Here is a 72,089-nt window from a genome sequence, read left to right on the forward strand (position 1 = left end):
AAAGTATACTCCATGTCCATCACAGTAATGGGTAGAGTTCATCCGACGCAGGTGTGTACCTGCGTTTAATAGAAGACAAAGACGAAAAATAGAAGACAAAGACAAAGAATAGAGAAGAGAATAAATGATGGATCAGATGTTACTCTACTGTATCAAGAGTAGTACCCACTAAATTGTGAACTTACCCAGTCAAAAGGGAGCCTACTACTCATCCCACAAACATAGGGTTGGCATTTGGCGTTAGAAGCTATTCTCTAGCACAGGGGTTTTCAACTGGTTTTGTCCCAGCGACCACCATTAGACTATTTTTTCAATTTAACTTCAAAAGTACACGGAGGCTATGCTTAACTGCAAATGCTTGTCAACTTCACGCACGGGACTGTACATTCTGAATAATGCATGGCATGACGTTAGGGCGCAATGCATTAACATTAGCACTTCACAGGCTACCATAGACTGGATATGTGCAAGGCTAAATTATGACAGTGTGAATCTCATTTATAATATTAAACTATTGAATGTGATTTACCGAAAAATACCCCTGGACGGAGTATAGGGCTATCATAATTCGGTATCTGGACCGCGCACCAATAGGCTAACGGGCTAGCCCACCACTCAAACACACAACATTAGAGTGTAGGCTAACGGCTGGCTGTTTCAGAGTAGAGTAGGCTGAGGGCTAGCAACAGCTACAGACTTGTCTTGTATTTACAATGCAAACGAACTTGGCCATAGAACATAGGTCCTAAGTCAAACATATTTTAGAGACGTTTTAATTCATGATCAGTAAGCTTACCGTAGGTCGTTGTATCGTATCGCCACCAGCATCACTGTCATCCACGGGAGCTGAGGATGGCCCTGCCGTGGCAAACATTTCTGATATTTTGCCACATTTGGCAGCATTGGCTTGAAGAGCAAGCCTCTTCTTGTCTCACAGTTTCTCTGCACCCCCTTTTCTCTTTCTCTCCATTTTGGACTGGAGGATTCTCACGAAACGTGCGTTTCTGTGCACCGACCAAGCTAAAGGTAGAAGGTGTTTTGTGATATGATTGGACGAGCCCCTAGTCAGTACAGAAGACAGCCAATGGGCCGCAGACTAGCGTGCGCGTGTCAAGAATGTCAAGGCCATGGGCCACGCTGAGTTTGTTTACCGTCCTAATGCATTATGTAGGCAGGTCCAAATCGAAAGGGGTTGGTGTTGGGTCAGCCCAGGGGATGTGATTGGGCCAGCCCAGTGTCAATAGGGCCGCTGATGAACTACTTTCATGGGCCAGCCGGTCAGACCATTATATGAAAAAATAAATAAATAAAATCGGGACTATCGGCCCATATTGCACCTCGGCCCACCGGGCAAACGCCCGGTATGCCCGACGGCCAGTCCGCCCCTGGAGGATGAGGATATTGAGGGAGCCAGTGTCAGGATAGCAGAAGGTCATTGGTCACTTTGAGGAGGGCTGTTTCTGTACTGTGTTTGGAGCGGAAACTGGATTGGAAGAGTTCAAAGAGGTCGTTGGCGTCAAGGTAGTGTGGTAGAAATTAGTGAGTATATTCTATAGTAAACCATGATTATTAATAGGCTTAATATTTTAAATAGTGGAAAGCACATGACGCCTGAGTCTGGGTTCACACCAGATGGTAGGCACGCAGAAATGTCCTGGGAACTGCAGGGTCAAGTCATGTTGACCTCCACCTTTCAGGCGTGGGTCATTTTGACTGACAAGGCTAATCCCTGCGGACCTCAGACCGGGGCACGGTTGATAACACGCTGAGACGAAGAGACTAGGCGGAAAACCTCATTAGGGACAAAGGGAACCTCCATTGTATTAAAGAAGTTCCTGTATGTGTATAAAGGAGGGCTGGGACCGAAGTCCAGCCAGTGACTTTGCAAACCTACTCAGGCTGTTGTCGTTGTTGTTTTTCTGCACGATAAAGTCTTTTGTCAATTCTTGCTCCGGACCCCTCGATTTCTTTTGCACTCTCTCTCTTAAATTAGTCTAAGTGTTTTAAATCTCGGTTAATCTCCGTTAGTAGGTGATGAGTTGTTTGGCAACAACACGTTCCAGGATTTTAGACAGAAAAGGTAGATTGGAGATGGGGCGGTAGTTGTTAGGGGAATCAGGATCCAGGCCGGGTTTCTTTAGTACGGGGGTGACTGATGCAAGCTTTAGGGAGGAGGGGACATGGCCGGAGGAGTTTACAGTGTTAGTGATGAGGGTGGAGAGAATGGGGAGACAGGCCTTTAGAAGTGTGGTGGGGAGCGGGTCCAGGTTGCAGGTTGTGGAATTCATGGTTGAGACTATGGAGGAAAGATCAGAGGAGGTGATGGTAGCAAATGTGGAGAAGGATTGACCGGTGGTTAGGGGGGGATCCGGTTTGTTGGTTGGTTTGTTGTGTCTGTCAGTCCACTCAAATCCTCTGTCTTTTTGCAGCAGACCTCTGATTGTCACTGTTTTTGTGGATGATCTCGCGGGCCGATTTTATTCCAAATGGTAATCGAAGAAAACTATCTGCCAAAAGGTGTGTTCAAAGTGTGTAACGGTGCGGCTGCCCGTTACCACAGGCAATGGACACAAACAGGACTGACACCGGGATTTACAAGTACCCTTTTATTAAACACACACAGAACATTCAAACACTTTCATGACGCCACCTGCAACACACAAAAAAACATACGTTATGAGGAAGCCGGTCATGGGACATGGCACAAACAAGGACAAGACGTAAAACACTCGCGTTACGGTTGCGCTGGCTTCCGGGTGCCGGAGGCTGCGGGAGGACCCAACGTGAAGTCCGGAAGAACATTTGTGCGGTGTGGGGGTGACGTCAGACGGGCGAGACCAAGTGTGTGGGAGGAGAGGGGGGTGTTGGGGTACTTGGGGAATATTTAAGGTGTCAGGGAAGTAGGGGGTAAGGATGGGGTTTAGACAAATAGGCAGTGTTGGGCAAGTTACTTCCAAAATGTAATATATTTCATATTACTAGTTACTTGCATTTGAAAGTAATACGTTTCTTTACAATATTACCTTCTGTGTAGAGTAATAAGCAGTGGTTAATTTGAGCCGGATCCTGCCGGAACAAGATCCGGCACCTCTTAATTTTGGCCTCCCTGTGTTCCGGTACTTATTTGGGCAGATCCGGTACCTCTCAAATAAAAAATTGTTAAAATAATAATATGCATACATAAATTTACAGAACAAATCCTAAGAATTTCATGTTGTTTATTAAGATTTAACGTCATTTGAAAATGTCGGAGATCTGTTGACGCACTGAAAGGAGCGGGCTGTAGGAGATCGCAATGAAATGGAGACGGAGACTTGATTGCCGGTGAAAAACACGAGAAGGATTTATTTCCCAAAACACAGAACCCGCACAGCCAGAGGTGCGTTCCTTAAGACCTGCGTTGTAACACCAGGTGGGTGCCACGCCCCCTTCCCTTAAAGGGGGCACGCACCATACAACATACACAGTGAATACGATACCGCTACAGACGCCCCCCCAGAATTCACACTCCCGAACAGTCAAGGCCAACGGGAAGGAGCCCTGAGCACCCGCCCGAAACGACTCAGCGGAACCGGTGCGGGGGCCGAGGGGGCCACAGCAGGCAGTGCAGGAGTCATGAGGCGGTGTGGCTTGGAAACCGGAGGACGACCCCGCCGCGGGGGCAGAGCCAACCCCACGGGCTGGTCCAGATCCAGGTGGGCTGGCTTGAGGCGATCGACCGAAATGTAGTCAGGCCTGCCCCCGATGTCTACCAAGAAGGCCTTGTCACCGGCCTCCAGGACGCGAAACGGACCGTCGTAGGGAGGACGGAAAGGGCCCCGATGGGCATCATGGCGGATGAACACATACCCCGCCGTCCGCAGGCTGGGCGGCACGCAAGCCTTCGGGAGGCCGTGCTGCGAGGTGGGCACCGGCGTGAAACCCCGGACCCTGTCCTGGAGCGAGGTCCGCTCCTGGGCTGCCGACCAGGGAGCTGTGGCGGTGGGGATGAAATCCCCAGGAACCCGTAGTGGCTGTCCGTAAACCAGCTCGGCCGACGAAGCCCGCAGGTCCTCCTTAGGGGCAGTCCGGAGGCCCAACATGACCCAGGGGAGCCTATCGACCCAACCGTCATCCGTAAGGCTGGCCCGGAGTGCAGCTTTCAAGGAGCGATGAAACCGCTCACACAACCCATTAGCCTGTGGGTGATAAGCGGTTGTTCGATGGAGCCGCACACCCAGGCCCCCGGCGACCGCATTCCACAGCTCGGAAGTGAACTGAGGTCCCCTGTCAGAGGAGACATCAGAAGGGGGGCCAAACCGGGCGACCCAGGTGCCTATGAACGCCCGGGCCACGTCAGAGGTCGTAGTGGATGCCAGCGGGACAGCCTCCGGCCAGCGGGTGGTCCTGTCCACCATCGTTAGGAGGTAGCTGAACCCTTGAGAGGGCGGCAGGGGCCCCACCAGGTCCACATGCACGTGGTCAAACCGCCGCTCCGGCACTGAAAAATGCGCCAGCGGAGCAGTCACATGCCGATGCACCTTGGCTCGCTGGCAAACCACGCAGGCCCGAGCCCAGTCCCGAATGTCCTTCTTAAGGCCATGCCAGACAAACTTCCCGGCCACCAGCTGCTGTGATGTCCTCCGCCCAGGATGGGCAAGGCCGTGCACGGCATCGAAAACCTGACGCCTCCAACTGCCGGGCACGACCGGCCTTGGCTGTCCAGTGGAGACGTCACACAGGAGCGTGGCACCGACGTTGTCGTACTTGATGTCCTCCAACCTGAGTCCCGTGACAGCTGTCCTCAGAGCCTGGACCTCCGGGTCGGAGGCCTGATCACCTGCCATGCCGGTGTAGTCGATTCCCAGGTGGACAGCTCCTGCGATGGCCCGGGAGAGGCAATCAGCCACGTGATTGTCCTTACCCGCCACATGGCGGATGTCCGTGGTAAACTCGGAGATGTAGGCCAGCTGGCGCTGCTGACGGGCAGACCACGGCTCCGAAACCTTCGCCATCGCGAACGTCAATGGCTTGTGGTCCACGAAAACGGAGAATGGCCGAGCCTCCAACAGGAAACGGAAATGCCTAATGGCGAGGTAAAGGCCGAGGAGCTCTCTATCGAAGGTGCTATATTTCCGTTCGCAGGGGCGGAGCTGCCGGCTGAAGAATGCCAGCGGCTGCCAGACGCCGTTCACCAACTGCTCATGCACGGCACCAACAGCATAGTCCGAAGCGTCGGTGGTCAGGGCAATCAGCGCCGCAGGCAAAGGATGCGCCAGCATAGTCGCCTCGGCCAATGCCCGTTTAGTGTCCCCAAAGGCCGCCTCTCTCTCAGCGGTCCAGTCAATAATATGCTTCGTGGTCTTACCCTTGAGTGCCTCATACAGGGGCCGCATGAGCCGGGCCGCACGGGGAACAAAACGGTGATAAAAGTTCACCATCCCCAAAAACTCCTGCAGGGCCCGAACTGTAAGAGGGCGCTGGAAGTCCGCCACTGCAGCCACCTTCGAGGGCAGGGGAACAGCTCCCTCCTTGGTGATGCGGTGGCCCAGGAAGTCAATGGCGATCCGGCCGAATTGGCACTTGGCTGGATTGACAATCAGGCCATGCTGGCTGAGCCGCTCGAAGAGTGTTCGCAGATGCTTCATGTGCTCGGCCGTGGAGGCGCTGGCGATCAGAATGTCATCCAGGTAAACGAACAGGAATGGCAGGTCCCGCAGCACGGTGTCCATCAGGCGCTGAAAGGCCTGGGCTGCGTTCTTCAGGCCGAACGGCATCCGTAAAAACTCAAATAGTCCAAACGGAGTGATCACCGCCGTCTTCGGGACGTCCTGCGGCTGGACGGGCACCTGGTGATAGCCCCGAACGAGGTCCACCTTGGAGAACACTACCGCACCGGCCAGGCGGGCAGAAAAGTCCTGGATGTGGGGAATCGGATAGCGGTCGGGCACCGTAATGTCATTGAGCCGGCGGTAATCCCCACATGGACGCCACCCACCGCCAGGCTTCGAGACGATGTGGAGCGGGGAAGCCCAGGGGCTGTCCGATCGCCGGACAATTCCAAGACGCTCCAGGGTGTCAAACTCAGACCTAGCAACGGCGAGCTTAGCAGAGTCGAGGCGCCGGGCCCTGGCCTAGACCGGCGGGCCAGTGGTCGCGATGTGATGCTCCACTCCGTGCTTGGTGGCGGCAGCTGAGAACGTGGGCTCCGTAAGCTCCGGGAATTCCGCGAGGAGGGGGGAAAACACATCGGAGGGTGAGAGTGCGCCCGACAGCTTCGTCGTGCCTGAGCCACTGAGCTCACATGCCAGGGAGCTAAAAGTCTCAGCACTTATCAAGCGCCGGTTCATCACATCCACCAAAAGGCCATTGGCGCAGAGGAAATCGGCGCCTAGGAGGGGTGTGGACACCTCCGCGGTGACAAAATCCCAGCCGAAACGCTGACCCCCGAAACATAAATTAACAGTCCTAGTCCCAAAGGTGCGGATGGGGCTGCCGTTGGCGGCCTCCAGGGCGGGGCCGTGGCCGCCCCCTATTCTGTCAATGCGTGACGCGGGCAGAACGCTCACCTGGGCCCCCGTGTCACACAGGAACCGTCGCCCAGAGCCTGTATCTGTGATGAATAACAGACCCCCAGAACGGCCGACACACACGGCAGCTAGCGAGTGCCGGCCCGTGCATTTCCCGATGCCACGAAACTGCACGGGGGGCGGCACCTCCTAGCTTTGGGTCCATACAGGGCGTGGAAATAGCACAGGCCTGCAGACTGCTGTGGCTGTCTTCGTGTCGCCGCGGCCACAGCGATGGTGTCCGTCATCTCCAGGTCGCCAGTGGTGTGAGCCAATACGGCCGTGCAGCGCTCGCGCCCGGCGGCGAAAAAACGATCCGCCTCCCTAGCCAGAGCCCGAAAGTCTGTGGTGTCACTGTTGGCTAGAGCTGCCCTAACACGCACTGGCAGCTGCTGCATAAATAAAGCCCGAAACAAAAAACAAGGCCTATTACTCCCCAGGAGATTGAGCATGTGATCCATGAGCTCCGATGGTTTGGAGTCCCCGAGGCCATTCAATGCCAGAAGCTGCTCGCCCCGTTCAGCCTCCGACAAACAGAACGTCTCCATCAGGAACCCCTTTAGCAATGCATACTTCCCACGGGCCGGGGGGTCCTCGAGAATATACATCGCTCTGGCCGCCGTCGAGCCACCAAGCGCGGAGACTACATAATAAAACTTGGTTTCATCCGCAGTAATCCCCTTCAGCGCGAATTGCGCCTCCGCTTGCGCGAACCAGACCCGCGGCTGCCGTTCCCAAAACTCCGGGAGCTTCAGGGAGACTGCCATCACCGGAGCAGCAGCCACGGAACCTTCCGCCGAATCGAACTCCATAGCCCAATCTCCGATCTGCGCGTCCTCGCTCTTCCAGCGCATAGAACAGTAATCCGGTAAAACGTCCGGAAACTGTCAGGGTCACCAATGTAGGAGATCGCAATGAAATGGAGACGGAGACTTGATTGCCGGTGAAAAACACGAGAAGGATTTATTTCCCAAAACACAGAACCCGCACAGCCAGAGGTGCGTTCCTTAAGACCTGCGTTGTAACACCAGGTGGGTGCCACGCCCCCTTCCCTTAAAGGGGGCACGCACCATGCAACATACACAGTGAATACGATACCGCTACAGGGCCAACATTTACCACGCCCGACAGTTTTGAAGTTCGCCGCATCTGAGGAGCAAGCAGCAGCGAGGAAAAAACGATGCATGAACACATGCATGTGCGCCACGCACAAGTTAATAGAAATTACGATAAATTAAATATCACAGAGCAGGATTGTGAACGTTTACAATTTCTCTTGTCAATTTACAATCGGCAAAATGTGCCAGCGTTGGCCGACTAACTCTTTTTCATGAGGATATTGAACCTCCGCGCCTCCTCTTTGCAACGGAATTTGTTTAAGATATAAAAACATTTGATTGAACATACACACATTAAAACAGATATTTTAGTTTTTAAATAAATAGTTGGAAACTAAAATTCATGTTTCCAACAGTGTGCCTCTCTGGCATTGAGCGAATCTTCAGGATCGCACTCTGCACAACCCAGTCGTTGAAAAAGTCACGGTCAAGCACGACTCCGTAACCGACGCTTTCCAAGCATCGTGGTGATGGCAACATTCTCCGCTAAGGACAGGATCTCACGGAGGGAGGCTGCTGCTTCGCTGTACATTTTCCTAGTTTGGCGACATGGCACTGCGTAATCTGACTCGAGAAATGCGATCAGATCGCTGAAGACTAACACGTCACATCTCTGGAAAAGACTGCCGTATTTAAAATAGCATGCATATGCATCAGTTATATTCTCAATTTAATTTACAGAGCAATCCCAGCAAAGTATTTAGGTTAACTCTATAAGAGACTAGGATTAGTGTGCGTCTGAAAGGGGGGGGGGGGGCATGCCATCACGATGGTGGCCCTCCATCCTGATGTCAGTCAGCCATCACGACGGACGATGACATCGTTCATCGGCACAACCCTAGTAGGCAGTGTATTTTTCTTTGTTCCATTACCTCTAACCCCCGTACTAAGGCCCCGTTCACACGAAGCCGAAACGGGCGAAACCGTTACGGTTTCGATCTATCCGGTTTCGAAGTATCTCCGTAAAGACGAAGCCAAGCGAAACCGGGTAGATCTGTAGAAACGCTGTAGTACACATTCCAGGCCCATTAGGGGCGCTGCTTCTGGTACAGAAATCCAGAAGAAATGAAATAAGAAGAGGCGAGCATGCGCATAAAGAGGCTGCCCTTATGTGCATGCTCGCATGTGATTTCTGAGACTCCGCGGGCTTAAGAGCCATTGGCTAGGAGGTCGAGGGGTGGGGCGATGACGTCATGGTTTGCGGTTTCAGGCGTACACACGAATCCAAAACGAAACCGGGTAGATTTGAAACCACCTCCGAGGGTGGTTTCAGAAGTTTGCGGTTTCGGTCAGTGGATTCGCCGGCTTCGTGTGTACGGAAGGCCGAACCGTACAAGACCTTTGCGGTTTCGCCATGAAATCGGCTTCGTGTGAACGGGGCCTAAGTCGCCGGATCCACCCCCCCCTCTGCGTTCCGGGACCTCCCACTTTACAAATTAAGCACTGGTAATAAGTAATAAGTTACTCATTACTTTCAGCAAAATAAACATTCAGGACAAGGCGGAGGGGGGGGGGGGGGGGGCAAACATTAAAGTCTAATGAGGTCTATATTGCATCTGCATGTAGTGTGTACCATGATTAGCTGAATTACAATAATGTTATGATATAGAATAATTAAACAACCTAAACCTTTACACGACATGACACAAACTCTTTTTCTATGCCTAATTTATTAGCTCCTGAGTTACAAAGTGCAGCCACACAAACATTTAACAAAAAAGTTGCATTTCCATGAAATCAAACATGTTAATAGTTTATACTATTTCAATAATAAAATAAAAGTGCACTTCAAGAATGACGTCTAACAGCCACCAGACAGGGCATGTTTTGTAATTAAGTACTTTAGAACCTGAGCATATATCCTGCCCTGAAATAGCAGTAAATAGCAGTAATAAAAAAGAGCATGAGAACAGCATAAATAATGAAACACATTCAACATTTCAGTCCCACAGAGACTTTACAAGGAACTTATGCTTAGAGCCTATTCATATTTTGGTTAGGACCAAACAACAAAGTCTTAATAGACAAAATATACAGCCAAACAAGGGCTGAGTCTGTGTGGCTCTGATTGTAACCAAGCCCCCAGGAACACTGCATACTTCCGCAATCCACCAGTGCTCAGCGGAAGCCTGGTATTGCAGCTGTTTAAGCGGGCTGTGGACGGGTCCCTCAAATCATGGGACCCAGAAGTAGATATCTCCGTTCACTCCAATCAGAGCATGTGAGCGGAGCGGAGCGCCGCGCAATACCCGCTCCCCGCTCAGGAGGATGTCCGCTCATTCCCTCTGCCGCTCAACGTTGTGCCAGGGCGCTCCGCTCAAAACCGCTCCGCGCTCATCTCAAATTTCCTGCCGCTCCGGCGAAATCGCTCCACGCTCCGCTCAAATTTTTACTTTTGTACTTGCCAAACTCCATCTTGCTACTCTCGCGGGCACACGAGCCAGTGTTGCGGGGGGGGGTGGAAGGGTCTCACGTGACACGTTTTATCCAATCAGGTTGCTTGGATGCTCCCATTAAAACCCATTCTATTCTACGTGAACCACCTACATGTAAGCCGCTAGAAGCAGTTAAAATCGGAGCGGACTGGAGCGGAGTGAAATCCCCGCTCCGGCCTTTTAATTTAAAACCGCTCTGCGCTCCAACCCGCTCCAACCTATTTCTTCCGCTCCGCTCCACCACCCGCTCCGCTCACATGCTCTGACTCCAATACAAGTGGGGAACAGGAATGTGTCTCCGCAAAAATGTCTGGATATCAATCAACGGCTAATAATTACCTTCATGCCATGTCCTCAAAACGCCACCTCAAGCGTTTTATTATTAGCCCTTATCTCGCTGGGGAAGAGGGGTGTGCAGCTGAAAGTAGTGATGTTACGTTTTGCGTCGAGGCATCGGGGCGTGTGTTGAGTATGTCGGCTCCTCCCCCAGCGAAGCTCCGCTTCGAGTAGGATTCACGTTGGCGAAATGACGTAGGGTGTGACGTTCGAGGCTTCGCCTCGGGCTACTGCTTCGAAATATGGGTTCAGTATTGGCGGGAGATTTTGACTATAAAGATGTCCAGTATACGATCACAACCTTGTGGTATATTCAATATACCACTAGTCTGTGATCGTAGTAGTTTGAGCATTGCATTTTCTGTAGTATCAATCGAAATATCACGTTCATTATTCATTTCCCCTTTTACAAAATCAGTTCTATCATTCTGCCAAAAAAATTCAATAACCACTGTCCAGAACACTTTAATGGCTATTAAATTAATAACTCCTTCTCAGTTATCATGCAGTGTGGGTCGGCTTGGCGCTACCTAAATCCGATCCGTCTGCTTTCTAGATTCTGGATCGTCCAACCAAATCATCGGATTTCCAATATCTTTTCACCAGAATGACCAATCACGCGTTCCACTGTCCATTTCTCTCCCTTATCTTTTCACCAGAATGACCAATCACACGTTCCACTGTCCATTTCTCTCCCTGCGCTAGGCCAATCACGGACAGGCTAGCGACGCTCCGAATGCGGAATGGATTTAAACTGTAGAACAACACACACGTTTTTGGCATTCCTGAAAACGACTCTGTAAGGTATGGGTTTGAATTACATTAAAACACATTTAACACATTTAACACATCCAATCGCGGAAATGATCCACCTTATAAATTCGGACAGGTCATGCTCTGGAAAAGGTAGCGGTATTAACGGTAGTAAGTACGCTCTTCTGAAAACTAGTCTGCAATGTAACTGTTTGCAATTTACATTACAACAAATGCTTTACATTTAAGAACCAATAAATCGCGGAAATGATCGACGTTATAAATTCGTTCTACTGAATATAGGGTATTACTTTATCCAAAAGTCTGACCATGCGGATTGTCTTACCTTGTCCGGTGTTTCAGTTCAAGTCGTTACCGGGTTAACTGGTGACCCTCAGCCGAATGCTTCGCTTGTTGTCGTCAGGCCCCCAGGATAGGCGCATACTTCCGCAATCCACCAGTGCTCAGAGGCCAAGCCTGGTATTGCAGCTGTTTAAGCTGGGAGTGGACGGGGGTCCGTCATTTCATGTGGCCCAGAAGTAGATATCGCCGTTGTTACGTATTTTAAGAATCTAAGCTACCTACACATAGATCCAATGATGCAGGACCAAACATATAAGCCGTAAATACCATACATAGCCACAAGGGGAGCAAGACCCTACTGAAGACTGTAATAAATACTTTAGCCACAGAAGGCAGCATCACAGACCAGGCGAGAAAATACCGAAGATTATCTCACATCGGCTCCCCCCACTACTTCCGGACCGCGCTGATCAGATCATAACAGCCTACAGACCCACATTGACTTCAGAAACTCTCGGCAGCCCATACGGATAGGGTTAAATAAGTTGGTCAGCTGGGAGTCGCTCAGCACGTGTTTAGAATACATCTTCAATCTCCTTTTGCTTCATAGTCATAGTTTACCATACCGAAATACTTTACCAAATAAAGTAACTGTTAAAAGCTATCCTTTGGATTTTGAACCTTTCCTTGAAGAAATACGTAATACCGTCAACTCCAATACAAGTGGGGAACAGGATTGTGTCTCTGCAAAAAATGTCTGGATATCAATCAAAGGCTCATAATTATATTTCTACCCTGTTCTAAAAAAATGTAAGTTTTTTCTTTTCAAAACGCCTCCTCAAGCGTTTTATTAGCAGTTTATGTTGGGTGGGCAGCTGAAAGGAGCCGTACTGAAACAAAACGGCTCCTTGCTATGGTCCTATTTTGAAGTGCACGGCTCCATTAACTTCCGAATTAAATTAAATTCCGAATTAACTTCCATTAACTCCATTAACTTCCAAAGTCTGAGATTTGTCCTTTTACTTAACATGAATGGCGTTGAACACGGATATATAACACACATATCATTGAAATAGCTGTAACCCTGCGTTCACACCAAAAGATGCAAAAAGTTGACGCGCGTCACGATCCCATTCAAAGTGAATGTAGAGACGCGTTGCTGCTTTGCTGCCGCAGCATTTGCTGCCGAGAAAACGGGCAGCAAAATTTGATTTGCGGCGCGTCAAAATCTGATTTGCAGCGCGGCATGCCCGTGCCCGCTGCCGGGCACGGGCGGCGGGCGCGTTCACATATTTTGCGGCGCGTCAAATGCTGCTCGAGTTGAAATATTTCAACTTTTCGGCAGCAAACGCGTGATGACAGCCAATCAGCGTTCAACAGCGTTGCCACTGAGGTGTTGCCACTGAGTGACATGCCGTAACAGCCAATCAGTGTTACTTAAATGGAGGAGAAGATAATAATTGCAGTCTCCGCATACCCGGTGATCTTCAACACCACCGTGGCCAGTTATAAGTGTCCAATACATATATATATATATATATATATATAAGTATAAATGTCCAACCGAGAGATCCTAGCACCGATCCTAGCTAGCAGGTCATCAAACTGGGCCGGAGTCAACCTCAATTATGAAACCACTCACCGGAGACAGATGGACAGGCGCTCCGAAGCTGAGATGGAGCGCCTGTAGTTGGTGTCCAACCGAGAGATCCTAGCACCGATCCTAGCTAGCAGGTCATCAAACTGGGCCGGAGTCAGCCTCAAATAGCGCTGGAAGCGTTCGCCATCCAGACGGAGCTCCTGCAGAAGACGGTGAAATTCACCGAGCTCTGTACGGCTCCGAATGGTCTCATGAACCCATAAACGACGGGCATTCCGACGTCTCTCCCTCTTCCACAACAGGTAAAGACATGCAATGCTCGTAATGTCGGCCATGGTTGTGAATGAATTCAGAAGCACCGCGGGAAAAACTTGCCGCGCATCAAAACTGCGGCGCAGCAAAACTTTTGCGGCGCAGCAAAACCTTTGACGCGCCGCAAAACTTTTGCCGCGCTGCAAAACTTTTGACGCGCCGCAAAACTTGATTTGCGGCGCCGCAAAACTTCGGCGGCAACGCGTTCGGGCAGCAAATGCATCTTTTGGTGTGAACGCAGGGTTACAGGCACGGACGTATTGATTACCTGAATGATTAATATTGTTAATTGTCTAATGTTAACATTTCAGTTGCGTTGGTAGGTATTTCATTTTCATTTGCTTGTTTAGCTATGTATGACAGGGTTATGGTTAGCTATGTATGACAGTTGACAATGTTGGTGTACAGTGTTGTGCCTGAACGCGTTCATTGAACGATAGTTCATGAACTCGTTCATATTTTCGGCGAACGTGAACTGAACGTACTGTATTACTGCCTGATGAACGTTACTGTGAACTCGTTCATTCTGGTGTCTGTGAACGGCACGCGCACTCGGTTTAACTTCGTTCAATTGGGGGGTTATTTGTTTATCAAAACGGCGGATGCGCGCGCAGAATGATTTGTTTGACCGGTTGCCATGGTTATCTCCGTGTGTTTCATTTGCAGTTGCGGCGTTGTCAGCTTACTGTTACATTAAACTGCAATCAGAAAATGCGGTTATATGCTATAGACCCTATAGTGTCTGTGGTGTAAAGGCTGGGACGAATTAAAAAATATAAATACACTTTATGTTGAAAGTATAGACCGTCCCGATTCCCATTGAAACGAATGGCGCGGTGATTATTCTTCAGAACGAGATCTGTTAAATAGTGAAAAATGAATCAAACTGTAATCAGACAACACGGTTATATGCTATGGACCCTAGAGTGTCTGTGGTATAAAGGCTGAGACGAATTTCGAATTATAAATATGTACAATCCATAACGTTATCTCCCGCTGGCTCATAGCTCAGCGGACTAGAATACCTCCTAGAATCATTGCTTGTTGGCCGGAAACGTAAATGGGGGCTGTTTACGTTTGGTTGTAGTCTTTTCGCTCTGTTCTCCGACTCAACAGTAGGGCTAGAACCGAGCGAAAAGACTACAACCAAATTTGAACTACAACCAAACTAGTTCCCTTTCCGCTTCCTGCCAACGAAGCAATGAGTCTTCCAACAGAAATCAATGGGATTTACAAAATGAGCTAAATGTACAATACATTTTCGCTATGATGCTTGATTCAACCACTCTATATCATCCCAGACAAATCACGAAGTGGGCTCGATGTTCAAAATACCGGAAAAAAATAATAGCTCACACAGCAACATATTGAAAAAAAGAACTATGAACTAGTTAATTTTTTTGGAACTGTGAACTTAGTTCAAATCTTTGAATTATGAACGTTGAACTGAACTAGTTCATTTTAAAATTTGTGAACTGAACTTTGAACTAGTTCACGTAGAAAGTGAACTATCCCAACACTGTTGGTGTATTACAATTCATTATTTGGGTAGGCTACTCCAACTTCGTTGCTGGTCGATATGTAAACATTTACTTTTATATAAATTATTGATTGCATTTTTCGTAAATAGTTAGTTGGAAGGAATCTGTTTCTTAAGCAATGACATTGAACTGATTTTTTTAGGCCATGTTAGGCCATATAGGCTATGTTACTATGGTATTATATGGAGCAATCTTACATATTTATGAAGTTACCAGATCAATAAAGTTCTATCTCTTTTTATTTGAACTGCCTGTATGTCCTCTTGATTATAGTATTACAGTGTACCTTGGTTATCAGCTATAATAGAATGGTGTCAATGTGGTATTGGCATATATATTCCAGAATTTGAAAAAGGATATGGATATAGAGTGGGTGACTTTATCAGTATACTCAATCGAGATGGCCACAATAATAACCGCTCTTAGATGCAGGGCTCCAGAGTGCGCCTAATTTGGGCGCAAATGCGCCTAGAATTCGGGGTAGTGCGACCAAATATTTTATTTGGGCGCACCGGTGCGACTGAAAATTTATCTGGTATAATTATTATTATTATTTATTTTTACAGAGCAGTATATTCATAATATTGTAATGACCACGGAAGAGGCATTGAATGAAGTATTGATTAGACAGCGATTTATTAGATACCTAATAATCCGTTGGAACACGCAAGACCGGTAACAATAGCAACGCCAGTAAACAAACCAGCGAAGCCCAATCCAGGGGCCTGTACTACGAAGCTCGATTAGAGGGTTAGCGAGGTATGTTGAGCTGAAAGCCTGGGTTAGCTGTACCATGAAAGTCGATCTCTTTAAGCGTCGCTGTATCACCATGGTGACTTACGCTCGCAACCAAACCTGGTCGGGAGCAGCTTTTCAGCGAGTCTACCCGGAGATCGGCTACTTATATCGGCGTGCGCAGCTTCCTAGCCCCTCCTCCGATAATGGCGTCACCATTTGTGGGTGTTCCCATGGACCTCGTCGCACCTACCGTACAGGCGTCTCTCCGGAGACAGAGGGTTTTTCGGGACAGAACCGATCCCTTGGCATTGTCTGACGATATTTTTTATGAGAGATACAGATTCTGCATTTATTTAAGGCATTTATTTAATGGTTGCCCCCCCCCCGTCAACAACTCAGCGCAAGGCAGGCACGGTCCAACCGCCCCCCCCCCCCCCCCCCCCCCCCCCCCCTCAACAACTCAAAACTTGGGTGCACCATAAATACGTGCACCCAAATTTAAAATGTAGGCGCACCAGTGCACCCAAGGAAAAAGTTAGTCTGGAGCCCTGCTTAGATGGGTTGTAGATACTAAGTTGGTGACAATGTGGTATTGGCATATATATTCCATAATTTGAAAAAGGATATGGATATAGAGTGGGTGACTTTATCAGTATACTCAATCGAGATGGCCACAATAATAACCGCTCTTAGATGGGTTGTAGATACTAAGTTTTATAACAGATAATTCAATACGTGAAGATTTGGTGATAGAGGTAAAGCATCTTCTTTTAAATATTATAAGCCTTGGTTTAGTTATTCAGTTCTGTTGGATTCCAGCCCACCATGGAATATATGGCAATGAAATTGCTGATAAATTAGCTAAAAGATACTAACCTAATTAGAAGAATTTAACCTTAAGTATATCTATTTTTTATTTTTATTTATTCATTTATTTTGTTAGTTTGTTTAATTTTGTTTATTTTGTTTAGTTAGTTTGGTTTTTTCTTTGAATTTATTTTTATGATTTAAAGTATCATTTGCCAACGTCCTTGTCACAAACTCCTGTGTAGTAGTCCAGTAGGTGGCGGTATATGGGGAAAAACTATGATCCTCCACTAAACTAGAAGAAGAAGAAGATCTCTGCATCCGGTACGTCACGGACTAGGTCACGTGTCTTGGCCACATAACGCGGAAGCAAATCGCTCCTGTATGTTACCCATGGACATATTAAAGGCACCCAGTGCATCTTTATGTAAACATTCAATGAAAAATAAACATTCAATTTCTAGTCTTTTTTACACGTAGTAAGTTTCAATAACTCCATACCATTACATATCGACATTCAAGGAGCAAAGATGAGACGTCGTTGTGTGGTGAGAACTGATAGAAAATCGTAAACAACAACAATCGCCGGTGGGGAAAAGCCATTTTTCCATTGACTGGAAAAACCACACAATCAGTTCTCACCACACAACGACGTCTCATCTTTGCTGCTTAAATGTCGGTATGTAATGGTATGGAGTTATTGAAACTTACTACGTGTAAAAAAGACTAGAAATTGAATGTTTATTTTTAAGCCTCGAAAGTTGCACTGGGTGCCTTTACAGCTGCACTGTTTTTATGTGTGTTTTCGGCTGCTACTGGATACTTGAATTTCCCCCGGGATTAATAAAGTATATATCTATCTATCTATCTATCTATCTATCTTTAAAGGATGGACCACAGACTGGAAAATGGCCGCCCATTCATTCCTATACAAACTGCTCAGTGGCGCAGGGTAACATACAGGAGCGATTTGCTTCCGCGTTATGTGGCCAAGACACGTGACCTAGTCCGTGACGTACCGGATGCTGAGATCTTCTTCTTCTTCTAGTTTAGTTTGGTTTTTCCCCATATACCGCCACCTACTGGACTACTACACAGGAGTTTGTGACAAGGACGTTGGCAAATGATACTTTAAATCATAAAAATAAATTCAAAGAAAAAACCAAACTAACGAAACAAAATAAACAAAATAAAACAAACTAACAAAAGAAATGAATAAATGAAAATAAAAAATAGATATACTTAAGGTTAAATTCTTCTAATTAGGTTAGTATCTTTTAGCTAATTTATCAGCAATTTCATTGCCATATATTCCATGGTGGGCTGGAATCCAACAGAACTGAATAACTAAACCAAGGCTTATAATATTTAAAAGAAGATGCTTTACCTCTATCACCAAATCTTCACGTATTGAATTATCTGTTATAAAACTTAGTATCTACAACCCATCTAAGAGCGGTTATTATTGTGGCCATCTCGATTGAGTATACTGATAAAGTCACCCACTCTATATCCATATCGTTTTTCAAATTCTGGAATATATATGCCAATACCACATTGTCACCAACTTAGTATCTACAACCCATCTAAGAGCGGTTATTATTGTGGCCATCTCGATTGAGTATACTGATAAAGTCACCCACTCTATATCCATATCCTTTTTCAAATTCTGGAATATATATGCCAATACCACATTGACACCATTCTATTATAGCTGATAACCAAGGTACACACTGTAATACTATAATCAAGAGGACATACAGGCAGTTCAAATAAAAAGAGATAGAACTTTATTGATCTGGAAACTTCATAAATATGTAAGATTGCTCCATATAATACCATAGTAACATAGTAAACGTATGTAGGCCTAAAAAATTCAGTTCAATGTTATTGCTTAAGAAACAGATTCCTTCCAACTAACTATTTACGAAAAATGCAATCAATAATTTACATAAAAGTAAATGTTTGCATATCGACCAGCAACGAAGTTGGAGTAGCCTACCCAAATAATGAATTGTAATACACCAACATTGTCAACTGTCATATATAGCTAACCATAACCCTGTCATACATAGCTAAACAAGCAAATGAAAATGAAATACCTACCAACGCAACAATTAACAATATTATGAAAATTACGTAGGTCTCCCATAATCATTCAGGTAATCAATACATCCGTGCCTGTTACAGCTATTTCAATGATATGTGTGTTATATATCCGTGTTCAACGCCATTCATGTTAAGTAAAAGGACAAATCTCAGACTTAGGAAGTTAATGGAGTTAATGGAAGTTAATTCGGAATTTAATTTAATTCGGAAGTTAATGGAGCCGTGCACTTCAAAATAGGACCATAGCAAGGAGCCGTTTGTTTCAGTACGGCTCCTTTCAGCTGCCCACCCAACATAAACTGCTAATAAAACGCTTGAGGAGGCGTTTTGAAAAGAAAAAAACGTACATTTTTTTAGAACAGGGTAGAAATATAATTATGAGCCTTTGATTGATATCCAGACATTTTTTGCGGAGACACAATCCTGTTCCCCACTTGTATTGGAGTGGACGGCGATATCTACTTCTGGGCCACATGAAATGACGGACCCCCGTCCACTCCCAGCTTAAACAGCTGCAATACCAGGCTTGGCCTCTGAGCACTGGTGGATTGCGGAAGTATGCGCCTATCCTGGGGGCCTGATGTTACCCTGCGCCACTGAGCAGTTTGTATAGGAATGAATGGGCGGCCATTTTCCAGTCTGTGGTCCATCCTTTAATATGTCCATGGTTGTCGTGGCTACGCCAGATGTTCGAAATCGGGACCAGACACGTAGCTGTCCTTGCGAATGCCTCTTTGATTTGTTATTCAATAAAATGTCAAAAAGATTCTAATCTCATTCGTTTTTGTAGTGTAATTGGAAGAAACTTGTCACGTAGAACCGTTCTAAGCCGAAATAAATGGAAAATGAATGTTTAAAATATGATACATTACGGGATTCGAATTCATACCATTGCGGGGAAAAAATATAACAAACCGCAATTCCATTCCATTGTGCCGTTGACCCACTGGGGAAATATCCGCCGTAGTATATTAAAATTCACAAATTCTTCTTGAAAACACGAAAGGCAGCCAGATCAACTTGTGACCCTACTATCCATGTTGTTAAGACCATGCATTGATCGCTTTTCCAAAAAATAAGACGCCTTTACATCCAGTTAATCAAAACCTAATGTTTCCCCCCACTGCTTGAAACTAGCCAAAAACACTGTTATGCGCTCATTCTATCATTTCGGTCGCCTGATGTGGTGTTGTTGTCCCCTTTCACTGGATGTCTCTGTAAGCAAAGCAGCGACTTCGGAAATTAATGCGTTTACATGCATGACAGCTAGATCGGATTAAGCAATGCAATTGCTTAATCTTAATTGCATTAAGCAACGCAATGTGACGCAAGGCGGTATCACTTTGAGACTTAAAGTTTATTCAGATCAACAAAGCATACATTACGGGATTCGAACTCATAACATTTTGGGGGGAAAAATGGAGGTTCCATTCCATTGTGCCGATGAGCCGGAGACTTGGTCAGCTGCAGTACTAAAATACAGAACTAGTCTTCTTCCTAAGAGCAGGAGGCAGCCAGATCAACTTGTGACCCGACTTGTCCATGCTATTATAGACCATGGTATTTGTCTCGTTTACAAAAAGCAGAGGCCAACACACCAGTTATTCAAAACCTAATGCTGTGTTTCCCTCAACTGCCTACAACCCAGCCAAAAACACTGTTACGCGCTCTTTCGCTACCATTTCGGTCGCCTGATGTGGCGTAGTCTCTTGCTCTGGATCGTCTCTATGAAAAGCAGCGAGCTCGAGAATCAATGTGACGCAAGGCAGTATCACTCTGAGAGACAACGTTTATTCAGATCAACAAAGCATACCTGCAGATAGCCCTATCATCCCCTGGACGATCTGGTATGCTTTGTTGATCTGAATAAACGTTGTTTACTCGTTTTGTAAAAGAGACAAATACCATGGTCTATAATAGCATGGACAGTCGGTTCACAAGTTGATCTGGCTGCCTGCTCTTAGGAGGAAGATAGTTCTGTATTTTAGTACTGCAGCTGACTAAGTCTCCGGCTCAACGGCACAATGGAATGGAATCTCGATTTGAAATATTTTTCCCCCAAAATGTTATGAGTTCGAATCCCGTAATGTATGCTTTGTTGATCTGAATAAACTTTATGTCTCAAAGTGATACCGCCTTGCGTCACATTGCGTTGCTTAATGCAATTAAGATTAAGCAATTGCATTGCTACAATGGAATGGAATTGCGGTTTGTTATATTTTTTCCCCGCAATGGTATGAATTCGAATCCCGTAATGTATCATATTTTAAACATTAATTTTCCATTTATTTCGGCTTAGAATGGTTCTACGTGACAAGTTTCTTCCAATTACACTACAGACAGTGTTCGAATTATCACTCCAGCTTCGGGGGGGTCAGCATTTTGAAACGGATGGTGATGACGTCACATGTTTGTTTGTTTTTTTAAGCGGCTCTGTACATAGGAAACTAGGTTATAAATATACGGTAGTGCTATCCCTATTGTGGTGTTTTTTTACATTAAGTAATTTAGCAGACGTTTTTGTCCAAAGCGACGTACAAAGGAGATGCTACAAGCAATAGAGCCTAGTGTAACGATAAATACTATTTCACACAAGAATCAACATGCAGAACTGTAAGCGCAAGTTAAGTAGCCTAATAGCTGAATAACGTTATGACAATCAAGGTAGAAGCAGAGCACTGTCTTTAATAACATCTAAGACAAGTGTAGTTAGCTAGCTATCCAAAAATAGTTTCTGACTAGGTTTATGAGTTGAATTCCGCTAGGTTGGTAACGTTAAGCATGAAAGATTAGGCTTTACGTTATAGATATGATACAGCTATCAGGTAGTTGCACCCATAGACATACAGGTTGCACCACTTCAGAAACTGTACGCCAAAGACATATTGGTAGGGCGGCCAGTTGCTAACGTGATGATGGACCAGAGGAGTTGAGTTTATTCTCGACATTTCGACTTTATTCTCGACATGTTGACTTTATTCTCGACATGTTGACTTTATTCTAGACATGTCGACTTTATTCTCGAATTGCCAATTAATATTTTTCCCTTATACCTGGCCCTAATACGCTTCCGTACGAATGCGTCTTCTGGCTCGCGGAAAAACTTTTTTGGTGGGATGGACCGGTGTTTCAGTTCAAGTGGTGACCATGTTAACTGGTGACCCTCAGCCGAATGCTTCGCTTGTTGTCGTGGCTACGACAGATGTTCGAAATCGGGACCAGACACGTAGCTGTCCATGCGAATGCCTCTTTGATTTGTTATTCAATAAAATGTCAAAAAGATTGTAATCTCATTCGTTTTTGTAGTGTAATTGGAAGAAACTTGTCACGTAGAACCGTTCTAAGCCGAAATAAATGGAAAATGAATGTTTAAAATATGATAGATTACGGGATTCGAATTCATACCATTGCGGGGAAAAAATATAACAAACCGCAATTCCATTCCATTGTGCCGTTGACCCACTGGGGAAATATCCGCCGTAGTATATTAAAATTCACAAATTCTTCTTGAAAACACGAAAGGCAGCCAGATCAACTTGTGACCCTACTATCCATGTTGTTAAGACCATGCATTGGTCGCGTTTCCAAAAGATAAGACGCCTTTACATCCAGTTAATCAAAACCTAATGTTTCCCCCCACTGCTTGAAACTAGCCAAAAACACTGTTATGCGCTCATTCTATCATTTCGGTCGCCTGATGTGGTGTTGTTGTCCCCTTTCACTGGATGTCTCTGTAAGCAAAGCAGCGACTTCGGAAGAATGCGTTTACATGCATGACAGCTAGATCGGATTAAGCAATGCAATTGCTTAATCTTAATTGCATTAAGCAACGCAATGTGACGCAAGGCGGTATCACTTTGAGACATAAAGTTTATTCAGATCAACAAAGCATACATTAAGGGATTCGAACTCATAACATTTTGGGGAAAAAATATTTCAAATGGAGGTTCCATTCCACTGTGCCGATGAGCCGGAGACTTGGTCAGCTGCAGTACTAAAATACAGAACTATCTTCCTCCTAAGACCAGGCAGCCAGATCAACTTGTGACCCGACTGTCCATGCTATTATAGACCATGGTATTTGTCTCGTTTACAAAACGAGTAAACAACGCGTTTATTCAGATCAACAAAGCATACCAGATCGTCCAGGGGATGATAGGGCTATCTGCAGGTATGCTTTGTTGATCTGAATAAACGTTGTCTCTCAGAGTGATACTGCCTTGCGTCACATTGATTCTCGAGCTCGCTGCTTTTCTTAGAGACGATCCAGAGCAAGAGACTACGCCACATCAGGCGACCGAAATGGTAGCGAAAGAGCGCGTAACAGTGTTTTTGTCTGGGTTGTAGGCAGTTGAGGGAAACACAGCATTAGGTTTTGAATAACTGGTGTGTTGGCCTCTTCTTTTTGCAAACGATACAAATACCATGGTCTATAATAGCATGGACAGTCGGGTCACAAGTTGATCTGGCTGCCTCCTGCTCTTAGGAAGAAGACTAGTTCTGTATTTTAGTACTGCAGCTGACCAAGTCTCTGGCTCATCGGCACAGTGGAATGGAACCTCCATTTGAAATATTTTTTCCCCAAAATGTTATGAGTTTGAATCCCGTAATGTATGCTTTGTTGATCTGAATAAACTTTATGTCTCAAAGTGATACCGCCTTGCGTCACATTGCGTTGCTTAATGCAATTAAGATTAAGCAATTGCATTGCTTAATCCGATCTAGCTGTCATGCATGTAAACGCATTCATTCACGCGCACCGGTTCCCAACACAGCTCGACGCCGCAGACGCAACTTCCGGGTTGCCGGCTTGGTTTGGTTTGTTTGTTTGGTTTGGTTAGCAGGACGCTTAGCGTCGACCTGCTATCTCGGTTTGTATCTACTTTCCGGTATTTATATCTGTGACCTGTTCTGCATACTCTGTACTGTATTCGCTGTTTCCTTTTTGTTTTAACAGTGTCTCTGTATCCAAGGGTTTTAACCGTGTCTCTGTATCTGAGGGTTTTAACAGTGTCTCTGTATCCGAGGGTTTTAACAGTGTCTCTGTATCCGAGGGTTTTAACCGTGTCTCTGTATCCGAGGGTTTTAACAGTGTCTCTGTATCCGAGGGTTTTAACAGTGTCTCTGTATCCGAGGGTTTTAACAGTGTCTCTGTATCCGAGGGTTTTAACAGTGTCTCTGTATCCGAGGGTTTTAACAGTGTCTCTGTAGCCGAGGGTTTTAACAGTGTCTCTGTATCCGAGGGTTTTAACAGTGTCTCTGTATCCGAGGGTTTTAACAGTGTCTCTGTATCCGAGGGTTTTAACAGTGTCTCTGTATCCGAGGGTTTTAACAGTGTCTCTGTAGCCGAGGGTTTTTAACAGTGTCTCTGTATCCGAGGGTTTGCACTGTGCTCTCTCTCTGCACAGGCTCTCCACAGGTTGACCCGAAGGCTGCAGTGTGACACCGCAGACGCAGCCGTGTGACGCCGCAGATGCAACTTCCGGGTAGCCGGCTTGGTTTGGTTTGTTTGGTTTGGTTAGCAGGACGCTTAGCGTCGACCTGCTATCTCGGTTTGTATCTACTTTTCGGTATTTATATCTGTGACCTGTTCTGCATACTCTGTACTGTATTCGCTGTTTCCTCGCCCGAGCTCCGTCTGCATCAACCACGGTAAGAATGGATTGCGGTTGTTCTTGCTCTGCCTTTCTCATGGATAAGATAGCTCTGTTAGAGAGACGTATCTGTCAGCTAGAGGATGAAAGGGTTGCGAGCGTAGAGAAAACAGATACTCCAGAAAGTATAGAGAAGAGACCCGCCAGGCGGACTCGTGGAGCTAACGCTATCGTTAGCAGTGACTCCGTCAAGGCAATCCTGTCGGCAGCACCACTTGCGAGGCAGGTTGCGGTCAGTACCCTGCCTCGCAAGTCTTTTTCGGGGGTAGAAACGCTAGTCATAGGTGACTCTGTTACACGTAAAGTTAGGCTACACTCGCCAGCGACAGTTATTTGCCTACCTGGGGCCAGGGCTCCCGACATTGAAGCTAAACTTAGGGTGCTGACATGCGGTCAGACCTCATACGGAGTTAGATTAGATGCACCAAACACCGACACTAGTTTCGACAACATTGTAGTTCATGTCGGCACCAACGATGCTAGGACAAGACAAACTGAGGTCACAAAAAGCAACATAGCTAGGCTTTGTGACTTCGCCAGAAAGATGTGTCGGCATCGATTAATTCTCTCTGGCCCTCTACCCGATAAGGGTAATGATGAGCGTTATAGTAGATTATTGTCTCTAAATCGCTGGCTGGCCCTATATAGCTCAGAGCAGGGCTTTGGTTTCATAGATAACTGGCCCTCCCTGTGGGGTCGCCCTGGTGTGCTCATGAGAGACGGCCTACACCCTACTGGGTTAGGTGCCTCAATTATGTCAAAAAACATAGATAGATGTCTTAGTCAGGCGTGACTCATCCACTCACAGCACGCTGGGCTGCAGGAGTTTAGTAAACCTGCTAGCAACATGATAGTCTACGTTGCAGAGTCTAGAACAGAGTCTAGAATAGCAGATGGGTTAGCTGAACCAGGATCTATTGCACCAATTGTTTCAGAGCTGAGTGTTAACCGGACTCCCTCTGTAACTAACGCTGTACCTATATGTACGGTGGTGCAAAACCGCATGTCAAACGGCATGTCAAACTGCATGTCAAATTGCATGTCAAATCGCATGGTAAATCGCATGACGCATGACGCGGTGCAAAACCGCATGTCAAATCGCATGGTAAATCGCATGACGCATCGCATGAAATTAACGCTGTACCTATATGTACGGTGGTGCGGCCTCGCGCTGTCTCGAGGTGTAAAACCCGCAGACGAGGGCCGCAACCAGTATGTCGAAACCGCGGTATCCCCTTGACCGCCTCAGAGCTGAGTGTTAACCGGACTCCCTCTGAAAATAATAAAAAGGAAGCACTCAGAATAGGGTTCATGAACATAAGGTCGCTTTCATTGAAGGCGCTCTTGGTCCATGATCTAATTATTGATAAAAAGATTGACATACTGGGGCTTTGTGAAACCTGGTTAAAACCAGATGAGTTTCTAGCCCTAAACGAAGCTACTCCACCCCATTACGTTAGCACCCAAGTATCTAGAGAAGTTAAGAAAGGTGGTGGAGTAGCCCTGATATCTAATTCTAAGCTTAATTTAAAGCCAAAGAATAGATATACTTTCAGATCCTTTGAGGTGCTAGCGCTCTGCACCTCAGCTCCCAGAGAAGCAAAACGAGTTCCAGACTCTTTTGCTTTAGCTGTAGTATACCGTCCCCCTGGACCGTATTCAGTTTTTCTTGATGAGTTTTCTGATTTTGCAGCTGATCTGGCTACATACTCAGACAATGTTTTGCTTATTGGGGATTTCAACATTCACGTGAATAACCCGTCTGATGCCCTTACAAGGGCTTTTCTGTCCATTACAGATACGCTTGGCTTCAAACAGCTCGTCCAGCACCCAACCCACATCGGTGGAAACACGCTGGATCTCGTTCTGACCCGCAGTGTAGACATTTCACAGCTAGTGGTCTCTTCCTACACCTCAGCTTTATCAGACCATTTTTTGCTTACTTTCCAGGTGGCGGTATCCTGCCCCTGCGACGATCAGCAAGCTACTGTCAGCTGTCGCCGCATCACACCTGCAACCATCACAGCTATGGCAGATAAGTTATCTGGTTCACTTGCACCTCTCTGTAACTATAGTGGTTCTGTGGAGTGTCTTACTGATGACCTCAACATTGCATTGTCTGTTGCCATTGATTCAGTTGCTCCGCACGTAACTAAAAAACGAACATTGAAAAAACCAGCTCCTTGGTTTAATGCAGAAACGCGCATTTTGAAGCGAAACTGCAGGATCCTTGAACGTAAATGGCGCTCGGCTAAACTTGAGGTCTTTCATCTTGCATGGCATAAGTTTCTTTTTGACACGGTGAGGAGTCTCACTCAGAAACAGAATCAGACCGTAGGCTCCTCGATCGTGGCAGGTGAATTCATGGATTTCTTTGAGAATAAGATTCAATCAATTAGAGAGGAAATTGATGCTTGCCGTGCGGCTAATCCTACACATCCTGTGGGGCAGGATGGGGTTCTCCCAAGTAGGATGGTGAACTCTGACGCAACTCTTTTGGAGTTTAATGCAATTTCTTTGGTGGAACTTGAGAGGGTGATAAAGGCCTCAAAGCCAACAACTTGTATGTTGGATCCTCTCCCTTCCAGGGTTCTTAAGGAACTTCTTCCAACGGTGGGGCCTGTTATCCTCTCGCTTATGAATCTTTCGTTTTCAATAGGAATTGTTCCCTCCAATTTCAAGGCTGCGGTGTTAAAACCGCTACTCAAAAAGCCTGGCCTAGATCCTGAACTAGTCAGGAACTATCGGCCTATATCGAATCTGCCCTTCCTGTCCAAGGTACAGGAAAGGATTGTAGCGAAGCAAATTGTTGATTATCTGACGAGGAATAATCTCTTCGAACCTTTCCAGTCGGGGTTCAGGAATTTCCACTCAACTGAAACTGCTATTACAAGAGTTGTAAATTACATCCTTTTAGCTTTGGATAAAAATACAAGCACAATGCTTGTGCTGTTGGATCTGAGCGCTGCGTTTGATACGATCGACCACAGCACTCTTCTTCACCGTCTTGAACACTATGTTGGTTTCGGGGGTACGGCTCTTGGTTGGCTTGAATCATACCTCACCGATAGAACCCAATTTGTGCTTCATGAGGGTGCAGAATCAAAGCGCTGTAAATTGCGCTTTGGCGTACCACAAGGGTCGGTTCTTGGTCCATTATTTTTTGCAATTTATATGCTTCCCCTGGGTGACGTTATCCGCGGCTTCGGAATTAGTTTCCATTGCTATGCGGATGACACCCAGCTCTACATTCCTGTAGATTCCGGGGACTCGGTTCAGATTCAAAGGGTTGAGTCCTGTCTAGCTGCTGTGAAGGGCTGGATGTCACAAAACTTCCTACAGCTTAATACTGGGAAGACAGAGCTGATGATTATCGGCTCGAAGCGGGACCGGGAAAAGTTTGAGGATGTCTCTCTGTGGTTGGATGGCTTCGCCATCCCACAGAGTGCATCCGTCAGAAATCTTGGTGTCCTGTTTGACCCTCACTTATGCTTTGACCAACATATAAGAAGTATAACTAGAATTGCCTTTTTCCATCTGAGAAACATTGCAAGAATCAGACCAATGTTATCTGCAGTGGATGCAGAGACACTGATTCATGCATTTGTTTCGTCAAGACTAGACTATTGCAATGCATTGTTCTCGGGATTACCGAACTCTACCACAAAAAGTTTACAGCTGGTACACAATGCGGCAGCTAGACTGCTGACCTGAACGAGAAAGTTTGATCATATTACACCTATTCTCGCCTCTCTACACTGGCTACCAATAACTTTCAGATCAGACTTTAAGGTGCTACTGTTAACCTATAAAGCCTTGCATGGATTATCTCCATCATACCTGAAGGACCTGATCATTCCTTATAGTCCTTCTCGGTCCCTCTGGTCTTCGGGAGCTGGCCTTCTTTCACTGCCGAAGGTTAAAAAGAAATCGGCTGGACAGAGAGCGTTTGCCTATCGAGCCCCTTTTTTATGGAATAGGCTGCCATCAGCGATCAGGGAAGCTGACTCTGTGGAGCTATTCAAAGGGAAGCTCAAAACGCACCTCTACAACCTTGCATTTGGAGTGTGAAAACAACTGATGCGAAGTGAAGGCTACTCTGTTTGCTTGTGCTTTTCTTATTACATTATACATTCCCACTATGTACTTTTCCGTTCTAATTCACTATTCTGTCTGTTGTAGCGTGCTGCGGGTGCTGGACTGGATGCCTGGACTCTCCCCATGGATAACCGGCCAGAACCCCATCACCATTTTAATATGATGTGCATGTATTTACCTGTATGTCAATTGTGGCACCCATTGCACTCCTGACCATCCCTGGAAGAAGGGATCCCCTACACTGCGTTTCTTCTCAAGATTTCTTCCTTGCTGATTCAAGGGAGTTTTTTCTTGCCCGTGTGGGGGCATGGGTAAAGGGGGGTGTCACAAATATTTGGCCTGTTAAGCCCTTTGAGACTGTAATGGTGATTAAGGGCTATACAAATAAAATTGAATTAAAATTGAATTGAATTTCCGAAGTCGCTGCTTTGCTTACAGAGACATCCAGTGAAAGGGGACAACAACACCACATCAGGCGACCGAAATGATAGAATGAGCGCATAACAGTGTTTTTGGCTAGTTTCAAGCAGTGGGGGGAAACATTAGGTTTTGATTAACTGGATGTAAAGGCGTCTTATCTTTTGGAAACGCTACCAATGCATGGTCTTAACAACATGGATAGTAGGGTCACAAGTTGATCTGGCTGCCTTTCGTGTTTTCAAGAAGAATTTGTGAATTTTAATATACTACGGCGGATATTTCCCCAGTGGGTCAACGGCACAATGGAATGGAATTGCGGTTTGTTATATTTTTTCCCTGCAATGGTATGAATTCGAATCCCGTAGTCTATCATATTTTAAACATTAATTTTCCATTTATTTCGGCTTAGAACGGTTCTACGTGACAAGTTTCTTCCAATTACACTACAAAAACGAATGAGATTACAATCTTTTTGACATTTTATTGAATAACAAATCAAAGAGGCATTCGCAAGGACAGCTACGTGTCTGGTCCCGATTTCGAACATCTGTCGTAGCCACGACAACAAGCGAAGCATTCGGCTGAGGGTGGGTCACCAGTTAACATGGTCACCACTTGAACTGAAACACCGGACGTATGAATCATTACACAGCCCCGACAAACAATGAATAGATATGTGAGTGTAATGGTTATAAATATGTGTTGTAGTAAAAAGGTTTAAAATGTTTAATGCAGTGGATGAGTGCTTCAAAATGCAAAAACGGACTTTTCTCACTATTTTTATCTATTACCCATTGCTCTGCCCTTTGAAGTTATAAAGTGATGCTGGTAAAATATGTTGTTTATTTCCATGTTTATCTAAAAAATTCATTATTCTTTATTTGCTACAAAATTATTCGAAAGAGCTAAATTAGGAAAGTTGTTGCAGAGTTTCTTTATTCCACCTCATTTTGTGTTCAATCTTTCGATGGTCGGTGTTCGATTGCTTTTGTTTTGCCTCGGTCAGCCTGTAGGGGGAATAGCGTGCTTGCCGTTTTTGCGGCCATTACAACTTTGGACTTGACCACAACACTGCGTCCTCGTTGTTCATTCTATACCCCCCTCACAGGTAGGAACGGTGGTTGTGTAATTGCTTATATATTTATATTTTAATGCTAGGGAACATGCCGAGAGGATTATAGCCAGGCATGGATTGTTTGAAGGGGTAGTTGGGTAACGGGTTAAACACGGGCGAGTCGCTCTGCCGTAGCGCTTGTTAGCATCCCACGGGCAGGCGCGTGGTAGGAAAGTGTCCGCCATTCCCTGACAATGCGTGTTGGCGCTGTGTTAATTTAATGTGTAAAATATAATATAAGTGTGAATAAGCTGGTACAGTATTCAGTTAAAGTGTCGTTAGACATTATTGTTAGTGTGTTTTAGCTGAAATAATACTTATTGAATTGTTTGAAGGGGTAGTTGGGTTTAACACGGGCGAGTCGCTCTGCCGTAGCGTGCTTGTTACTGTCCGTCCACACCAGAAGCGAATTGAGCGACCAAATCGCCGGAAGTCATTCACTTTCTATGGGCAAGAGCGACCAAAGCGACCAAAGCGACCAACGCTACCAGCGGCCAAAGTTGAGCGACCAGAGCGTCAAAAAGAAGTTGAAAACTTTTTAACTTTATGCAAATGACTATTATTCGCTTCAGCGGCCAAACACTGACAGCCAATCGGAATGTAGACGCTCTTCGCTTGCGTGGATCCCAGGGAACATCGGCAGGCACTTTGGTTCCTACCTACCTTTATTCACTCACTGAACAAAATGTCGGCTGAAGTATTAATCGCGGCTGTAACTGGGCACCCGGTGTTGTACGAACCCACCCTTTTTCAGTTCAGAGATCGAAACGCCATAGTGGTTTGGATATCAAGTGATGATAAGCGGGAGTATTTATAGGCTACATCTAGAACGTTCGTATTTAAGCGGGACTCATTTTAATTTGCTCTACATGCCACCAATCTAACCAACCAATCGCGTGTAGCATGCTTTAAACAAAACCAAAAAAGTTTTTGAAATCGTCACATAAACAAACTAATCGACAAGACGAGGGATAAATGACAAGGGATATATCTCTTGTCTTTTATCCCTCTATTCCCCACTATTCACGGAGCCTGAGGTGAATAATTGTTAATTAAATAGTCTAGATAGATAGCCTATTCAAGTCTTTATTAATACCAAACGACACAAATCGTCGGGAATCCATTTAGGTGGTTCGGCCCACACAGGACAGTAGCCTACAAGACCACACAGAACAAGTCTGACTGGACATACACACAATACATCACATTAAAACTAGACACGCGTTGATAGATAGATAGACAGAAAGACCTAGATAGATAGATATGTTCCATTATTTGCCTTGCGGAGCCAACAGTCCTGTGCACGTATGCAAATTAGCCATGTGCGCTAATGTCTATTTGTTTTGAATGCGACGAATGAGTGCAGATCATGATTTGCAGATCCAGATCAGTGAAACATATTTCAACTACTACAGCACGCAGGGTTTTTTGTTCTCGGTTGTAATTAGCCTACATTTTAGGATTTTTTTTCACTGTCCTACTTGTTGTCGAAGCACTTTATCGAACAAGCAAAACCGTCTCGGCAATATGGCCAAGGTGTATGGGAGAGTTCACTATTTGATATGGCTGTCTGTAGGGCCTACTAAACGCATACGGCTCCTTTAAATGCGTCTGCATAATTGAATTGTACGTCATGAGCGACTTGAGCGACCAAAGCGAACAGAAAAATTCGCAGCGAAACTTTGTGAGCGACCAAAGCGTCTTTGACGCTTTGGTCGCTCCTGGTGTGGACGTACAGTTAGCATCCCACGGGCAGGCGCGTGGTAGGAAAGTATCCGCCATTCCCTGACAATGCGTGTTGGCGCTGTGTTAATTTAATGTGTAAAATATAATATAAGTGTGAATAAGCTGGCACAGTATTCAGGTTAAGTGTCGTTAGACATTATTGTTAGTGTGTTTTAGCTGAAATAATACTTATTGAAGAAGGTGTTAAAGTTAAAAATACTTTTGAGAGGTTTCTTTTTTTTTAGTTAATAGCTATGGAAAGATGTCTTATGGTGGAAAGCTTTAAATGTAGTACTTAGTACTCAAACAATGCACACTTTAATATGCTGTTTATTTGAATGTTGTTTTGAAAGTGGTTTGGTTTTGCATGCTGTGAAAATGCCATTTTATGAATACTTTACAGATATATCTGGTATTTGGAATTGCATAAGATATGTACTGTTTGTTGAGAACACCATTACAACTTTGGACTTGACCACAACACTGCATCCTCGTTGTTCATTCTATACCCCCCTCACAGGGGCGTAACATTTGGAGGCCCCGCTGGGATTGCGTGCAGTGTTGGTCAGCGTCTACGTCAGATGTCCCCCAACCGTCATGCAACTCTTCTAAAACAACCCAGACTTCGAGAGCAGGTGGTGTATTGGCTACAGTGAGATCCCGACTGTCCGAGGGCTGAAGGCAAGTGATCTGAGGTATTACTTCATACCAGGAGAGCTACAACTACTACCCAAAGATTAAAAGGTATCACTTCACAACGCTAATAACCAGGCTCTAAAAAAGGATAAATAAAAGAAGAAAATGGATTCATCAGAATTGGAGAAAATACAGCTAGAAGTAATACAGGAATTGTGCGTGCTGTCTAGAGATCATCTTGTGGATTTGTGTGATAGTCTAACCATCACCGGAGCTGAGTTTGAGCATGTGACTGGCAAGGGTCGAGCAGCCCTCATCACGTTGATTTCAAACTACATACAGAGTGAAGAGCTAGGAAAACTTGAAGATGAAGGGATGTCTCGATTACTCCATCTCCAATACAAAATTTCTGAGCTCCAGACAGCTGCTGAAAATGGCACGTTAAAACAAGTAAGCGACACACAGAAAAAACAGAATGACGAGGAGGAAAGAATATTAAGGGAAATTGAGGTCTTGCAGCTTCAGTTGGCAAACACACCGAAACCAAATGACAAACAAGAAATGAGAGAAACTAAAAACATGGCTCCCACTAGGAAGTTAACACAGATCACAGCCCACCCCCCTGCACTTCCTCCATGGCATAAGGACTTCAAGGTAATTGGCCAGATCGGTGAGGCCGGTCAGAAAGATCGATTGACATTTTCAAGCTTAGCTCGCCAAATCGAACATGGCCTAAACAAGGGGTTTCCAGAGATTGAAATTGTAGATGCGGTAATAAAAGCAATATCCCCTGGCATGCAACTTCGTAGCTATTTAGAGGGAAAATCCAACTTGACTTTACCCATATTAAGGCGAATACTCCGTTCTGATTACCAGGAGAAAAGTGCAACTGACCTCTATAAGCAACTGTCCTCAGAGGTGCAGGGCATCAAAGAAACTCCACAGAACTTCCTGATTCGTAGTTTCGACCTGAGACAAAAGATTTTGTTCGCTTCGCAGGAGTCTGAGTCGGCTCTCCAATATGACCCAGGGTTAGTGCAGAAAATGTTTCTTCACACTGTGCTAACTGGCCTACTAAATGACAACGTCAAGCGCGATCTTCAGCCTTACCTTGAACAAACTGACATCGCTGATGAACTGCTACTTGAGCGAATGAACACGGCATGTGCACTTGAGACAGAGAGTCAACATAAGAGAAAAACTTTGGGACAACGGCTCGCCAACATCAATTCAGCACAGGCAAGCGACGCTCCTGTGGAAGTGAAGGAAAAAAACTCTGTTAAACAAAACACTCAAACCTCCCCTAATGTTCTGTCTCAGCTTGAGGAAATTAGGTCTGAAATGGCTATGTTCAAAGAACTTAAAGCTGTAGTGTCACAAATCAGAGAGTCTATGCAACAGCCCCAATACACGCCTCGACAGCAACCGCCAGCAGGTGGAGCCAATGTTACAGCTGTCCCACAGTTTTCAGATCAGCGGGTGCAGGATCAGGCACAGGGGTACTGGTTCACACCTGGCTCCAGACACAGAGGAGGGAACGCCCAGTACCAGCAAAGGTTTGCCCCTCAGCGCAGCTTTCCTGGGCGTATGAGAAGATGTTTTGGCTGTCAACAGAGTGGAACGGAGGAGTATTGCATGCACTGTTATAGGTGTGGCAGCAGCGAGCATTTCCTTGCTGGTTGTCGAATGAGGGGACAAAGACAGTTTGGAGGTGAGGCTTTAAACGGGGAAAGGTCGCTCGCACGGGACAGGGAGTGACCAGTAGTACCACAACGTCCCAGCACTGTGCACACTGTAAAAAAAAAAGGCAAAGAGGTTAAACTGAAACAATGTGCATCATGTAAAAAAGTGCTCTACTGTTCTAGGCCATGTCAAGTAGATAATTGGGCTTTACACCAAAAAGAGTGTTCATCACCGTCATGTGTTACTGTAAATACTAACAAAAAGAAAGAAAAACAGGCAAAAATGGCTCCATTAGTAGGTGAACAATACTTGATTGATTGCTTCATCCAAGGTCAAAGTGTCCAGGCATTGTGGGACTCGGGTTCCCAAGTAACGATTATTGATTATTGACCTGTGGAAAAGAGTTAACTTACCAGACACAAGACTGAGAGATATTTCTGAGCTTTTGGACACATACTCTAGATATAGTGGCAGCAAATGGAGAGAACATGCCATACGTGGGTTGGGTAGAGATAACTTTTAGTTTAGCTTACGCGGGGGCTCCCACTACAGAAGTTATCGTCCCCACACTTGTAATGAAGGGAAATATTGCTCGACCAATTATTGGTTCTAATGTCATTGGGCTCATTGTAAATAATATATCGAAACTGTCGAATGCTGGCAGAGAACACCTGGTGGACACAGTAAGAGCAACATTCCCAGGCCAGGCAAAGGCCTTCATAGAACAAGTAACTACTGTAGTAGAGCAAGTCAGTAATGGGCAGACAAGCGAGTTTGTAGTCAAGACAAAAAAAGAGAGGATAACTATACCCAAACATATGTCCGTCAAAGTAAAGTGCAATGTGTCTATGGAATCACCAAAGGAAGATACCACACTCATCTTCGAGCCTGATGTGAACCCGCGCTGGACAGAGGGACTTGAGCTATGTGAAACACTCGTAAAAGGTGACTAAAGGGGCTAAACCATCCATCACTATAAGTGTACAGAACCCTACGGACCACGATGTAGTACTAGCAGGAAGAACTGTGATCGGGACTGTCCAGCAGACCCAAGCAGTCTACCCAACTTCAATACTAGAGGGGTCCCGCCATCCCCCTCGAGCTAAAATGAATCACATCAGAGTTGAAAAGAATCAAACTACTACTGATGCTTGGGATCCACCTGTAAATCTGACCCATCTCAGTGAACCAGAGAGAGAATGCTAAGAGAATGCTAAGAGAAGAGTCTGCCACTTTTTCAAAATCAGATGAAGATATTGGCTGCATAGAAAAATTGCAACTCAGTATATCCCTTAAAGACTGCGCCTGTAGCAAGAACCTATCTATCTGTGCCTAAGCCACTGTACCGTGAAATGAAAGACTACTTAAATTACCTCATCACCCAGGGCTGGGTAGAAAAGTCTAACTCACCGTACGCATCACCGGTGGTGTGCGTTCGAAAAAAGGACGGTAGTCTAAGGCTGTGTATAGATTTCCGTGAAGTAAACAAAAAAACTCTCCCTGACCGTCAGCCTATTCCCAGAGTACAAGACATAATGGACGGCCTAGCAGGAAACTCATGGTTCTCGCTTTTAGATCAAGGGAAAGCGTATCATCAGGGCTTCATGGCCAAGGAGAGCAGACCCATCACCGCTTTTGTGACACCATGGGGTCTTTATGAATGGATCAGAATCCCCTTTGGCCTGATGAATGCTCCAGCTGCCTTCCAGCGCTGTATGGAAGAATGTTTGGAAGGACTGAGAGATGAGATCTGTATACCCTACCTGGACGACACACTGGTCTTTAGTAGATCTTTCGAGAATCACGTAGAGGATGTGAGGACAGTGTTACAGCGCCTTCGGCAGCATGGAATAAAGCTGAAACCCAGTAAGTGTGAAGTTTTCAAGCATAAGATCCGCTACTTGGGCCGCATAGTGTCGGCTGAGGGCAGTCAAATGGACCCTGCTGATACCCTCGCCGTGAGAGCATTAAAGGAGAAGAGGCCACGTACTGTGGGAGAGCTGAGATCAGTCATGGGATTACTGAGCTACTACCGACAGTACATAAAGGACTTCTCCCGCATTGCTGGTCCTCTGTATGCACTGACTGAACTTGACCCTGGATCAGACAAACAAAGAGACAGAAATTAAAGGACAAGGAAGCTAAAAGGAAAGAAAAAAGGGACACCTTCAAACCAACCGATAACATAGACTGACTAACACCAACAAATACTGGAAAAATTGATTGACTGCCTGGTTGAACCGCCTATACTTGGCTTCCCAGACTTTAACAAATCATTCATCATGCACACAGATGCATCAAACCAAGGCCTGGGTGCAGTGCTATATCAGGAGCAGGAGGGAAAGCTACGTGTCATAGCCTATGCATCTCGCACACTGACCAAAGCCGAAAAGAATTACCATCTTCATTCAGGGAAGCTTGAGTTCCTAGCTCTGAAATGGGCTGTTACTGAACGTTTTCGGGACTACCTAATTGGCTCATCTTGCACTATATACACGGACAACAACCCACTCACCTATGTGCTGTCGACGGCCAAACTGAACGCCACCGGGTATAGGTGGGTTGCCGAATTGGCGGATTTCCACCTAACTATCAAATATCGCCCGGGTAAAGAGAACTGTGATGCTGATGGTCTCTCAAGAATGCCCTGTGACATAGAAACAATGATGGACAAATGCACAGAACAAATGTCTTCTCCTTCAGTAGAAGCTACAATTGTTAAGGAACTGCGGGTGCATGCAGGCAGGTAGGACCCAAACGCAGACGGTATTGAACGGAAACGGCACTTTATTCAACCTAAAGGCTAAGGCACAGGAAACTCGGAACTCGGGAGACAACTCGGAACTCAGGAGACTACAGGGAACTCGGGAGACGACAGGGAACTCGGGAGACGACAGGGAACACGGAACACGCAGGACTAGCCACCACAAACAACCACAGCAAACCACAATGACAGCACGAGGAACAAAGGAAAGACGAGGGCTTAAATAACAAACACAACGAGCAACAGCTGAGACACATTAGGGGAGGGAACAGTAATCAACACAGGAGGGAAAACCAGGGAAACACACACACCCTGACAACAATTCAAGCTGTTGGGACAAAAGAGCCAGCATGCACAACATGGTCCTTGATGGCAGTCGAATGTGTAAAAACTAACCAGAGCTCACCTACGTCCCTTTCAAAAGCAGGCATCTGTAAAGCTCAGAGAAATGACAAGATCATTGGCCCCGTCATAGCCTGCAAACTGTTGGATGAAAAGCCTGTAGGACCGCAGCTAAAATCCTTCAGTGCACCGAGCAAGTGTTTACTCCGCGAGTGGGAAAAACTCAGCCTTGATAATGAAGGGATATTCCATTGAAAGACTGCAACTAGAACACAACTGGTTCTACCTGAAGCATACAAGACAACAGTACTGAGAGAACTTCACGACGAAATGGGACATCAAGGTGTGGAACGCACAACATCACTCGTTCGGGATCGCTTCTTCTGGCCACACATGCAGCGAGAGATCGAGCACTACGTCACTCAAGGCTGTGCATGCCTCAAACGGAAAAAAAACCTGTCGAGAAACAAGAGCTCCACTTACCTCAATTGTCACCACTCAGCCATTCGAACTTGTATCCATCGACTTGTGTAAAGTGTAAAGGTGGTTACGAATATGTATTGTTAGTAGTTGATCATTACACGCGCTTTGCACAAGCCTATGCAACCACATCTAAATCCGCCAAAACTGTTGCTGATAAGATTTTTAATGATTATGCACTAAAGTTTGGTTTTCCCCTCAGAATCCACCATGACCAGGGTGGGGAATTTGAAAATCAGTTGTTTGCACAGCTGAAGAGCCGCTGTGGTGTGATGGGCTCAAGAACAACACCAGGGTTTCCCCCAGCACTATCTTGTTAAGGCGGCCGCCTTAACAAGACTAGGGCCCCGCCTTGACTACCAATGTATTGAAAAAAAAAAATAAAAAAAAATGGCATTCGTAATACTCAGGTAATACTGTTTACAACATTAGTCGTGCCAATAAAGTTTTTTGAGTGTAATTGAGACGGGGACATCTGGTGGTTGAATATATTGTTGCATAGTCTATCATAGTCACCTGTCAATCTACCGCCAGTGACGTGCGGTGAGGTCAGTGAGTGGGTAGGCACTGAGTTCTGAAAGCCAGATTTCTCTAAACCTATATATTGTTAAATCAAAAACAATAAACAACAAACAGGCACGCACGGCCGATTTCAAATAAGTTCCTCCCTTTCACACACACACACACACACACACACACACACACACACACACACACGGGACGTATATGAAATGTCACGACGGTGACTTCAGGTTTGCCCGTAGCCTACTGTAGTTTGGACTAAATGATTAAACATCGCATCCATCGACTTAACGGACCCCTCCCTCACACCGAGGGCCGAAAAATCTGCATGTTTGCACAACATTTGTACCTACTGTTTATTTATATGGAAATAAACAGTCGTTTATTTCATTCATGCGTACTGGCATCTTTGAGCAAAATAACCCCCAAAATTTTTCGCCAACAACACCACCGACTGCTTACCACCTTGACTGAGACATTTACTGGGGGAAACACTGAACACCCTATCACCCGCAGGGTAACGGGCAAGTGGAGCGTTTGAATAGAACACTACTACAAATGCTGAAAACACTGACTGAGCAACAGAAGGCAAATTGGAGAGAGTCCCTGCCCAAACTCATTTATGCATACAACAGCACAAGATGTGAAGTCACAGGCTTCTCTCCCTTCTATCTCCTATTTGGGAGATCGCCAAGACTACCTGTTGACTTGTTATTTGGTTTAAACCCTGAGACTGGAACTCGTGATCATAAAGAATACATGAAAAAGTGGAAACAACAGATGCAGGAGGCATACGAGATCACAACAGCAAACGCAAAAAAAAAGTGCTGAGAGGAGCAAGCGAAATCACGACAACAAAGTACGAAGTTCTGTATTGCAAGAGGGTGACCGTGTGCTTGTAAGGAATATGACACCAAGAGGAGGAACAGGGAAGCTTAGGAGCCACTGGGAGGATTGCATCCACAAGGTCGTACATCAGGTGGGAAAAGACATGCCCATATATGAAGTAGTGCCAGAGCAAGGAAAAGGGAGAGGAAGTAGGATTCTGCACCGTAACCTTTTGTTGCCATGTGACAACTTGCCTCTGGAGATTCAGCTAAAACCTACCAAAACAAAGAGACAAATCACAGCTCAGAGCAATGAAGACAGGCAACAATCGAATGAAGAAGAAAGTGATGAAAGTGATGATGATGACTATGGATACTATATGCCTCAGGTGCACACGGAGCAAGAGGATACTGACATGGAAATCACAGGACTCTCACAGGTCTCTGAAATCGAGCGACAAGTCATTCCTCAGCTGGACCCAGATAGTGAAGATACACTAACAGGAGGCGAGGAAGCATCCAGTGAAGAGGAGCTTGTTCAAGAGGAAGTTGCCTTGGAAGAGAGAGAGCCTGATATACAGTCACCTGAAAGTCAAAGTGAAAACAGTGCAAATGAACAATACCAGCGACCTGTGAGGGAAAGACGAGCGCCTAGGGTTTTCACATACGACCAGCTGGGCAATCCCGGTTGTTACAGCACTGTATGTCCAAGTAACGCCATGTACTGGTACCTGCCAACACACTATGGGACCATGCAAGCAACACATGGATGGCCGACTCCAGTACAGCATGCCAATTTCCAGCCAGCTGTTGTTCCTTGGTACTAAAGGAAGAGCATCACACATACACACACTCATATACTCATGGATTTTTTTGGACTGAGCCGAGTGCTAACACATACACACATGCATTACACACATTGATGGACTGTTGAGACCGCTGAGTGGGAACACATGAACACATGCTACAAACGCTCATGGACTGTTAAAATGAATGTGCTTGGATGAAGACTGTGTTGTCAGAATAATCTAATAGCATTGTATCCATTGGTTAACTGCTTTAGATATTACATGTCGGGGACGACATCTGAGTTGTAGGGGAGTGTGTAATGGTTATAAATATGTGTTGTAGTAAAAAGGTTTAAAATGTTTAATGCAGTAGATGAGTGCTTCAAAATGCAAAAACTGACTTTTCTCACTATTTTTATCTATTACCCATTGCTCTGCCCTTTGAAGTTATAAAGTGATGCTGGTAAAATATGTTGTTTATTTCCATGTTTATCTAAAAAATTCATTATTCTTTATTTGCTACAAAATTATTCTAAAGAGCTAAATGAGGAAAGTTGTTGCAGAGTTTCTTTATTCCACCTCATTTTGTGTTCAATCTTTCGATGGTCGGTGTTCGATTGCTTTTGTTTTGCCTCGGTCAGCCTGTAGGGGGAATAGCGTGCTTGCCGTTTTTGCGGCCATTACAACTTTGGACTTGACCACAACACTGCGTCCTCGTTGTTCATTCTATACCCCCCTCACAGGTAGGAACGGTGGTTGTGTAATTGCTTATATATTTATATTTTAATGCTAGGGAACATGCCGAGAGGATTATAGCCAGGCATGGATTGTTTGAAGGGGTAGTTGGGTTAAACACGGGCGAGTCGCTCTGCCGTAGCGTGCTTGTTAGCATCCCACGGGCAGGCGCGTAGTAGGAAAGTGTCCGCCATTCCCTGACAATGCGTGTTGGCGCTGTGTTAATTTAATGTGTAAAATATAATATAAGTGTGAATAAGCTGGTACAGTATTCAGTTAAAGTGTCGTTAGACATTATTGTTAGTGTGTTTTAGCTGAAATAATACTTATTGAATTGTTTGAAGGGGTAGTTGGGTTAAACACGGGCGAGTCGCTCTGCCGTAGCGTGCTTGTTAGCATCCCATGGGCAGGCGCGTGGTAGGAAAGTGTCCGCCATTCCCTGACAATGCGTGTTGGCGCTGTGTTAATTTAATGTGTAAAATATAATATAAGTGTGAATAAGCTGGCACTAGGCCTGGGTAAAAAAATCGATTTAATCGATTTTGGATCGATTTCGTTTAAATTTCACGCTATCGATTCACAGGGCATGAGATCGATTATTATTATTTTTTTGTAAATATGTTGAAAAAAATATACATTTAAGGAGTTTTATAATACTTGAATATTTTATCTTAAATGGTATAATCTTTTCAATGGTTATATTTATATCTTTTAGGAAGATGGAGGCAGTTTTGTTTATAGTTGCCTGGATTGTCATTAATGTAGCCTACAAAATAAAAACATGTCTTTTGCAGTGTGTTGCATGGAGATAATTTCATTAATATATTGAATTAGGCAGGCCATCACGTTGAATATAATGTAAAATCTTGCTAAGGATGTTAATTAACAGTCACAACTACAAGATTTTAGTCACAATTAATGATTTTAGTGATGAATTAATGATGATGGCCTATAAAGAATATTTCCTTACAACTTAAGAAAATTATCATTCAATCTAGGAGCAGATGGAACCGATTCGGATTGAATCGAATCGTGATTAATCGATTTAAAGCCTTCAGAATCTAAATCGAATCGATTCAGGAACTTGGCCGTGATACCCAGCCCTAGCTGGCACAGTATTCAGGTTAAGTGTCGTTAGACATTATTGTTAGTGTGTTTTAGCTGAAATAATACTTATTGAAGAAGGTGTTAAAGTTAAAAATACTTTTGAGAGGTTTATCTTTTTTTTTTGTTAATAGCTATGGAAAGATGTCTTATGGTGGAAAGCTTTAAATGTAGTACTTAGGCCCAATCTCAATACTTCCCCTTATCTTCCCCCTTACCCTTGAAGTTGCGCGTTCATGTGAGAGCTAGTGGTGTCTCAATACCCAATTTGGGTATTGAGATTAAGGGATAAGATTAAGGGATAAGATTGAGTGCTATGTACCCCTTATTTTTAAGATGATTTGAGAGCTCACTTGCTCCTCCAAGGGCTATCCCAGAGCACCCAGAGCAGCGAAACCGGGAATTTTAAAAAAAAACATGGCTGCTTGAAGCGAGGAATATTTTACAGCTATCTACACAACTTTTTATATGTTTATAATGACTCGGTTTGATCTGAAATGTGCTACACGAACGATGCATAGTATTGTAGGTCTTAACTGAAGCTTTCAAACGGTAGTTTTAGGATACAATTAGCGCGTATACCACCACTCCATTGGCTTATATGGTAGCTTGCCAGCTAGATGCTACAGGGCCTGCAGCGGATTCGAATTGTATCCGAATCCGTTGGGTTCGTTTACCACAGTTCGGAGCATTCTGGAGATCCGCGGATTTCGGTTTCATGAAGGCATTGCCTTATGTAGCGTACTTTGCCAACTGTAGCCTACGTCCGATACAAAAGGGTGTTTAGGACCCAGCGGAATGCATTCTCTCCAGTGCTGCCCGAGCCAATGAGACTTTTCCCGCCCCTCCCTTCAGCCTGTCAGCGTTCAAAACAAACTGGGCTTTAAACTTCGTTGCGCTCGTCGCCAGAGTTCTAAGCCTCGTCGGCCGTTATCCCTTACATGTTACACTCAGTGCACCATGTTTTCAAATGCATTTAGGGGAACATTTATTGCACAAAAAAGCCTTGCAAGTTGTCTGATTGCAGTCAATTAACACATTGCAAATAGCCTGTGGGTCTCATTCATTTTTGTGTTTCTCCCCCAAACCCTCCGTCAAAAAAAAGTCTGCCTTTTTACTATCACGGACATGATCCTAATCCGAACCGTATCCGAAACCGAGGCCCAAAACGGTTATCTGAACCGAACCGTGGACACACTGATCCGTTTCACCACACACACCCTCAACTCTTCAACGATGGCGGCAGCATCTAAGATATATATATATATCGCTCTTCTTCTCTGGCTTTTATTGGCGTTTCGGCGCTCTGGTGACGGGGCAGCCAGCTGGCGACGATGAATGATGACGTACCCGAAACCGAGTGGCGTCTCATTTCATAGGGGAAAGATCTCAGCCCTTGGCCCTTACACTTGCAAGTGCTAGGGTTAAGACAAAGACAAAGACAAAGCAAAAGGGGCAAGGGGAAGAATCGAGATTCGGCCTTAGTAATCAAACAATGCACACTTTAATATGCTGTTTATTTGAATGTTGTTTTGAAAGTGGTTTGGTTTTGAATGCTGTGAAAATGCCATTTTATGAATACTTTACAGATATATCTGGTATTTGGAATTGCATAAGATATGTACTGTTTGTTGAGAACACCATTACAACTTTGGACTTGACCACAACACTGCGTCCTCGTTGTTCATTCTATACCCCCCTCACAGGGGCTTAACATGAGCCAGTCAATACTTAATATAAAAACATTCCTTACCGTAGCTAGTGTTAGCCCGAGCTGAAAGAAGTTGGTTCACGCGTCAAGTTTAAGTTAAAGTCAGACGACGAGTTCAAGTTGAGGTCAAGCCATAGAGAAGACGTTGAAAGACCGCTGAAGACGTGTTAATGGTACAGTCCATTCAAGGGGTGTTTGAATTTTAATGTCAGTATATTACTCATAGTAAACATCGAACGCATTTAAGAAATAAGAAGACACTTTTAAACACGCAATTTGAAGAATAAATATATTATTCTCGGTACCCCTCAAAGTTTCATTTTAATGCCATTTGGGGGGTATCAAGTCTCAATCGGGACCGTCAGACCCCCCGGTACCCCCCGTAATTCGAACACTGACTACAGAAACGAATGAGATTAGAATCTTTTTGACTTTTATTGAATAACAAATCAAAGAGGCATTCGCAAGGACAGCTACGTGTCTGGTCCCGATTTCTAACCTCTGGCGTAGCCACGACAACAAGCGTAGCATTCGGCTGAGGGTCACCAGTTAACCCGGTCACGACTTGAACTGAAACACCGGACATGTCACTACTTTTCCTTGTCATTTCACTGACTTTGGTTAATTTACTAGCATGTTAGCATCGGTTTAACTTTACTAACTTGGGTCAACTTCTTGTTAACTTATTGCATGTCAGCCTCAGTAGGAACTAGTAGTACGATTACGGTGACCGACCATTTTAATTCACCTGTACGGTAAACAACCATTTTAAATTACATGGGGATATCCTAGGGATTATTTTGTATGTATCATATGATTCATGAAGTGTAAAGGTAGGTAAAGGTAACGGTCCCATACCAAATATGATGAGTCCTAGTTTGTACACACACACACACACACACACACACACACACACACACACACACACACACACACACACACAGAGACACACACATATATATATATATATATATATATGATATATATATATATATAGCATATGTCTTTGACAATGTATATTAACTTGGCCATTCTTCCCCTTGTCTTCAGATGTCTACTAAGAAGCATCGAGCCATGGGGTCTGAGGAGTGGGTGAGCCGCCTGAAGGCATTTGCCTCTTCTGGCACTTGGCCCTCCAGTGCATGGAACAGGCCATCTCCGAAACAGGCCAAGTGGCACAACCTCTACCAGCAGGTAAACTTTGCCCCAACAGTAAACCAAAACTCCATAGTGAACCGATTGTGTCTAAGTAAATCATTCGTTTCAATTAATTACAGATTGAGTAGTGTCCCACGATGCTGCGTGGGCAGACCTCTATCTTAAGGGTAGCGCAGACATGTACCTGTGGCTTTCACCCCCAGCAGGTAATATTGAGAGCCTGGTGAAATAAATGCATTTTGTAGGCTTACAACTTGTGATGTGGACAAAATCCCATTAGTACTAATGCTTGTTTAATGGTTTTATTTTTTCTGTCTGTCAGTCTTTGAGAAGCCCTGCAGCTACCTCAGCCTCCACCTCTGCTGCGCCTGCACGGAGCCCTGGGAGGCCTGCATTGACGCTGGCGATGGTGAATATTTCCATCACATTAAATACCATGTCATTCACCTGGTTAGCCATGATCAACTCATCTCAGATCTGTGTGTTTACATAACTTTCATGCGTATCAATTGTCAATTGATCAATCAATTGTTGCCATGGCGCTGTGGGAGACGGCTGCCTCTCCAGTAGCTCTCCCGTTTTTTAACTTCTTTCTACTTATTGTGTTTAATATATATACTGTACTATACTAAACTATATACTATAGATACTTCTATTCTATTTTTTTTTTTTTCTAAAAATGCAACCAAGAGCCAGCTCTCTCACTTACTCAAGAGAGGAACTACTGGCTTTGCAAACAAACGGACAAAACAAACAACAAACAAACAAACGGACGGGCTGGGATACGACACCCAATCCCAGCGGAGCTGAGGAGGAGACCCAGGGGCTGCAAGGCTGGAGCTAAGATAAAGGCTGAGCTAGCGGATAATCGTAGGCGCTACAAACCATCTATTCCCTCCGTAATCATGGGGAATGTGAACTCGCTGCCGAACAAGATCGACGAGCTGTCCGCGCTGAACAACCAACGGATCTACCGTGACAGCAGCTTGTTCATCTTTACGGAGACATGGCTCAACCACCTTGTACCGGATGCTAACGTGGACCTGCTGGGATTCACTGCCGTGAGAGCCGACAGAGACACTAAAGCGAGCGGAAAAAGCAAAGGTGGGGGTCTCATCATGTATGTCAACAACCGCTGGTGTAACCCAGGACATATCTCCATAAAGACAGTCTCATGTTGCCGGGACCTCGAGCTGCTAGCTGTTAGCCTGCGGCCATATTATCTGCCGAGGGATTTTAGTCATGTGATCACCGTCTGTGTTTACATTCCTCCGAGAGCGGACGCAGCCACTGCCTGTGAGAAGATACACTCCGTCACAGCAAGGCTGCAGACACAGCACCCTGAGGCATTTATGATCATCTCTGGGGACTTTAATCACGTAACTTTGGATTCTACAGTTTTTCACCAGGTTGTAGACTGTACTACCAGAAACAACAAGACAATTGATCTCCTCTATGCTAATGTGAGGGATGCATATAGAGCGACTCCCCTCCCCCCACTGGGGAAGTCTGATCACAACCTGGTTCACCTACAGCCACTGTACATCCCCCTGGTCCAAAGACAGCCGGTGACAACTCGCACCATCAGGAGGTGGTCCCCTGAGATGGAAAGTGCCCTGAGAGACTGTTTCGACACCACCGTATGGGATGTGTTGATCGACCCGCATGGTGAGGACATAGAGGGGATGACACACTGTCTGACGGAGTACCTCAACTTCTGCGCAGACGTGGTCTCCCCTGTCAGGACTGTCCGCTGCTACCCTAATAACAAGCCATGGGTAACGTGGGAAGTCAAGGCTGTCCTCAACAAGAAGAAGGCTGCCTTCAGGAGCAGGGACAGGGAGGCCATGTAGGCAGCACAGAAGGAGGTGAAACACTGTGTGTGGGAAGCTAAGGACAGCTATAGGAGAAAGGTGGAGCAGAAGCTGAGGGAGAACAACATGAGGGAGGTCTGGGAAGGTGTGAGGACCATCACAGGTCACAACACAAAGACCAGAGCTACAGGGGGGACAATGCAGACAACGGAGAGGGCGAACGAGCTGAATGACTTCTTCAACAGGTTCAACCAGCCCTCGTCCCCCCCACCACCACCACCACCACCACCACCACCCCCACCCTCACCACAGCCATCTCTCCTTCCCTCTACACACCTCCCCCCAGACACCACAACATCCCCCTCCTCCCCCCCCACCTCAACACAATCCCCGCCTCACATCACCATAGACCAGGTCAGAGGACAGCTGAGGAAGCTCCAGCCCAGGAAAGCAGCAGGCCCAGACAAAGTGTGTCCGAGACTGCTGAAGACCTGCGCTGCAGAACTGGGAGAGCCGCTACAACGGATCTTCAACCTTAGCCTGCGGCTAGGGAGAGTGCCCACGATCTGGAAAACATCCTGCATCGTTCCGGTTCCGAAGAAGAACAGGACCAGCGAGCTGAATGACTTCCGACCGGTGGCACTCACTTCACACCTGATGAAGACGTTGGAGCGGCTCTTCCTCAACCTCCTCAGACCCCAGGTACAACACGCCCAGGACCGCCTGCAGTTCGCGTACCAGCCAGATGTTGGTGTGGAGGATGCCATCCTCTACATGCTACACCGAGTCCACTCCCATCTGGATAAGGGAAGCGGCACAGTGAGGATTCTCTTCTTGGACTTCTCCAGTGCCTTTAACACCATCCAGCCCCCTATGCTTCACGACAAACTGAACAGGATGGGAGTGGAACCCTATCTGGTGGACTGGATTGATGATTACCTCACTGACAGGCCACAGTACGTCAGGCTGAAGGACATCACGTCTGACACTGTGGTCAGCAGCACTGGAGCCCCCCAGGGTACAGTGCTGGCCCCTCTTCTCTTCACCCTGTACACCTCAGACTTTTGCTACAACTCTGAGCTATGTCATCTACAGAAGTACGCCGATGACACAGCCATCGTTGGGTGTATTAGGGGTGACAGAGAGGAGGAGTATCGGAGTCTGGTGGGGGACTTTGCTCTCTGGTGCCACACTAACCGGCTACAGCTCCACACCTCTAAGACAAAAGAGCTGGTCATTGACTTTGGAAGATCCAGACCAAGTCCGAGACCAGTCCTGCTAGACGGAGCTGAGGTGGAGGCTGTGAATTCCTACAAATACCTCGGGGTCTGGCTGGATAACAAACTGGACTGGAAAACACACACCAGCTACCTATATGGGAAGACACAAAGCAGGTTGTACTTCCTGAGGAGATTGCGGTCATTCAACATCTGCAGCAAATTGCTGTGGATGTTTTATCAGTCTGTGGTTGCCAGCGTCCTCTTCTACACTGTGGTGTGCTGGGGAGGCAGCATAAACAAGAGGGACACCTCCAGACTGGATAAACTGATCAGGCGGGCTGGCTCTGTGGTCGGCATGAAGCTGGAACCACTGGTGACGGTGGCAGAGAGGAGGACACTGGACAAACTGCTGGACATTATTGACAATGCCAGCCACCCCTTGCACACTGTCATCAGCAACCAGAGGAGCCTGTTCAGTGGAAGGCTGCTCCTTCCCAAAGTTAGGACCAACAGACTAAAGAACTCCTTTGTCCCTCATGCCATCACACTATACAACTCCTCACTCAGAGGGAAGTAGGAGGAAATAGAATAGAAGTAATAGAAGTAATAGAGTAATAGAGTAAAGAGGAGAGATATAACCTATTCCACTGCTTAATTTGAACTGCTAATTTATTTTATTTAATTTAACTGTCAGCCACCCCTTGCTCACCGTCATTTCATATATGATATGATATTTATCCACAATGCCATGTGTGTATGTATGTGTATGTATGTATATATATGTGTATGTATATGTGTATGTGTGTGTATATGTATACGTGTGTGCATGTGTATATATATATGTTTATTTATGTTTACATTTATTTATTTATATATATTTATTTATTTATATTAATCCTCTATACAGTTCTCTACATTTATCTTTTATTTTACTTGAATCCTGTTTTACCTCTATTATTATCTCTACTTTATATATTAGCTAAGAGTTTATTGTTTACTGTTTACTGTTTTTTGTTTACTTTTTATAGTTAGTTAAGAGTTTATTGTTTATCTTATATTATATTATAATTATTGTTTACTGTTTACTTTTTATTTTACTTTTTATAGTTATCTAAGAGTGTATTGTTTATCTTATATTGTATATAATTTAATATTGTGTTGTGTTTCTTTCTGTAAGATACTGGACAATCAATTTCCTTGAGGGAGTCATCCCAAAAGGATCAATAAAGCCTAATCTAATCTAATCTAATCTCTAATCTATCACTGGTGTGTATAATGTCATTTTTAACACCATTTTATTAAGACTATTCTTGGTTGATTTTCAGTTTGAGAAAGCGCGGTTCGGTGGGACTTTGTCTGCTGCAGCCAAGCCGAATGTCAATCTGACTAGGAGGCCTGTTGAGGTAATTGATGTACCTATAGCTGTGCCTGATGCCTTAGAACACAGCCATACCGCCAACACTATCCTTGTTTTGTAATTGTACTTCATCTGCTCCGTTTCCCCCTCTTCCCAGCGTCCCTCCAGCCCTGCCACTGTCCCGTCTGGGAGAAGCACTCCATCCGCTACCCCACCTCAAGTGACGCCCCCTTCCAGTCCCAGCTTCTACAGGCCTGTCTCCCCTTTCTCTCTGCCTCCATCCAGCCCTGTCATGTCGGGGGTGAGGACCAGCTCTTCTCCTCTTGTTAGTGCAACTGTAATAACCTCTATACAGGTCTTACATACTGTAGCGTGTAGCGGATAGATGATTTATGATCTTTTTAATTTTCTTTATGTAGGTTGTAACAGATATGAGTCCTGCTCCTCCAGGTCTCCTCCCTGCTCCTCCTGGTCCCCTCCCTGCTCCTCCTGGTTCCCTCCCTGCTCCTCCTGGTCCCCTCCCTGCTCCTCCTGGTCCCCTCCCTGCTCCTCCTGGTCCCCTCCCTGCTCCTCCTGGTCCCCTCCCTGCTCCTCCTGGTCCCCTCCCTGCTCCTCCTGGTCTCCTCCCTGCTCCTCCTCTTGCTGCTCCAGATCAGTTCTGGCTGCCGGTGGAAATGAGGAAGACCATTCCCCAGCAGGACCAGCGCTGGATTGCGTCCACGCTGTGGAGGAACCAGCGGCTGCGCCCGGACATCCAGCTCTGGTATGAGCCACCGGTTCCTGCCCTCATCTACAACCAGGTCCCGTCACCAGACCGCTTTTTTCTGCACCCTGCCCCTCCTCCGAGTCCCTGACCAAGGAGCAGTGGTTGGTGGAGAGGAGGAACAAAGATCACCTGTGTTAAATCGATATGTTATATGTTCAAATAAACATGTTTATATACTAACAAATGTTTTAGGATTTATTTGCTGGTCATCTTATTCGAACCATTAGCCAGATCCACTCCACAAGAGGAAGCGACATACTACTATTGCAATATAATATGCACACAAAATGATTTATAGTTGAAATACTTGTAGGTTGAAGATGGAGGCTAAATTGAGCCTACAGGTTACAATACAAATAATAACTAAATAAGTAGCTTGCTAAAGAGTGCACAGGTGTGCTTTGAATAGCTGTATGGCTACAACAATAGTGGTATAGAAAGTAACATAGTAATTAGAATATTCCCATTAGGATAAGTGCATATGTGTGTCAATGGAGGACAACGGTAATTATATTTGCGCAAGAGATCTTGAGTACATCCATGAATGAACCAAAACAAATGTTTGTCACCGGTGGGACTTGAACCGCCGACCTTCTGTTCCATTCCAAGGCTGAACAATTGCACACAAAACTCCACATTCTCAGGTTTTTAATTGTTTTTTATGTGATGGAGGCCTAAATTTCTCTCATTCCCTTCCCTTTCCCCTTTTTCTCCCTTTTTCCTCTCTTTTTTTCTCTCCCCCCTTTCCTTCCTTCTTCCCCCCCCCTAAAAGACTATTGTTCCCCAGCTTCGGCGCAGGAGGTAGAGCAGTTGACTTGTAACCGGCAGGTTGCTAGTTCAAACCCCAGCTCCTCCTAGCTCAGTGTTGTGTCCCTGTCACTTTGCTCCTGACAGCTGTCTGTCGCCTTGCATGGTTGACTCTGCCGTCGGTGTGTCAATGTGTGTATTTACCGATGTAAGTCGCTTTGGATAAAAGCGTCTGCTAAGACACGCTTTTGCCAAATTATTTATTTTCTAGCATGAGCTCTGTGCCATTTTATGAATGGCACACTCACACACATGTATCACTGAAATGACTTAAATTCTCAAATGATTTAATGTTGTATCGGCACACGAAGCAAAAATCACATTTTGGGTTGGGTTGTCATAATTTCATTCACCACTAGATGTCCCTAGCGTACTCATTTGAAGCTTCGAGCACGAACCACTTTGGTGGTTCATCTGGCTGAGAGGCTTTGACGTTTCATGAGGCATCATCTCGGCACCACTAGCTGAAAGGAGTCATAGTGAAACAAATAGCATCTGAGAGGGCCTAGTTCAGTGCTCCGTTAACGTGTCCGATTTTTGTGAATCATCATGTATTGATCCATTTATTCAAAAGATCCAAAGACAAAGAACAGGTGCATTACGGTATCATTTTATATTGTTGTTGGACCGGAGTGGGGGGATGGGCACGCATGCGTTCTAAATTTCTGCATCCGGTACGTCACGGACTAGGCCACGTGTCTTGGCCCCATGACGCGGAAGCAAATCGCTCCTGTATGTTACCCTGCGCCACTGAGCAGTTTGTATAGAAATGAATGGGCGGCCACTTTCCAGTCCGTTGTCCATCCTTTATTATGTCCATGATTGTAACGCGTTACCGGACTCAGTAACTGTAATAATGTTACCGAAATATAGTTAGTAACGCGTTATATTACTCCGTTACTGCCTAAATGTAATATATTACGGTAACGCGTTACTTTTGTAACGCGTTACGCCCAACACTGCAAATAGGTCTGTAGTAAGGTGTGTAACTAGGGGTGGGGATAGGTAAATCAGAAATGTGTAGGGGAGGGTTAATTGAATTAAGAGTGGGATGGGTCAGGCCAGGTAGGATATATTCAGGTCCAAATCATGTAGGTGGGGCAGAAGGGTCTGAGGTGAGCGGGTGACAACACCTGGCCCACCAGGCCAGCCAAGGGCTTAATTAGTGCCGAGGGGAAGACGGTTGTTTTTGGATTATTGAATGTTTAGATAAGTGAAAGTTTAGATTGTTGAAAGTTATTTTGAATTATTGATTTTGGTTTTTTGTTCATTCATTTTTGCCTCCTGATGGACCATTTTTGTACCTGAATAAATTCAGGCCAACGGCCTTGCTCACATCCTACCACTGCCTCCAATCCTTCCACCGCCGCAAGGCCAGCCTGGTAACAAAGTGCAACACTTTGGACTCTCTGAGTCCAGTTTCAGTTTCCAGAAACCATGAGATGCATCAAGTTTGCTAAAATATCTCGACCCTGCCATTTCACTTGTGATCTCTTCCCTTTTTGGTATCTGGTAATGCTCTCTTTTAATGTTTTCATTGAGATCTTTGGGGTCTCGGCACACTCTTCTCTCCCCACTCCCGCGGTTGTGGTTGATAATAAAATCTTACTTTCTGGCTCATTCCCGCAAGTCCACTACTCTCTCTCGCTCCCTGTCTCTGCCTGCCTGTCTGTCTGCACCTTTTACAGTCTATGGTCTGTACACTACACGTGCACAGTCTTGCTGCGCACGCAGCACGCACAAAAAAGTAAACAAAGCAGATACAATTTGAAGCGGTCGAAAAAAAAATGTGCCAGAGGAAACAAATTAGGCTGTTGTTTAGTGGTGCAACGGTTCACGGGTTTCCCGTGATCCGTACGGATCAACCCTCTCCGTTGATCTCAGTGATCCGCGGATAGGCTGATAAAAAAATAAGTTGTTTTTTAACTGTAAACCGGAACAGGAAGCGGTCATATTTATAATAATAATAATAATAATACATTTTATTTATATTCAAGAATCTCAAAGTGCTTCAGAGAAAAAAATACCAAAAAACTATTAAAAAAGGGGGAACCTCAAAGAAAGTTTAGCTGAATGCTCTTTTAAAGAGATGGGTTTTGAGGTTCCGTTTAAAAAGAGCTGTAGTCTGTGGAGCCCTCAGGTGGTCAGGGAGGGCGTTCCATAGTCTAGGGGCAGCAGCAGAAAAGGCCCGATCACCCATGGTGCACAGCTTCGTATGTCGGGTTTGGAGGGTGTGAGTGGATCCTGAACGGAGTGTACGTGAGTTTGTCGGGGGGGTGAGGAGTTCCTGAAGGTAGAGGGGGGCAAGTCCGTGAAGGCACTGGTGGGTGAGGAGGGAGACCTTGTACTCAATTCTGAGTGAGACAGGGAGCCAGTGCAGTGATTTCAGGATGGGGGTGATGTGGTCATGCTTGCGCACCCTCATCAGGACCCTGGCAGCACTGTTTTGAATGTATTGGAGCCTCTGGATGCTCTTGCCAGGGATCCCAATGAGGAGTGCATTGCAGTAGTCCAACCTGGAGGAGACAAAGGCATGGACGAGCTTGGCGATGTTCCTGAGGTGGTATAAAGCTGTCTTACAGAGGTGTTTGATGTGGGTGTCAAAATTATGTTGTGGGTCCATTTTAACACCGAGGTTGGTGACGGATGTGGAAAGGGGGACGTTTTTGCCAGAGAAGGTGATATTGGTGATGGTGGGGGAGCGGAGCTGATGTGGCGTGCCAACAAGGATGGCTTCCGTTTTATGGCTGTTAAGTTGTAGGAAGTTGAGCTTCATCCACGCCTCTATCTCCTCCAGGCAGGTGGTCAGTGTGGATGTTGGCAGAGGGGCAGAAGAAGTGGGGGTTGTCCTGATGTAGAGCTGTGTATCATCAGCATAGCAGTGGTAAGACAAGCCATGCCTGCTAATGACACTACCCAGGTGGAGCATGTACAGTGAGAACAGTGTGGGGCCCAACACCGAGCCCTGGGGGACACCGCAGGTGACGTTGTTGGTGTGAGATTTTGCTTTGCCCAGGGCAACGTGCTCAGTTCTGTCAGTGAGGTACGAGGTGAACCAGTTCTTTACATTTCCTGATAGTCCAATGGTGTATTGCAGGCAGTGAAGGAGAATATTGTGGTCAACCGTATCAAAAGCAGCTGTTAAGTCCAGGAGGATGAGGAGAGATGGGGAGCCGGTGTCTGCTGCCATCAGGAGGTCATTTGTGACCCTGACCAAGGCTGTTTCTGTACTGTGGCCATAGCGGAAACCAGACTGGAATTTTTCAAACAAGTGATGTTGTATGAGGTGATCCTGGAGTTGTGCTGCAACTGTTTTTTCCAGAACTTTTGACAGAAATGGGAGATTTGAGATGGGCCTGTAGTTGGAGAGGACTTCTGGATCAAGGGTAGGTTTTTTTAATGTTGGTCTGATGACAGCAGTTTTTAATGCAGATGGGATATGGCCGGCCAGGAGGGAGTGGTTAATGATATTGGTGATGAGTGGAGAGACAGCAGAGATGTTGGCCTTCAGCAGAGCTGTAGGGAAGGGGTCTAGTGCACAGGTGGATGGCTTCATTTTCCTGATGACGTCCTCCACCTCTTCCTTTGTGATGCTGGAGAAGGAGCAGAGGGTCTGGACAGAGTCAATCGGTGGGTCAGCAGTTTGAAGGGGCAGGGCAGTAGTGATGGAGAGGTGTGAGCGGATGTTATTCACTTTTTGTTTAAAAAAGTTGATGTGCATGTTGCACCTCTCCGTGGTGACATCAGATTGGGATGGTAAAGGGGTTTGAGAAGGTGATGGACAGTTGAAAAGAGCTGTTTGGAGTTACCAGGGCTATTGTTGATAATTGCGGAATAGAACCTGGACCGTGCATTATTCAGGGCTTCAGCATATGCCCTCCTGTGTTCCCTGTATGCCTGTTTGTGAACGGTCAGACCAGAGGCCTTGAGTCGCCGCTCAAGGACACGCCCAGCAGCCTTCATTGTACGTAGTTCACTGGTGTACCAGGGTGCGGAGCGCGAGAAGGAGACTGACCTCGATGTTAAGGGGGCGTGGAGATCCAGGAGACTGCTCAGGGACTGGTTGTATAAGTCCACTGAGTCAGCAACAGAGAGGGAGTCAGTTGAGCCAGAGGAGAGATGTTGAAGGTCCAGGGCCAGGGCATCCATGTTGATATTTTTCACATTCCTGAAGTGGATCTGCCGCTTTGGTTTGGTGTGGGAGGAAGGAAAAGGGAGCTCCATTGACACAACTCTGTGATCCGAGACGCCAAGATCATAGACCTGTAGGTTGCTGATGGGGGCGGAGTTTGAGATGACCAGGTCAATTGTGTGTCCTCTGGAGTGTGTGGGGGCATCAACATGTTGTTGTAGGTTGAGGGAGTCTAGCAGCTGAAGAAAATCAGCAGCGGGCTGGCATGAGGGGGTGTCAACATGAATATTTAAATCACCCAGAATGATGGTATTGGCAGAGGTAGTACAGAGTGTTGTGAGGAGATCAGACATTTCCGGGATGAAAGCAGAGTTGGGTTTAGGGGGCCTGTATATGAGTAGAACAGTCATGGGATGGGGGGGCTTGAATGTGAATGCAAGACATTCAAAGGAGGAAGTTGTAGGCAGCACCATGGGGGACAACTCCAGGTCCTGTTTGTGGATGACAGCTAGGCCACCACCGCGTCCAGTTCTTCGGGCTGCCTCCAAGTAACTGTAGCCTGGGGGACAGGCTTCGTTTAGGGCAGAGTAAACCTCTGGCTGGTGCCAGGTTTCTGTTAGACACATGAAGTCAAGTCCTTTTTCCCTGATATGCTCTTCAATCAAGCTGGATTTATTATTCAAGGATTGAGTGTTGAAAAGTTCAAATTTAACCAGTGACTGTGGAGTTATTCTCTGTACAGGTCGCAGAGCCTTAAAATCCACTCCGCGCAGGTTGGAATCCACTCCATGAAATCTATCCAGCCGGGAGTGCGGGGATCTCGCGATGTTACGTCTTTTGCCCTCAGCCGTCTCAGCGGACCTAATGGATGTGATGAAGCCGGCAGGCTGACCATAAATAAAGTTTCTCCCTGAGCCTCTGTGGATATATCGAGGTCTACGCAATAGTCCTAGCTGCTTAATGGTGGAAATACAGGGTGGGATGGAGCGATTGTTGTACTTCAGCAGCTGTGGGGCGAAGTACGTCAACATCAAACCTGATGTTGAGTGATGTTTGCCTGTTAGCAGCTAGGTACGGACCCGACGCATCTGGGGAAGAGCTGGGAGGCAGTGCAGAAAATCCACGAGACAGTAGAGACAGCTTAGCAGGTTGACCAGGGCATATTCCTCACCAGGATCGCCGGAAAAAAAAACGCCAGCAGTGACCAGGAAAATGTCACATCGGCTACTTGTTTTTAGCCGTTACTAGGGAAACCAAAATAACAAGTGAGCTACACGGCTCTTCACAATAACACAATAACACTGGAACAACTAAAGACAGTCCATAAGCTTGCTTTTCGTCGCTGATGTAGCTTGCAGGGAACCAAGTAGAGATAATATGTCAACAAAAAATCACTTTTTAAGTAAAATTGGCCAAAATTGGCCCAAATATTGCTTGGAAAAGCGGCGAACAGACAGCGCCAGCGTCCTCTCCGTTTGTTGCCTAGATACAACCGATTATGTTTGGTTGTAGTCTTTTCGCTCGGTTCTCCGTATCAACAGTAGGGCTAGAACCTAGCGAAATGACCCTTGCAATGAGCAATGAGTCTTCCAACCGAAATCAATGGATTTACAAAATGCCAAATAAAACACGACAGAAACTGTATTTCGCTACCATACTTGATAAAAAAAAAAAGATGAGGATGTCTGCATTGTCCTGGGAGAGTGTAGACTCTAAACTCTCCCCTGGCAATGCAGACATCCTGAATTTAAAGTTCTAATTCCAGGGTTAGGAATTATTTACTATCCATGTTAAAAAGAAGAAGGAATAATGCCTCAGATTGCAATTTTTTTAAATATTGACTATGCTTAAAGGAAGCAGGATTATTACCAAATTTTTCACTTTATTTTGTTTTTACACATTTGAAGATTTTATTTAAAGTCACATTTGTCTCGTTATCTTTTTTGGGGTGTTGATCCGAAAATGATCCAACCCGTGACTCAAAGCCGTGACACGATCCAAACCGTGAGTTTTGTGATCCATTGCACCCCTACTGTTGTTGGTGGTGGAGAAGGGTTAGCAGAGGAAGCGACAAGAATCTCAGATTCTTCTTCTGAAGACGACAGTGACAGGTTGGCGAAAAAGGCGGGGGCAGTGGGGAGAAAAAAAAAAGTAGTTTTCAACAACAATGGTTCCCCTGGTTACGATATGAGGGACAAGCCATGGTGTGTGTGTACTGCAGGACATGTGGCCCGTCCGTTGCAGGCAGGACACATTTTGCAAATGGATCTACACAATTCAAAGTTCAGTCATTAAAATTACACAACGAAAGCCAAAAGCACAAGACGTGCAGGGACCGCTGCATCACACGAAGCTCCCAGCCCCTCCCCACCTCATTTAATAGGATAGATGAGAGCAATCGCTCGGCAGAGAATGAAGAAATAATCATCAAGTTTAACACCGCCTACAACATCAGTAAAGAGGAACTCCCGTTCACAAAAATAAATAAATATGGTGCTACCTAATTTGTTTTGGTGCTACTAAATGAAAAGCTAGGTGGCACCAGTGTTACCTGTGAAAAAGTTAGTCTGGAGCCCTGGTTCCATGGCCCTTGAACAGTTCTGGAAACCTGTGCACTATATCATTTACGGATTCCTTTCCTGTGTCGTTGTCTGACACCTTTTCACTGTTTTCACTGGTAGACCCTCTTTTTTTTTGTGATCAATTTTTTTTTTTTTTTTTTAAAAATACAGATTAACAGACAAAGGGACGATATCTTTTTAAAATAATAATATACTGAAAAATACACTTTATCTAGTAACCATACTTGCAAACAGGGCTGGACTGGCCATCGGGCGTACCGGGCAATGCCCGGTGGGCTGGCAGGCCTTTTTGGGCCGACGATGTTTACTTGAGGTTTACTTTTTTTTTTTTTTTTAAGCCATGTCACACAGCCGAGGGCCGAGGTCCGTTCCTTCCCTCTCGGTCGTGCGGGCTGTCAACTTAACCTGAAAGTTAAATAAAACTTTGGCCCAGGCCATAAATCATTATGATTGGTTCTGGGCTGGCCCTGGCCCTATCACACACACAGCAGAGGGCCGAGGTACCGCCCCTTGGGCCTCGGCTGTCAATCAGTCACGTCACTAACTGACAGAAAAATGGAGAAGAAACGTAAAGGAGGCGTGGAGAATATCTATCTCTCTCTCTCTCTCTCTCTCTCTCTCTCTCTCTCTCTCTCTCTCTCTCTCTCTCTCTCTCTCTCTCTCTCTCTCTCTCTCTCTCTCATATACATATATTTTGTATTCTTCCTGCTGTTCTGTGTTCTTGCATTTTTTGCTGATTGTGAGACGGTTCAAACTGTCATATTATAAGCATTAGTAATTTCAGAGGGGATTTGACCTAGCTTCAAAAGTCTCTGCAAGTATAGTGAAAGAGCGTATACATTTTTTAACATGGTTACTCTCTTCCAATGGAGACAATGGAGAGAGATTAACAGCATTATGCCAGGAAAACAGACTAGTGATAGGAGGAACAATCTTTGAACATAAAAACATCCATAAACTAACTTGGACATCCCCAGATGGTAATACCAGAAACCAGATCGATCATATAATTATCAACAACAGATGGAGAAGTAGCCTTCAGGATGTAGTGGCAAAACGAGGAGCAGATGTTGGCAGTGACCACACACTTGTCGTAGCAAAGATAAGATTAAAACTCAGAAAGACCAAGAAAATAGACCAACGGGAACCAGCTATGAATGTAGCAAAACTAAAAGATCCAGACGTGAGGAAATCCTTCCAAACCCAGGTGAAGAACAGGTTTACAGTTTTACAGAACCAGCAAGAACTAGACCTGTACAACTTCAACAAAGCTCTGCTGGAAGCTGGAGAGAAATGGCTAGGACCTAGAAAGAGAAGAAAGGAGGTCTGGATATCAGACGAAACATGGAGGAAGATTGATGAGAGAAAAGAAAAGAAGAAGAAAATCCTAACAACTAAGTCACACAGACAGAAGGCACAGCTACAGACATTATACAGTGCACTAGACAAAGAAGTAAAAAAGAGTGCTAGAGCAGACAGGAAGGCATATATTGAGAAGATCGCAGAGGAAGCAGAAGCAGCTGCCTCAAAACAGGACATGGGCACACTCTACAAGCTAACAAAATCACTTACAAATAGATTTCAGGCAACGGACATTCCAATTAAAGATTCAAACGGAAAAACCATGACAAAAGAGGAAGACCAATTAAGGGGCTGGAAAGAACACTTTCAGAGGGTACTTAACAGAGATGACCCAGCAACTGAGGCAAACATCACGCCAGCAGTAGACCTTTTAGACATAGAAACGGAGCCACCAAATGTAGAGGAGGTAAAGATTGCCATAAAGGGTTTGAAGAATGGAAAGGCCCCAGGAATAGACAGAGTCCAGGCAGAATTGCTGAAAGCGGAGGAACGCCCTTACGGAAATTCTCAGGGACATCTGGACTTCAGAAGAAACACCACAATCCTGGAAAATGGGCCTCATCGTCAAATTACCGAAAAAGGGAGATCTGTCAAATTGCAACAATTGGAGAGGAATCATGTTGCTACCAGTCACCAGTAAAGTCCTAAGTCGAATCATTCTAAATCGACTAAGTGACACAATTGACCAGTACCTTCGAAAAGAACAGGCAGGGTTCAGAAAGGGAAGATCCTGTGCAGAACATATATTCACACTGCAACAGATAATTGAACAGAGCAATGAATGGAGGGCAACCATCTACATTAACTTCATTGACTTTGCTAAAGCATTTGACAGCATCAACAGAACAGCACTGTGGAAAATTCTAAGTCATTATGGAATTCCCAACAAAATCATCTCTATAATCAAGATGCTATACAGAGACTTTGGTGCCAAAGTTATCTGTGGATCCAATCTCACTGAAGAATTCATTATAAAAACAGGAGTCAAGCAAGGCTGTTTGCTATCCCCACTACTTTTCTCACTTTGCATAGACTGGCTTATGAAAGAAACAAAGGGAAACAACAAAAGAGGAATATCGTGGACATTCACAGAAACTCTGGAGGACATTGATTTTGCAGACGATATTGCTTTGTTAGCCCATCGCCAAAAGGACATCCAAGGCAAAACAGAAGACTTAGCAACATATGGCAAACAGATTGGGCTAAATATCAACAGTGACAAGACTAAAGTCATGAAAATAAACTCAAAATCCAACCAGCCGCTCACCATCAATAACATGAACGTGGAAGAGGTGCAGGAATTCACCTATTTAGGCAGTAAAATAACAACAGATGGAGATTCAGGGGCAGATGTCCAGGACAGGATCAATAAGGCTAGGGGAGCGTTTGCAGCACTAAGAAAAATATGGAAGACTTCAAAGATCAGCATAAAGACAAAGCTGAGGATATTCAAGAGCAACGTCCTCGGGGTTCTCCTGTATGGAGCAGAATCATGGAAAGTGACACAGACCATCTGCCACAAGCTAGACGTATTCCAGACTCGAAGCCTTAGGAGGATACTGGGAATATTTTGGCCTAGGACAATCTCAAATGAAGACCTCTACAGTAGAACAGACATGAGACCCCTGTCAAATGTTATCAAAAACAGAAGGTGGATGTGGATCGGACGTGTGCAGAATGGACCCAAGCGCTATCCCAAGGGTGGCCATGAGATGGACACCACCTGGGACAAGAAAACAAGGCCGACCAAAAGAGACATGGAGAAGATCTGTGGAGAAGGAGATGAAACAACTGGGATGGTCCTGGGGCCAAGTGCAACATTGGGCAACAGACAGGCAGCATTGGCGTTCGTTGGTGAAGACCTTATGTGCTACCAAGCACGAAGAGGACTAACTAACTACTCTCTTCCATGTAGGCTACTGCGCTTTATTTTAATTGTTGAAACAGCACAATATGCGGATATATCCTCTGGTATGTTGTGTGCCTCTGCATGTCGTATAAATAATCATAGTGGGCTGCCATGGCCAAAAATGCCAGGGCCATTTTTTGGTCCCAGTCCAGCCCTGCTTGCAAATAGATACAGAGAAGTGCATGGATAAAAAAAAAAAAAAAAAACACAGACACACACCAGGGAGATTCTTTGGGTTTACTTAAGCAACATTACAGGAAAGGGGTCACTTTAAAAATTATTTCGGAGAATTAGCGGCAGAGTGCCGGTTGTTTGAATTGGTCTCAGTGGCCTTATTAATCCGAGCAGTTGAAAGTTCAAGATAAATCACATCTAAAAAGGTGAGGACCCAGTGTCTGAGGACAAGGGAGTGGGGAGGCTTCCATCGCACCGCAACCATCTTTTTGGCAGCTGTCAGGCCTGCCAGTGCTATGCGTATTTTAAGCTTGGTGATATTGAGCCTTGAGAAATCATTTAACAAAAGGACAGACACAGTCACTGGTATTGTTACTGATAGTAAGTCAGACATTACAGATGCCACTTTAGCCCAAAATCGTGACACTGGTGGACAATCCTACATCATGTGAAGGAAAGTGCCAGGAGTTTTCATAGCACATAAACTACAGAAGGGATCACTTAAGGCCTTCATACAGTAGAGTTTGCGTGGTGTTAAATATGTTCTATGAGCATAATTAAAGTGAATTTGTTGATGGTCGGGATTACGAGAAGCCTCATTTATGTTTAACCACACCTCTCCAATCAAAATCTGGGTCAAGATCTGGACAGTCACTTCTCCATACTGTCTAGGGAAAATCAACATATGAGGACTCCAAAAAAAACGTATACAGTTTGGACACCATACCCTTGTTTTTACCCAATACCGTAAACAATTTATACATTGGATGAGTAGGCAAAGGTTGTTGCCATGGGACACTGTGTGCTTTAAGAGCTGATCTGAGCTGTAAATAAAAGAAAAACGAGGAACCGGGTAGGTCAAATGCACCACGAATATCTTGGAAGGAGCGTAAGCCCATGTCATCATAAATGTCATTTAAATGGCGAATGTTACTGCCACTCCAATAAGGTGGTGAGATAGGTCTCCCTCCAATTAACAGTCCCTTGTTATTATATACAGGTGAATGTGAATGCAACTTACAGGAGATCTTACATCCCCCTTCAGCAGTGTGCCAAGTCTGGATGAGGTGGGAAACAATTGGGCCAAAGTGTAACTGACATAGCTTGTCTGAAATATTAGCAAAGAGGACATCCTACAAATTCCATCTTCTTACTATATTTTCTTCAATATTACGCCAGGAGACAGAAGCAGTAGGGTCACACCAAATCGATATTGGTCGAAGAGTAAATGACCAAAAATATAATTTAAAATTTGGCACTGCAAGACCCCCATCGTCCCTTTTCCTCTGTGTAGTGGTTCATTTCAGACGTGGGCGTCTTTTATTCCAGATAAACAGTGAGATGCTAGAGTGGATTGTTGACCAGAAGGTGACAGGAGAGAGGGGGATCATTGAGCTCACAAAATGAATTCTTGGGAGAATATTCATTTTCACTATTGAGATACGGGCACGAAGAGAATTAGGGAGGCAAATCCACCTATCTATGTCTGCTTTAATTCTGTTCCATGCCTCAGAGTAATTGTGTGTCACAATGCAGTTTATAGAAGGATAAATATCAATCCCAAGATACTTGAAGTGCTTGACAACCGGAACATTAGCTGGAACTTGCAGTGTTTTAGCTGGCTCATTCAGTGGTACGAGGGCACACTTGGACCAATTAATTTTGAATCCTGAAAGACCACCAAACTCCTCACAAATGGAAAGCAGATTCGGCAAAGAAAGTGTTGGGTTCTGCATGAAAACTAAAACATCATCAGCATATAATGCGACATGGTGTTGAGTGTCATTAACAGAGATGGGCTGTAGGATAGTCGATTGACGAATCATTTGAGCTAAAGGTTCAAGGGAAAGTGCAAAGAGTGCCGGACTTAAAGGGCAACCCTGGCGGGAAGATCTAGTAACCGGAAATAGATAATTGCCCAGTGAGCACAAAATCTGAGGGGTTAGAATACAGTAACCTTAACCATGTGTATAAAACCTTTACCAAAACCCATTTTTCCAGCACAGAACACAAAAAGGCCTATTCAAGTCTGTCAAATGCTTTCAAAGCATCAAGGGACAGCACCGCTGCAGGTTCTGTTTTGAAACTTGCAGCATCTATTACATGGAGAAGGCGTCTTACATTATCTGTGGCTAGCCTTGATTTTATAAATCCTGTCTGATCACAGTTAATTAGTTCTGGTAAATAGTCCTGAATACGTCGGGCAAGCACCTTTGCGTAAACTTTAAGATCGGAATTGAGAGGCCTATAATTTTGTCATTCGGTTGGATCCTTATCTTTCTTTTATAGTAACGAAATCAGAGCTATATTTACATCTCTTGAGAAACCCCCTTTATCTATAGAGGCTTTAATCATGTCAAAGAGTAGTGGACCTAGTTTGCTCCAGAATGTAACATAGAACTCAGGTGGCATTCCATCCAGATCTGGGGATTTATTCCTTTGCATTGTAAATACAGCCAATTTTAATTCTTCTAAATACATCGGGTCATCCAGACGAGTAGTCAACTGCTGCAAGCTGAGGTAAATGTAATTGACCAAGAAAGTTGCTGCACCTATCTTTATCCAGCTTGATCTCTGACTGATATAAATCTGTCATTTATTTGCTTAGGTTCAGTTAAGATGTTTCCATTGGAAGCTTTGATGGAGGGGATATCTGCAAAGTGCTCACTAGATCGGATTTTCATGGCTAAGGTGACTAGGTCTGGACCCTTGGAAATAGTAGCGCAGTCTAGTTGTAGCAGTCTATGTATTAAAAATTCAGAGCGTTGTTTTAAGATATAATTTATTTCCTTCTTTACAATGTCCCGTTGAGATGCTGTTTGTTCAGAGTAATTATTTTGAGTCTATTCTAGCAAAGTTTGCTTCTAAAGTTTTTAATTTGGCAGATCTAACCTTACTTAAATTTGAGGAAAACAATATTGCATTACTTCTTATGAAACCTTTAACAGCATCCCATAAGACTCTAAGGTCCTCAACTGAGCCTATGTTGAATTCAAGGAATTAATTTAGTTGGGTCAAGAATTGTGATCTATAATCCTCATTGCCTAATAATGTGGTATTTAAGCGCCATCTAGCGGCGCGTTTCGTTATAGGACTCAAAGTAGCCTGACAGAGTATTCCCTTATGGTCTGACGACGCAATGGGAAGTAATAATGCATTATCAATCTTTTGGGAAAGTTGCGGCGAAGAAAAAAGAAAATCTATCCTGGAGAAGGATTTGTGTCTGCCTGAAAAAAACGTGTAGTCCTTCACTGTTGGGTTGACAGAGCGCCACATGTCAACAAGTCCCATCTCCCTGCCCAAGACCGTAAAGGTGCGAACACACCAAGCGCGTACCTCGCGTACCATGTACGTGCGTAACGCAGCGAAAATGTTGCTTGACCATTTTGTGTCAAAAATGGTCAGATACGCGCGTACGCATACGCGCGTAGATGAGACCGCCCAAAACTCCCCCCCCCCCCCCAGCCTGTGGCTGCGCTGGATTTAGGAGTCCGAGGAAGGAAACCCAAACGCCGCCGTGTTTGGATGGATGATAGAGCTTGGATCGGGTTAGATTAAATAATCTCGGATATAAATAACAATAATCGGGTTAAATAACTTCACATGGTGTGTCTGGTGTGTTTCCAGCATTCGTAGTGTTGATCAGCAGAGAAATAGTCCGCCAAGACGTTGAGGTTGCTTAGCAATCAGAGACTCTGTCCATGCAAGTGAACGGAGCGTTCACTCTTCGTCATAACTATCAAACCAAACATCCTTCACATTCACCGAGCGAACATTATGAGAGTAAAATGCACATTTCTCGCTAGAAATGTTTCCATAAACGCATTTAATGGCGTAACTATGTTACTATTTCCACTCAGAATAAAGAAAGCTGCCGGCCGTGGCTGCCATGGACATGGCTGCTCTGGAGTCCGAGGTAGGAAACCCAAACGCCGCCGTGTTTGGGTGATAGAGTTTAGATCGGGTTAGATTAAATAATTTCGGATATAAATAACAATAATCGGGTTAAATAACTTCACATGGTGTGTCTGGTGTGTTTCCAGCATTCGTAGTGTTGATCAGCAGATATATAGTCCGCCAAGACGTTGAGGTTGCTTAGTAACCAGAGACTCTGTCCATGCAAGTGAACGGAGCGTTCCCTCTTCGTCATAACTATCAAACCAAACATCCTTCACATTCACCGAGCGAACATTATGAAAGTAAAATGCACATTTCTCGCTAAAAATGTTTCCATAAAAGCATTTAATGGCGTAACTATGTTACTATTTCCACACAGAATAAAGAAAGATGTCGGCCCTATGCTTCTGTCCAAGCTCACTACTCTCTGCCAGTGACGTCGGGTCAAGCTCAACGCTGATTGGCTATTGCGGCGCGTATGAGCGTAAAAAGTTCAATTTTTTGAACTCCTCGCGTACATGTACGCGCGTATATGTGCGCGCGTATATATACGCGCGTATATGTACGCGCCTCATACGCCCCTACAGCGAGTAAAATGTTGCTTGGTACGCATGATACGCGTGTATGCACCTCATACGCGCGTAAACCAATGCTTCCCTATGGAAAAATTGCCGATTTTATACGCGTGGTACGCAGGTAACGCGTTTGGTGTGGCCGTACCTTAAGGCCGCGGTTTCCAGTCCCTGCTCTCTAGAGGCAGTTGCACTTGAGCGATCGTTTGCATGCCATACTGCATTCATATCAGCTCCTACCACAAATGCATACTTTAATTTTTTGTGTTAGCATTGCATAAAAATCTTTATCAAAAGTATTGGGGGCATAAGCAGAGATAAGAGCCACCTTTCTCCCGTTCAATTCCACTCTAGCACACGTCATTCTACCGTCTGTATCCGCCCATATGCCCAACAGTTTCACTTTCAGTGTGCGTCTTATTACGATGGCAACTCCTTTAGTTTTCGTGTCAGCCGAAGAGGAAGCAATAGTGTGGTAAAACTTATTAGCAACACGACAAGAATGTTCTTTAAGAAGTTGCGTCTCTTGTAGGAGAGCTAGATCAATTTTCCGACGGTGCAGCATAATTAGTACACTAGTTCGCTCATGAGGCACATTCAGTCCGCCGCAGTTCCAGACAAGCATAGTTAATTCACCCATTGTACATTCTTTTTCAACAACATTTCCGACAGCTCAAGGACATGACACATTTCCCACAGCCCGATTTCTCAAACTGGCATACGAAAACAGTCATGTGTAAGTGATAATTCCCTCGGTGAGCAGTCTAAAACCCTCTGAGAATTTCCCGTAGTTGGATGTAAACATAACAAACGCAGCTGATTTTCCCCGGTGAAACGGATAAAACAGTGACGCACAATGACAAAAAACAGAAAACATAACGTAGATTAAACATATCACTAGATTGATCCGCGACCTAACGGATATGGGGCTGCAAAAGATTAATTAGTGAGGCTCAACCCAGTCCTTTAAAGTTTTAACTGTAACGTTGATAACAGACAGGGGTTGACACTAAGGTTTCAAAAGCACTTGCCCATCGGGCAAGTACAGGTCAGGTTCAACTTGCCCGAATGTAATGTTCACTTGCCCAAATTATAATCAGAATCGTGCACGGGCCTCTTTTTGCCAGGCACCCGGCCTGGTTTTGGGGGGGGGGGGGGGCTCAGAAAAATCATCCTAGCTCAGACTGAAGCTGAATGTTAGCTTCCACACATGTTGTGTTTAAAAAATAACAAACTTCTCTTTGTTTACTTATTTAACGAGCGGTCACATCGTGCCATAAAGTGATTTCAGTCCACCGTTGCAACCTATTAAAGCTATCGCCAAGTTCTATAGTAGACCTGCATGATTTGATGCAAATGTACATAACTAAATGTCAGAGGTAGTAGCAAAGATATGTCTTTTTTAACTTTCAAGTTTCTTGTAGCTCTAACGGAATAATCACAATCGCGTTTCTAGTAGGGTTGTCAATCACGATACTGGATTTTCTAACTTCGACACTATACTATAAGTGTGAGAGAGTGAGCCCCCCCTCAGAGAAAAAAATTCAGCTGAGCCCCCCCCCCCCCCCCAATTTTTTTTTTCTAAATACCTGTGTTTTGAAAGCTATCTTAATTATTTTACACATTTTAAACATCTCTGATCATAATTTTAAAACATTTGAAACATATTTTTGAAACATTTGAAACATATTTTTTCAGCAACACGTCAGAAGATTTTAAACATATTTCTGAAACATTACAACATCTTTGTGCATTTTTAAATACATTTCTTCACACAATTTAACAACTTTATCTAAGCATGTTTTAGCTTAACCTTTTTTAAATACATTTGAACATCTTAATCTGTGTAAACTGCCAGTCTACACAGATTCATTCAGGGTCCGCGACTCTGATTTTTCTGAGTCTAATCAGATCTGCCTTTTCAGTCCAGAGATTCGACTATTCGGCGGGGTTTGTTTACCGGCGTTGCTATGGTGACCTAAATTATAATAAGCAACTGAAAACGATGCCTGTCTGAAACTAAAACTGTGATTCTGAAAAAAGTATAAATGCTATCAAAATTCCGTTTAGATAGTATTGAAGATACAAGTGTGTAGATTTGTCTAATGGTTTGAACGATGGTATACGGTGGAAAAATGAATGAGTTACGATGTCTAGAAGTAGGTGTATCCGAATGGGCTGACGTCTTCAATGAAAACAGCTGAAAACGAAGCGGTATGAAACTAAAACTGTGATTCTGAAGAAATTTTAAATGATATCGAAATTCTGTTTCGATATTATCGAAGATACAAGTGTGTAGATTTGTTAAATGGTTTGCACGAAGATAAACGGTTGAAAATTGATTTAGTTATGTTCAAGGGCGTCAGTTTGTTTTTAGAAGTGGTGGGGACATAAAGCTGGAGTGTGGTTTGAAAAGTGCTGGGTACCCTTATGTAAGCTATTCATCCATTCAACGCTGCATTACAATATGCTCTACAGTGTATTGTCAGGTGTTGAAAATCCTATTCGAACAATAAAAGCTGGAAACCACAGTTTGTGTTTTGGCTTGTTTTGCAAACGGCGTTGGAAACACCAGGGTATTGGCTCGGGATATGTAATACTAATATACACAGGACAAAGAACAGTGTTGGCAATTTAACACTTATCTTGACATCAACAAAGTTTACCAGACAAACAATGCCAAACTGTAAAGGGGGTACGAAATGAAACGAGGTACTGAGCATCAGCCTTTTGAAGACGAGCAAGGGCTGCTGGTAGCATATGTTATGCTGCATTAAAAAAAGAAGAAAAAAAGAAGCGCCCAGAGGAGAATTGCATCTGCCAAATCCTGACCACCAGTAAACACTTGCGAAGGACCAATGTAGACTTCACTCGTTGCAACATCATAAGCAAATTGCCCGCAAATAAAATCCCCTACAGTTTAGGATAATCACACAGGTTATGCGTGAACATATTTATGTCTGGTAGGCCAGAGCTATAGAGAGAGAGAGTTGCGACACGCTATGATCTCGCCGACAGGGTGGTCACGTGGTTGTCACGTGGTTCATGTAAGCCTCGATAGTTCCAAACACGCCGCGATTTCAATGTTATTCTATGGGACGACAGCAGAGATTTCAATATTAAATGGTAAATATGTATGAAAAAATCACATACAAGTATTTGTCTGACTGTTATTGCATTATTGCATATTTGTAAATGTCAGTTTTACATTTAGAGCGGTAGGGGGGCAACTGAAAGCTATCTATAAGTACTATTACTTAGATACGTTTTTAAGTTTTGGAGGGAAAGCTTCACGTTCGTGTTAGCATACTGGCCTAACCTTAACTTTTACCTTACATCTGTGTTGAAATCAAAGTATTCAAGATGTTCTACCATGATCATTTAAAGATATAAGCCACACAAAGTATCAAATATATTAAAGGATAACAACTCATTACGCTTGGATGAATGAAATTGTATTTTTTTTTATTAAACAATTAGTGTGACAAGAACAAGTGATTGCGATTGTGTGAAGATTCAACAATGGACACAGCAGGGAACACTATATACTTAGGGCAAACCATTAACATATAACGTTGCAAATATACTATACTTTATGCCGTTACAATACTTAGAATAGCCCTGAGCAAATTCAAAATGGGTTTAGGAGGGAGGATCCTCGTTTGGTCATGAACTCTGACCTCTAACCTATTCTCAAAAGTCGGGGCATAAGTGGTTGAGGAACAGTTGTTACCCGCTCTGTGATCTTCAATGGTGTCATGGTTCATTGGTTACAACTAACATTTTATAGATAAATGGTCATACCATGGTTGGCTGTGCAGCATTTGGATGCCCCAATCGGTCCGAGAAGGGTTATCACATGTACGGCTTCCCCAAGGACCAAGAGCGCAGGGAGAAATGGATGGCAATGGTCAGCCGTCAAAACTTATTGACAGTCAGCAACAGTCAAAAACGATGTAACGTAATGTTCAGATCACTTACTAGCATTTCAAAGGGCATAATAATTCTAAGCGTAGAGAATTATGACTTTCCAATGATATTTGAAGTGCAATGGAAACTGATCTTACAAGCCTACCTACAGGTACACTTTGAAAATGACCGATTCAAAGCCACAAAAGTAGATAGGATGTTGAAGTTGAGGCCCGATGCAGGCCCAACAGTTTTCATCCATCGCCCTAAACCGAAGAGGAGGAAACCCCCTTCTGTGAGGGTGCCTCCTGAACCAAGTGCAACGGACCACACATATTGCACCAAATTAAACTTCGGTATGATCCATGCAGCTAACAATATTCCCCATTTCATGTAATTCAAGGATAGACTACACTCCTAATGAGATTACATAATTCATATTTGTACATTCAGTTTAAAAAACAACCAGAAGGCAGGGATTCTCTGAGGATTTGCACACAATGTAGATAAGACACATTTCTACCCAATTAACAATTGCTGGTAGATCCATTTATAAATTGTATTGGTTTCTGATTGTGGCAGATGATTTCATTCACATTACAGAAATGTTTTGCTTTAATTCATTTTATTACATTGGAGATGACAGTAGTTGCAAATGCAAAGGCAAAATACATATAACAGCAACATTACCTTGTAATTGTTACAGAGATTGAGGGAGAAATTGAGGTGGATTTCAAGAACGTTGAAAAGGACATCACAGGAGACGGCGAGAGCAATCAAGAGGCCACATTGCCAGGGGCAGGTGATTCAGGGGCAGGTGATCCAGGGGCAGGTGATCCAGTGGCGGGTGATCCAGGGATTTGTGTGCCGAGGGCCAGTCAGTCAGGGGTCAACAGTGAAGGAATAACTTGCCAGGGCCAGCTGCTCCAGGGACCAGACTGCCAGGGACTGATGGGGTGACTGTGGAGGACCTAATAAGGCAACTAGAAAAGGAAAAATTAATGAGAAGGAGAGCAGAGAGGGCTATTGCAAAACAAAAAAGAATCAATTTGGCACTAAGAAAGATAATCAATTTGGCACTAAGAAAGAGAAACAATTCAGTCAACAAGAAATTAAAACGAAAAAGCCACACAGGTTAAATTGACCGCCCATCATAATCAGCATTGTTGAATCGGCGGCATCTGTAGGGCTTCATGTGCTGAACATCACCCTTTCCAGGATATAATTAAACAAACACTGTTATTTCTACTAGCTATCGCATCATAAAACCCTTCCTTAAATCAACCTAAATTATCCTAGTAATCCAACATAAATAACTAACTAAATAAAAGTTTGATTCACTAGTACTGAACTCTGTAATTGTTTGTGTAGATACCATCACATTGTGCAGTCGAGCTAACAAACTAGCAGGCAATCGGTCGTCTACCAAGATAAATATATATATAATTACGCTGTGCATATACAAATAAATATCAGTATATGCATCATAAAAGGTCCTGATACAATATAGACAGTTGACAATTCAAAAGAGGTAGCTATTTAATCAATGTACCCCCAGAGATACCTTCACAGGTGGTGAAGTCGAGCTAACAAACTAGCAGGCAATCAGTCGTCTACCAAGATAAAAATATATATAATTACGCTGTGCATATACAAATAAATATCAATATATGCATCATAAAGGTCCTGATACAATATAGACAGTTGACAATTCAAAAGAGGTAGCTATTTAATCAATTTACCCCCGGAGATACCTTCACAGATGGTGAAATCGAGCTAACAAACTAGCCAGCAATCGGTCGTCTACCAAGATAAATATATATATAATTACGCTGTGCATTTACAAATAAAGATCAGTGTATGCATCATAAAGGGCCTCTGATACAATATAGACAGTTGACAATTCAAAAGAGGTAGCTATTTAATCAATTTACCTCAGAAGTTACTCGGCGGCCAGCAATGGAAATGAACGTCTCCTACGCCGTAAAATGGTTGTTTGGAACTATTCGAGGCTCCATACCCCGGAAGTAGGCGCTACAACGGAGTCCAATGGAAGTGTCGCAACTCTCTCTCTCTATAGCTCTGTGGTAGGCCTACCAGGCTCCAAGTCGTCACATATCTCAATCAGACAAAACAACTATAACCACATTGGCATAGCAATCGCACCGTGTGTAGCTGCTACTAGCTGCGATCTATATATACAATGCATACTAGCTGGAGCACCAACCAGAATCAGATCACAATCGCTTAGGACCGTGGGTAATCTTTGGCCAGGTCATCACGAGCAAACAGAACCAGCAGCAAAGTTTACGTAAACCAATTTCTTACCTTATGTGGCCCTCCACATGCAGGCTAGATGATGTATCCATATCGTTATCCAGTGTCACAAACATGCTTTTTATAGGAAGCAAAAGGACCGGCTATTTTCTGAATAAAAATGTCAATTTTGTCTGTCTGTCTTGAAACTTCTCCAGTGCGTTCACACCAAACGCATGATTTGAATCATCGACTTTCAGTTTTTTTTTCGGGTTTATTTTTTTCTCACGTCGCGCCCCCCCTGAAGAACTCTGGCGCCCCCCAGGGGGGGCGCGCCCCACAGTTTGAAAACCACTGTTCTATACCATTTGCGATATCAGGGGAAACGTTTTTTTCAAGAAAGAACATACCCAAAGTAAATAGAGTATATCTCCACAACTGCAAGGGCGATAATGTCATCTTTGTGCCCAAAGAAAGATTGTTGTGCAAGTGAAATATTCAATGGGGATAATACTTGGTTAAAGTGAATAAAGCAATGGAACACAGCATAAGTGGAAGATAACATTTCCACCTGAAATAATTATCAGTATCAGTTGGGAGCGCTGTCTTACTATGAGACACAAATAAAGGTAGATATCTTACAATTTTGACACTTGACACCTCTATTTAAAGTTCAGGGCAAATATAATCGAATGCACTAAGCCAAACACTCGCAAATAAATATATTGCCACTAGATTGCGCTGAAGAATATGTTTTCTGATTGAAGGCAATTTACCTGTTTCCTAAGAAACCTTCTCTTATTCATTGATTGAAAACACCATGTTTAGTTGCAAAATTTGGGCCAGACACTGGATAATCTGTTTATGGTGGTTTTATTCGATCAGAATCAACTTTGTGGACAAAAATCACAAAGGTAATACTTCATTTTTGGTTGTTAAAAGAAAAGGGGACGTTTCTTCTTAAGTTGTTA

The 72,089-nt window shown here is 44.7% G+C and overlaps 3 long non-coding RNA genes across 3 annotated transcripts; 1 reads left to right on the forward strand and 2 right to left on the reverse strand.

Moving 5' to 3' along the window:
- Positions 1-10,580: 10,580 nt before the first annotated feature.
- LOC132464862 (uncharacterized) lies at positions 10,581-49,704 on the forward strand. The gene is made up of 7 exons (XR_009527372.1): positions 10,581-11,241; positions 44,254-44,397; positions 44,481-44,567; positions 44,695-44,770; positions 48,721-48,798; positions 48,910-49,053; positions 49,172-49,704. It is a non-coding gene; the product is annotated as an uncharacterized LOC132464862 (long non-coding RNA).
- Positions 13,807-14,661, reverse strand: LOC132463919 (uncharacterized). The gene is made up of 2 exons (XR_009527141.1): positions 14,601-14,661; positions 13,807-14,562 (listed from the first exon to the last, which is right to left on the reverse strand). It is a non-coding gene; the product is annotated as an uncharacterized LOC132463919 (long non-coding RNA).
- An 18,458-nt stretch (positions 49,705-68,162) lies between the features above and the next one.
- Positions 68,163-70,954, reverse strand: LOC132464861 (uncharacterized). Its single transcript, XR_009527371.1, has 2 exons — positions 70,797-70,954; positions 68,163-70,072 (listed from the first exon to the last, which is right to left on the reverse strand). It is a non-coding gene; the product is annotated as an uncharacterized LOC132464861 (long non-coding RNA).
- Between the last annotated feature and the right edge of the window lie 1,135 nt (positions 70,955-72,089).

The sequence above is a fragment of the Gadus macrocephalus genome, chromosome 9, assembly GCF_031168955.1.
Source record: "Gadus macrocephalus chromosome 9, ASM3116895v1".
Taxonomy (NCBI): domain Eukaryota; kingdom Metazoa; phylum Chordata; class Actinopteri; order Gadiformes; family Gadidae; genus Gadus; species Gadus macrocephalus.